The following is a 72089-nucleotide window of genomic DNA, read 5'->3' on the forward strand; positions in this document are numbered from 1 at the left end:
TTGCAAAAATTTAGAAAATGATTTGATATGTATTCTCCACCTTGATCGGTTCTTAATGTTTTGATAGAGTATCCACTTTATTTTTCAACTTATCCCTTGAATTCTTTAAAGACAACAAATATATCTGATTTATACTTCACAAAATAAACCCAAAATTTTATGCCGAAGTCATCAATGAATGTCAAGAAATAAAATTTTCTGCTTAAAGATGGTGTTTGCATTGGCCCACAAATATTTAATGGACTATCTCAAGTGGATGTTTTTCTATATAAGACTTTCCAAAGGGAAATTTTTCTCCATGTTTCTTTGCCAAAATGCAACTCTCACGTGTTGTCTTAAGTGGCTCTATTTATAGTGAGCAATGGACCATATGTTTTTTATATAAGAGTTTTATCCCTTTGAAGTTTAAATGAGCAAACCTTAAATTCCATAGCCAATATTCATTTTTGTATGAAGCTTTAAAGCTGACTCAACTACTTTTGGCAATTCATTTGGCTCTAAAAATAGTTCACTTTGGATTTTAAGTGATAACATTCTATTTTGGGTCATTTCAACTTTTGCAATCATCCCATTGCTTGATTTTTATCTAGATTTACATATTCACCATTTCCAAAATGTATTCTATATACTATTCATACTAGTTTCCCAATGCTTATGAGATTGTGTTGCAATCCAAGAACATAATATACATCAAGAATTTTCTTTTCTTCACCTTGCTTAGTTCTTATGCTAATTGACCCTTTTCCAATGACTGAAATTTGATGATCATTTCCAAACTTAACCTTTGATTTTACTAATTCATCTATTGTTGAGAATATCTCCTTAGTCCCACTCATATGGTTACCACAACCACTATCTAATAACCATACATCTTTAGAACTCTCTTCTGCAACGTTACATGTTATCAAGATGGTGTTTTTCTCACTAGTGTTGGGTTGATTTTCATTTATAAAATGTTCCTTTTTCCTATTCATGTCATATTGTTTTTTTCTATGCTCAGATGTAATATGCCCAAATTTATTACAATAATGACATTGGATGTTAGCTTTTTCATACCTTTCTCCTTGATAATGGTTGCTCCCCCTTCCTCTTGTTGATATGAAATGGGTTTGTGAGCTTGATGTTGGTCTTTTACTTTCAAACTGTGGATTTTCTCTTCCTCCTCTTGGTGTAAAATGTTCTCTACCTTTGTTGTAATCTGATCTTTCTCTTGTTCTTCCAAATGAAAGTTGAGTCTTGAAAGCATTCCACAATGATGAAGATCCCGACTGATTCAACCTTTGTTCATGTGATAAGAGAAAACCCATTAACTCATCTATTGAAAGAAAGGAGAGATCCTTAGATTTTTCAATGGATCCAACTTTTGAATCAAACTTATTTGGTAGACTTCTAAATATTTTCTCTACAATGTGTTGATCCCCAAGGGTTTCTCCATACAATCTAATCTAAGTTACTATCCTCATTGCTTGAGCAAAGAAAGAGTCAATTGAATCTGATTCTTTGATTTGTAATTTTTCAAAATCTCTTCTAAGATTTTGTAACTTTGAAGTTTTTACCTTGTCTCTACCTTGGTATATTGATTGCAAGTTGTTCCATGCTTGCTTTGATCTTGTGGCAGCAACTATATTTGGAAATATTGGTTCCTCCATTGCCTACTAAATAAAGAACAATGTCTTAGCATCCTTTTTCCTATTTTCCTTTAATAAGTCCTTTTCAACTTGTGAAAGAGCTTTATATGTTTGTTGGTTTGCTGTTTTAGGGAACCCACATTCAACTAAATCTTAAACATCCTAAGAAAAAAAACTAGTTTTCATTTTGATGCTCCAATAATCATAATTTATTCCATCAAAAGTTTGAATTTGTGGCTATGAAATACTTCCATTGGTTCCTACCATGACTTAACAGTAAAACTCTCTCTTGTAACAACTATAAAACCTTTCTCTTCCTTCCTCACACAACAACTATGATCTCTTCCTTAGATCTTCAACTTTTCTCTCATTTTTCTTTCACCCATAATGACATTTACCCATAAAAATTAATGCCCAGATATTCTACAGCTCTGATACAAATTTGTTGAAGTAGAGACAAAGTAGACAATTTTTTCTCACATAAAATAGAGATAAAGAAAAAAAAGCACACACAGATAAAATAGATATTTTATATTTATTCAAACATAAAATACTATTTTTCTACATATTCCTTTATTGAACAGCTAGCTACCAATCCTAAAATAGAGCTCTATACTTTTCATATGTCAGTGCCATAAAATAGAGCATTTCAATTTACAATGAGTCTTCTATCTCACACTAGTAGCTGCTAGATAAGTCATAAACAATCCAAAAAATATAGTTTACAAAATGAGAGGTCTGGAACTCTCCATGGAAAGACAAAAAAAAAGGTAGTTTGAGTAAGTAAAGGGCAAGGGAGATTTAAAAGAGGATAGGATGGAAACCTGCAACACCAATAGATTGGCCAACAAACAGATTTAACTAGTTTGGTCAAAATTCCATGTGAATGCTATTCTTTATATACTTTTATAAGCATGCAAGGTTGTGGTTCAACATTTTTCCTACCTAAGAGAATGTTTCAAGTAATTGATTAAAATGAAAACCCATGCCATCAATTATTGTTCTATTAATGAAAATAATTTGCATCAAAATATAGCTCAACAAAATTGACTTAAGACACAACTTACATAATTCAACATAGTGAGATTATATATAGCTTTCTAAGAATTGGGTACATTCTAGAAATAGAATACCAATTTCCTAATAGTTAACATGAGACTAGAAAATACTCATGAAATATTAAAATGCATAGAAGGCACATGTTTAAACAATTGGAGAATGGGGTGAACACTTGTGAAGAAACATAAGAGAAGAAACAATAACATGATACTAAGTTGATAGTAGGAAAAATCTAATGACATGATAAGGGAGTCTTGCTCCTATATCTGATATACTTTTCATTCATGCTTCAACCTGACTATTTTTTTTGGGGAATCTGCATTAGCTTTTTTATTGAATTAGAATCTTCATTAAAAGACATATACAACTCATTGTAGATTTGTTTCAAAGTTTCAAAGTTTTAGGATTATTGGTTACACTTTCTAGGAATTTCAAATTACTAAATTTAGTAGTTTTCTAATGTTTCAACTTTTTTTAGAGGTGTGCATGGTACAACTACATCCATATAGGTTCATCTTGCAACTGTGCCTTTGAACAAGGAAGGAAACAATATTAATCAAATGGTAGAGAGGGGTATAGAGGGATACAAATGTTCTAATGTGTGGTATTGTTGGATTTTTAAATTAATTGGTTGTCCATTGACCCTATTCACCTTTAGCTATGAGAAGATTGAGATCACTAGATTTACTTCCTAGCTATAGCATCAATAGTCCATGCGCTTATTGTAGGTAGGTAAGTTTGAGATATGAAAATGAGTTCAAAATTTTTGTGTGTGGAAAACAAGTAGACAAAAGGGGGGAATGTTTACTTATTTTTAAAAAGAGATTTGGTTAAGTTCGAAATGCAACAACAATAGGATGTGTTTGTGTTTTTGAAAGTGAATGTTTTTCCTGGCTAAGTAGTGATTTCTCTAGGGTTATTTGTAGCCACATATTGCTGCAAGTTTATTTTATGAACAAAAGTGGTGGCTATTTTAGTTTTCTAAGTTTGTAGCTTATTCCCTTTTAGATTTGTAATAGTTCATTTCAATTTACTAGAAAACAAGAAACGAAGCAAACTTGCATATCTCTAGCTCAACAAAAATCTTTGTTCCTATATTTTTCAGAATTTTATTGTTAATTATTTGTCATGGGTTAAAAAGTAAGATTACTAAGGGTTAACATTTTCCCAACCTCTTCTCCACATTCATTTTGGGTTATTGATTCCTATTTTGATTGAGTGACTTGTTCATTGTTTGGTCGAGTATCTCAGCTGTGCTTAGTCAGTTAACCCCTAGTTCTCTGGTTTTTTGACATGGTGTTAGAGTTATTTGCAGCAAAATCCTTGTGTGTTTGGGCATTTTTTTTTTCTAGGTGTTGAAGTTTTTTGTCTAGGAAACATGGCAAGATATGAAGGAAAGACTTGAAATTAAATAATATCATAGGGACTTATTTAATTAATTGATATAATTAATAAAGGGGCTTGATCTTCTTCTTTTTTTTTCATAACTTGTCGGCATGTCAGCATTTTTGTAATCCTTTGGGAACCTTCCCTAAAGCCCTTTATAAGGCCATCTTGTAGGGTGTTTTGGGCATGTCATTTGAATTATTTTATTGTATGCAAATTCATGTTGGATTTCTATGTTATTTACCATTTTGGAAGTGACAGATCTTCCCTATTTAGCTTTTATGGTTTTGATTGAATTCAACATCCTATTCTATCCTCTTTACTACTTGTTTGGATCTGGCAAGTCTAAGTCTCATCTTTGTATGCAATATAAGATTGAAAATTGTCTATAATTTATTACATATCTTTATGTGGCTTACTTTTGGTATCTGATGAATATTAGGCATTTAGTGATTCATTGTTGACTTCAATTAGTTGAATCTCACAATAATATTTTTCTACCTCAGGGTGTTTATCTCACTTGTCAGAGCCTTTAGTTTCCTCTCGCTGGACATTAAGCTACCTCTGATGTGGCCTCCACTCCCTTAGACATGACCTCAGTTACCTCCAACATGGCTCCCTTGGGTGGTTTTTGCTCGAATGGTTTCCCTCATGCACTTTCCATCAAGTGGTGTACCTTAAGTACTTTCCCTCGAGTGGTTTCCATCAAGTACTTCCTTTTAGGTGTGTTGTTAGGAATATTACTATAGTATTAGAGCTAGTGATCTTACCATAATGTTGGGTATTGAATTCAAATCATGGTGTCAAGTGATGCATTGATTAAGATGTTGAAGGAAATCAAGAAAGATTAGGTGATTGGTTGATAAGAGAGTGACATATATGTTAAGGATTATATTGACTTGTGAATAAAGTATCCATAATCTTAGTGAAATAAACTCTTTAACAATGGTCTAAAGAAAGAGACTAATAAGTGCCTATAGAATAGAGTCATACACACATAAGAGAGTCATATGAGAATTCACAAGATTCTATTGCTATGCCTAAGGGTGGTAAGCACTTGAAACTTCAAGATGATGAAAATGGTGAAGAAGATATTTGCACTAATTTCATCAAACTACCACTTGTGGATCACATCAATGAAAATTTGGGCCCTATAGGCGATTGTTAGAACAAGAAAGGTCTACCAATAATTGTTCAAATTCATTGAGATGCTACAAATGATTCATTGCAAGAGAAACTAGAATTGGTTGAATATGGAGTTTATCCTTCAATTTTACCTACCTTCAAGGTACTATAAAACATGGAGGTTGTGTTTTTCGTCAAGGTGACATGTCTATCACCAAATCTAAGTCCATATTCTTGGTCATGTCCATCACCCAGAATGTGTGTCTATGACCATCATCATATCAGTCACCATCACCAAGGCTACGTCTATCATCAAATATGTGTCCATCATTATAGTTATGTCTATCAAAATGTTTATTTTTGTGTTTGTGTCTATCACTATCATTGTGTATATTTTCATGACTATGTCCTTTGCTAAGTTTGTGTCCATTACTATTTTGGTGTTTGTCATTGTCGTTGAGTCTGTGTCTATCATCATTCTCAAGTTTGTGTCTCTCATCATTGAGTTTGTGCCCATAATCATCATAACTATAGTCATATACATAACCATCATTGATTTTGTGCCTATCATCTTTGTGTCCATCATCGTCATCAAGTCTATGTTTTTCGCCATTGATTCTTTGCTCATCATCATCATTGAGTATGTGTCTAGCACCATTGAGTCTATGTCAGCGATTATTTTTGTGTCCATTATAATCATTGTGGCCATGTCTATCATTTTCATCATAGTCATAAGTGTTCCATCATCATCATGGTTGTCTCTATCACTATTGTGTGCCTATCACTATGGCCATTTCCATCATAGTTTCTACTTCTGTTACCATGTATGTTACTAAGGAGATGTTCATTGTCAAGGCTCTATTCATCACCAAAGTTTTGTGTTCTTTTGAATGTAGCTGAATTTTGTTTTTCATCAAGGTTTCCTCTACCACTAAGGTACTCTATGTTGAGACTCTCTTTGTTGAGGTACTCATGGTCAAGGTCCCTTTTATGAGTTAACCTTTTTCATGGTTCCCTTCACTGATCTACTATTCATTGAGGCTCCCTTTGTTGATGCATCGTTCATCACTCATGTTGTTGAGGTACTTATAACTGAGGACCCCTTTACTAACATACTCTCCATCGAGGCTCCATTTATTGAGTCACATTAGCTAATTGACTGTAAAAATTGCCTTTTGTACTATCTATATAATATCATCAAGTATCTCTCCATTTAGGCTCTCTTCAAAAAGGTACTTATGATTTTAACTTCCTTCTATGAGCTACTCACAAACAAGGCTCCCTTTATTGAGGTACTTTTTTTCAAGGCTTTATCAATTGGTAATATTCTACAGGGTTTATTTATAGGCCATTTTCCAGTGAAGAGTATAATAGTGGTCACTATGGTCGTGTTAGAGACTAATTTTGTTCCAACATCAACGTCTATACCTATTACCATACCAAAAGTGATTCTTGAACATCACAACATAAATGATTTCATTGTTTAGCTTCATTGGCATCATAGTGAAGTTTGTGATAATGTTTATATCAAATTGATGTAGTGGAAGTTGGATAACTATGTGTTGCAAAAGAGATTTGATGTCAAATCACATGCTCTACTTGTGCTTTTGATTTGGGATCTAGGAATTGATGGTGTGGATTGGATAGTGAATTAGTGGCAAGGATCTGTAATGTCCCTAATTTTAAATAAAATATTTAATTAGGTTAATTAAATAAATGGTCCTAAAAATCAAATAATATCAAAAGGATTTATTTAATGAATTGACTCAATTAATAAAGGGTCTTGTCTTTATTTTATTTTATCATAACTTGTTGACCTATCACCATTTTTGTAACCTTTCCAAGTAGCTTCCTTGAAGCCCTTTATAAGGTCATCTGGTAGGTTTATTTAGGCATGAAATTTATATTACTTTATTGTGTGGGAATTCTTGTTGGAGTTATGTGTTGTTTTCCATTTTGGAAGTGAGAGATCTTCACTATTTGGCTTTTACAATTTTAGTGAAATTCAACCCCATCCTATTCTGTCCTCTATACTACTTGTTTGGATTTGGCAAGTTTGAGTGGCATCTTTGTTTGTAATATATTTTTGACAATTTTCTAAAATTTATTACATCTATGTCTATGGCTTAGTTTTGGTATCTAGTGAACATTAGGCATTAAGTGATTCATAGTTGTCCTCAATTAGTTGAATCACACATTAATAACTTCCTTTCCCATATCCTTTGCCTCCCTTTCTATAGCCTTTGGATTCCTATTGAATGGCATTAGGCTCCCTCTAACATCACATTATCTCCCTCCCACATGGCCTTTGATCCCTCTGATGTGGCCTAAGGCTACCAACCATCCAATTCCCTTGCATAGTTTTTCCCTTGGGTGGTTTCTCTTAGGAACTTTCCCTTAGGTGGTTTCCCATGGGTACTTTCCCTCAAGTGGTTTCCATAAGGTTCTTTTCCTTTGGTGGTTTTCCCTTTGTTGGTTTCCACCAAGTACTTACTCTTAGGTGTATTATCCAAAAAATTACAAAAATTATAATACTTGGGCAAAGAACATGATAACCATTATGGTTGCAAATGATTTGTGGGAGTTTGTGGTCAATGGATTAAATGATGTGATAGAACCATCTTAGTATTATTCCCTCATAAATAATCAAAAGACTCAATGGAAGGAGTCAAGGAGGAAAGATGTAAAAGCATTAAGATTGATTGAGGAAGCCATGGAAGAGAGGATTTTCACAAAATTGCAGAAACTAACTATTCAAAAGAAGCATGGGATATCCTTGAGATTAATTTTAAAGGGACTGATAAAGTCTATGTGGTGAAGTTAAAAATGATTAGAAGAGAGTTTGAAAATCTTCAAATGAAAGAAAATGAGTGTATTTTAGAATTTAGCTCAAGAATCTTTGGTTTGATAAACAAATTGAAGTTAAACGTAGAAGAATATGACGAGAAAAGAATAGTGAAGAATTTTTTAAGAAGTCTGCCCCAAAAATATGATAATCTTGTGATGACCATTGATAAGGAAAAATACCATACCACTTTAACTATGGATGAGTTGATGGGTATTCTCCAAATAGATGATCACCAAATTAATAGATCAACAACATCTTCCTGACATCAATATTTTAAAACTCAAGCCAATGCAAGAGGTAGGAGAAGAGGAAATGACTCCAATAGAGGCTCTAGAGGCAATGGTCATGGTAACTATAAACAAAGAAATACTGGAGGAAAAACCTCAGAACAAGAACGTAGCTAGGAGGGAGTGAGAAAATCTAAAAATAGCTCTAGAGGAGGAAAGAAAAATTATAAATCTAACAAGAGCAATGTGGAGTGTTACTATTGCCACAAATTTGGGCATTGTGAAAGTGAATGCCGAAAAAAGAAAATTGAATAGTCAACGAGAAGTACAAATGTGGCTAATGTGAATGTGGGTAAAGCAAATAATTCCATTGCCTTCATGATGTGAAACATTGATCAAGAAGGTAGCCCTAACATGTGGTATTTGGACAATGGTTGCAACAACCAGATGAGTGTTAATTAAAATTTATTTTCTTTTATTGATAAAAAATTCAAATATGTAATTAGAATGAGGATAAATTGAACCGTTCCTATTGTGGGAAAGGGATCTATCATGATCCACACCAAGCAAGGTGAGAAGGAGATTAAAAATGTTTATTTTTCCTTTAGTTTGAAGCACAATTTGATGAGTCTTGGACAGCTCATTCATAATGGTTATAAAGTACTGATGGAAAATGACAAATGTGTCATTCAAGATAAAGATGGGAGTAAAAAAATAGTTGCAATAGTAAAAATGATAAAGAATTGGATGTTTCCTTTGAGAATAGAGACATATTTCTCTTTTCAAATTAGTGTTGCACCTCCCAAGAATGTATGTACTATAGTACATATGAAATCAACTCTAAATAGTGTGATTGAATACCCATCCAAGCTATGGCATGTCAAGTATGGACATCTTGGTTATGTCAGTTTGAATTTATTGTCCAAGAAAAGAATGGTAGATGGTTCTCTAAAATTTGTGGAGTGTTTATAGGCTAAAAAGAGCTCTTTATGGTTGAAATAGGCTCCATTGGCATGGTACAACATGATTGATTTATATTTGATGAGAAATAGCTTTAGAAAAATAAATGATGAGCTCACTCTTTACATCAAGGTAGTTGATGGTAAAGTTTTAATTGTTGTCTTCTATGTAGATGATTTAATTTTGTACTAGGAATGATGATTTCCTCATTGTTGATTTTAAAGAGACCATGTAATGTGAGTTTTAATGACACATTTCTATCTCTTGAAGTACTTTCTAGGCATAGAAGTAAAATAAATGCATGATGGCATTTTTATTTCTCAAGAAAAACATGCAAATCAGATCTTGGAGAGATTTAAAGTACAAAATAGGAAGCTAGTGCCAACACCAACATCGATAGGTGTGAAGTTGAGAAAGGATAATTGCAAAAACATTGAAAATACAACATTTTATAAAAGTTTGGTTAAAAACTTGATGTATTTGACAACAACATCATCTAATACAATGTACACAGTAAGTGTAGTGCCTGCCCCTAAGTCACATTTCAGTTATCATTGCCAAACTCTTTTAGGCCAATTTTATGTTTGATGATTAGTATTATTATTTTGGAGATTATCAGATGTTGTTTTACACTCAGTTTATTATATAGTGAGATTACTTGGTACTCCATATTTCATGTATGTATGATAATTATTCAGTGTTTTTAGTTATCGATGATGATTAGTTAGATGGTTTATTATCACATGTGTTTTCTTATGGATACTTACCCCATACTACATGTGTATGGTGCATGTGTTTGTTTTCATTATGTATGGTGTTTCTAATATGGTTAAGGAAGGGAGTAGTAGTCACTTGCTAGTCGGGATCTAAACGATGCACCACTTCCTGCCATTACTTGTTTAGCTTAGAATATTGTGTCTATACATGTGTGGATTTTATGCAGGCTGCAGTTACTGGGTATTGACTTCCTTGAATTGCTAGGATGAGCGTACCCTATCGCATTATCTCAATGGTAAGAAAGGGGAGATAAATTCTTAAGTCCAAATCCTAAACCCTTAAGCCATTTGTCCTAATTGATAATTAGGACAAGTATCTGAGTCAAGTACCCTTCGAATGTGTCAAATGATGCTAATTCATGGTTATAACCCTTTTTTAAAATTTAGTATGTGTTTTTCTATGATGGGTTTTCATATGTTGCTTTATGAGTCTTTACTATATTTTCTATTAATTAAGTCTAATTAAAAGATTAATTAATGATTTAATTGATGGAAAATTATTATGATATTTTAATATTTAATTTAATTAATTGATAAATTAATTAAATAAAAAGAATTAAATTTTGGAGATAAAAGTTATAAAAGTAAATTTAGAACGTGACAATATTTAGTTAATTTAATAATAATACATTTAGAGTTAATTTTTAAATAAATGCTAAATATTATTTTTATTTAAGTTAATAAGTATTTATTAAATTTAACATTAGAAAATAAAGTTTAAAAATGGAAAGCATATTAAATTATTAAAAGATTTTAGATTGCATGATGCGTGCATGAGTTGAAAATAAAAGAAATTAATTAAAAAGATAAAATAAGTGAAAATAATAATGTTATTTTAATTTCATAAAGTGCACATGGAATTAAAAGTAATAAATTAATTAAAAATAGAAGTCAAGTGGAAAATTAAATAAAGTTATTTAATAATCTAGTTAATGTGCATGAAAAGATTAATGCAAGATAAAGAAAGGTTAAGGAAAGTTAATTTGGAATTTGAGACTTATGAGAATGAGTCCTCTTGGGTAAATGCATAATTAGTGCCTTGATTTGAGGAGAAAACTCCTTATCACAACTTTGGGGTTCATTCTAAAAAGAGCCGTGAATTTTGGAGACATGAATTTTGGGAGACGAATTTTGGAAGTGAATGTCTGAAGGAGAATTCTAGAAAAGATTTACAAAGAAAAGTTATTGAAGGGGAGAAAATTCTCTCGTAGTTTTTTGAGGATTTCATATTAGCATACAAACTAGGTAGGGTCTTGTGTTTTGATCACTGATTATTTATGCAATTTCCCTATTTCCTGTCTTCTTCGTGTCTGTGAGTTGTAGACCTAAATTCTATATGATGAATGTTTAAAACATTTCAATATTAGAATTTATCATATGCTTGTTAATTAACTTTTGTATACATAGGAATTTAAATGGAAAGGGTTGAATCTAAGACTGAAACTCTAAATTTGGATTGTTGAATTTAAATGGAGAAATCTTGTTTGGAAAAAAAAAAGATCCATACTATATTTATTGATAGTGTTGGAAATTCATTATATATATATATATATATATATATATATATATATATATATATATATATATATATATATATATATATATATATATATATATATATATATATATATATATATATATATATATATATATGTTTTAAATATATATATATATATAGTAAATGTTAAAAATATATATATATTATAATTTATAAACGTTATTGAAGAAATTTGATAATTGTTATTGAAAAAAAAAGAAACATTTTTTTAAAAACTACATATATAATTATGGGGTGGGAGGGAATTACCCAATGTCCCACCCCTTGTTACTGCTCTGCGACCAATACTCTGCATCGTAGGTATGATGACGGTAGGGTACTTTGTACCTGGTCACCATAGGCACTACGGCATAAAGGCCGACAACCTTTAAAATGGGATGTCTTTTTTAAATCATTTTCTTTAATACATTTTAAAAAAATTTGAATCGCATTCATTTTATTAAATTTTAAATAATATTAAATTTATAATACTAATTATTAATAAATTTATATTATTATTTAATCAAATTTTGTTATTAAGTTATATTAATAATTAATAATTAAATAAATTATTAATTAATGAAATATAGTTAAATAAATTATTAGTTAATTTAATTTAATTTTATTTAATTAAGAATTACTAATAATGAAAGTATTTAACGAAGTTGTAAATTTAGTTATTATTGTTAATCATCAATAATACTAATTTTACTAAAACTATAATTATTCAATTAAAATCAACAATTATTAATTTTATAACTTAAATAATTAAACTATTATTCCTAGACTATTTTTAAGATGTTAAATTTAATAATTAGGGTAACTTTATATATTTTTGAGTCAAAAAATTAATGGGTTGACTTGTAGATTAAACGGAGAATCTCATACACTTGGAACGTACATTGAAACACAAACTAAAATTTTACTTTTAACCCTATTGTGTATTTGAAATCAAACCCAATCTATGAACTATATTGTTTTACTGTATTGTCTATGCTTTTGGGCTTTTGGGGATTGTTCTAGTGTTGACTAGTTTAGGTTGTTACTAGAAGCTTAGGGGTTATGCAATTGTGATGATATGATGATTTTATGTCGATCATTTTACCGACCATGGTAATGTGATGCTATGCTCTATGATATAGTTGTATTTACTATTGTTTTTTTTTCTTTCCAACCTTCTTGTGTGAAGCTGAGATATATGTTTAAGAGATACCTAATTTAACCATTTTTTGGTCTTGATTAGTTATACCTGGGTTACTTTTCAGTCGCCATGAAGGGACTGAAGTGTTTGTTTTGATCTTGGTTATGTCATGTTGTGACATGTTTTGACTTGACCATTTTGGAGTCTTCAATCAGTATTGTGTTTTATTATTGGGATACTTTTTGGTTGCTCGTTAGAGAACCATTGGATATTGTGATTTATCATGGATGCATTCAATTGCTGATAGAGAACTATTGTGATCATTCTTATTATTATTTGATGCTTATCAGTTGTTCATGGAGAACTGATGTGATTATTGTCGATTATATTTATGAATCTTTTAGTTGCTTGTATAGGACTGAGGTGATTGTATTATGATTCTTTGATTTTTTATTTCATGAGCCTAGGGTAGGTTATCTATGTGTAGTGTCGAGAAGTGGCTTGCAATGGGGGTCAGGGCCCTAAGAGGCCGCCTAGAGAAACCCATTGTAAGTTGTTTTAATAAGTGAAAACATTTCACCTAAATACTAACTTAAATGAACCTAATATGATAACTGTATGTTCTCTCCCATGCCTTGAGTGCTAGTACATACTAGTATGGGGTAGAGAGAAAGCTTGGTTGTGACCTTGCATTCCATAGTATGCCTCGTCAGTATGAGAGGATACTAGTGGCCACAGGATCACATGGTACCCAAGATTCCTAAGGGATTGCTCGAGTAACTTCTAACATGACTTTTGTGATGACACTTTCTGACTTACATAATAGATTCCCTACGTTTCTTTGTGGTGCCTCTGGGTCTAGATGTCGATCTATACATTAGAACCTTTGAGTTAGTATACTTTTCAAATTTCCTAGACTTAGAGAGTACTTTTGTTTTGTTATTTGATATCCTATTTGGGACTTGAGACTATCTCCTCAGCATGGTGGGAGTGGGACATTTAGGTTCCACGGGGTCAGGTGGTAGTGCTTATTCACTCTTACCATTGAGATCCGTCCGTAGTCACCATGGCTGGAGCATTCTTTGTTGGCATTTACCTTCATTCTGTTCATGGATTATTATGATGGATGGGTAGATTTTATGATGGATTTTTACCATTATGGATGTATCATCTATAGTGGATCATTTCATTTATTTTAGGGATCTGAAGGGGATGATTTATTTCTAATTTTACATATGTATATTCTTTTAAGCCTTTCATACCTTGTGACATGTATAGTGGATGATTGAGCATTCTAAATTAATTTTTCAAGAGGCATTCGGAATAAATGTATATTATGGGCATTGGAATTTCTTATTATTCTTTCATGTGGATGTGGTAGTTGTTAGACTTAGAATTAATTAAATTTAAATTTGGCTCAATGTCTTGGCATCCTTAAGGAATGTAACCTATTATATATTTTTTTTAATGATTACATGTTATTGCTTCTTCTACTATGTGTTTGATGTGTATGTTATACTTTCTTACTTCAAAAAAAAATGTTTAGCAAACTTAGTAAAACTTTAGGTTAATTCTTTTGGATTCCTTGGTGGGGTGTTACACTAAGTTTCATTTCCAGATTTATGGAAACTCCAAAAGACTCCCATTAGCAAGTAGGAAAGAGGATCCAAAGGTATGTGAATGGCAAGAAAGGATTTAATATTTTGTATACTATTGAAAATGAACTTGGGTTGGTTGGTCATACATATAGTTATTGGGCTAGAAGTTTGGATGATAGTAAGAGCACTTCTGATTATCTATTTCATATGGGCTCAGGTGCAATTTTATGGGTATACAATAAGCAACCAATAGTTTCTCAATCTATAATAGAGAATGAATACATAGCAGAAAATACAATAGCATGTCAAGCTACTTGGTTGAGAAGAATCTTGGTGGATTTGAAAGAAGAACAAGAGGATGGAACCACAATTTATTGTGAGAACATTTCCTCAATAGCTATGACAAAGAATTTAGTATTTGATGGATGAAGAAAGAACATTGAAATAAATTATTATTTTATTAAAGAGCTAGTCGACAATGGTGAAATTAAACTAGACTATTTGAAGTCTAAGTAGTAGCTAGTGGATATGCTCACCAAGCCATTGGGCATAGAAAGATTTGTGTTCCTAAGAAGAAGACTAGGTGTAGTTGATTTGGATCAAAATTTATCTTATTTGTTGGCTTAAGATAGAGGGAGAGTGTTGGAATTTTAAATTAATTGGTTGTCATGCTTGAGCATATCATTCACCTCCTTAGCAAAACATTGAGATTCCTATATTTACTATAATGTTCTAGCCCCAATAGTCAATGCATTTATTGTGGGTAGGTAAGTTTGAGATTTGAAAATGAGTGGGAAATTTTTGTGTGTGGAAGAAAAGTAGAAAAAATGGTAGAATTTTTATTTATTCATAAAAAGATATTCAATTGAGTTAGGCAAGCAACAATAGCAGCAAAAAGAATATTAGAGTGTGTAGTAGTATGATGAAATCTTCTATATTTTTTTAAGTGAAAGTTTGTCCTGTCTAAATAGTGATTACTCAAAGTCTATTATATGTAGCTACATATTTATACAAATTTATTTTATCAATAACAATAGTAGCTATTATAGTTTTATGGGTTTGTAGTTTATTTCATTCTAGATTTGTAATAATTCATTTCAGCTTAATAGAGAGAAAGAAAGCAAGAAAATTTGCATATCTATAGCTCTTGTGTTTGTGTTGTCTTCATTTTCTTTATTATGTTGTGATCTTGGTTGTAAGAAAAAATAGAGCAACAACCTTTGCTCTATCCCTATGTATTTTTTGGAGTATTATTGTTAATTTTTGGTGGTGGGTTAACATACCAATTTACAAAGTTTTAAAATTTGATCGGCCTTGTCTTGGCGTTCATTTTGGATGAGTTATTCCTATTTTTTTGATAAGAAAAAAAAGTTTTATAGGGATCCTAAAACCCAATAGTTGTTACATATCAAAGGGCTAGAAATAAAAAACAATTGCCCAAAAACTTAGCAATGGCCAATAGAAAGGCTAGAATGAGAAATAGACAAAAAACTAAACCAGAAAAGACTAGAAACCAAAAAGGTCAAAAGATGGAAACTGAGATTCCTTTTCGTACTCCTCCACCTTCCTTTCAAGGTATTGCATTGTTTCCACCACTTTATAAGCTTTCTAACACTCCTTAGCCATTTGCTCTAGTGTGTCCAAGCAAGTCTAATCTAGCTGGATAGTATCCATTATGGTTTCCTCATCCATCCTATCTTCACCTTTGTCCTTTTCCTCTTTGTCTTCTAGATAACTGCTGGCTTTAAATTTTCCAACAAGAGTAACAATGTTTTAACTAAGGGAGTTCAAGATAGATATCATCTAGTTGGCCATGTTATGATTGTAATTCTCTAGATTTTTAATCAATTTTTAATGAGCCTAATACCATCCCCCTAATCTATCTGACTTCCTTTCTCAATCTTTTTCCCCTAGCTTTCCAATTAACCCATTCTTTCTTTAACCTCCTCCAATTAATGAAATAGCCATTTAATTGATCTAAAATTAGCTATCATGCTATTTCTAGCATTGTTAATTAGGTTCATTCCTACTTCCCTTGAATTATCAGTTATAGCCACCAGTGTTAGATCAATAAGTTCCTCCATTTGGATCTTTCCCTCTTTATCTTCAATGATTTAGGGATTGATGGCTTCTTTGGCAATTCCCATCTTTGAAGTTTTGACATTGAAAATTTTCCAATCCACAGACCTATCTTTAATAACCACCTCACCACTTCCATCCTCCGGCTTTTCCTTTTCAAGATCCTATTGGAGACTTGGAAAGGGAAGAAGCAGTGAATCTTCAGGCCTAGATCAATTTTCCCCTCTAACTGTAATTCCTCCCCTTTCATCGTCCTCTGCTTCCTTTCGAGATTATGAACCAGTGCCTCTCTATCTTCTCCTCCCTAACCCTTTTTCTCCTCATCAGTATCCATGTCCTCTCCTTCCTCATCGTACTCTTCCAAGACCTCATCAGTATCAGTATCCAAGACCTCTAGGGATTTTTCTACACTAAAATTTGGTTGAAGAAGGCATTCCCTTATCCTTCCCCTTTTCCTTCCTACTAGATGAGAGATAATCCTCATCCTGCTCTGAGCTTTTGCTCTGAACGTCATCTATGTCTGAGGAGAAGTTAGAGCTCCTTGTCTTAATAGAAGTAGTCACTACCTAAGGTAGGGATTTACTCATAGATTGAGCCTTTAAATGCTCATAGATCAAGAGAATTAAACCCTCATGTAGGGTTGGGTTAGCTATAGGTTTTTTTTAATGCACATAAATGCCCTTATTCATGGAAGAATACAAATAAAATGGAAAAGAAACCTTAACTCCATAACCAAAATGATTAAGCAACACTAAATGATGGGTTCTAACCCTATCAAATCTTGTATCCAGAGAAATGTACTCAATAATGACCCTCAGCTCATACATCCAAAGCTTCTTAATTGAGTCCATGTTATAGTAGATCTCACATTTCACTAGTTCCTTTTTCTCTATCATGTTCTTGGCAGAGTCCTTAACCGCATTTGCAGATACCTTATTGTCTCTATAGAACTTTAATCCCTCATCTAGGATTTTAGTGACTTGGGAAATGACCTCCATAGTAACCTAACATGATATCCTATCTACTTTGACCCTACCATCCTTCCATGAATAAAGCATAAGATTGGTGATCATTGGGTCATATCTATGAAGCTTGGAAATATAATTTGCAATTCCATCCTTTTCAAGTTTCTCTCAAACTTTGGTTCTTTTCTTCCACTTATCCACCTCACCTATAGGTTATTTTCTACTCCATTCACCCACCATCCCTATATCCTAAACACTTTCTATTCTCATAAACATATTCCTTTGGTTCCCTATCTCAATCCACTAAATTCTTTTATCAAAACCACTTCGTTTGTGGCCACAAAAGAAAATAGACAACCCACATAGCATGTTGATTTGACATAGAAAATATTGTCCACCTATTCCTTTCATAATTACCATAATTGCAATGGCTTACACCCATACTTACATTCATTTCCATAATTAACTTCAGATTTATCCTATACCTTCTTGGATCCTCTTTTGATCAATTAGGCTTTTTGCATCTACTAGCATATTCCTGCCAATGTACCAAATCATATCTATATCCTTCTTTACTTCTTCTTTGGCAAACCAATCAGCCACCTAATTTGCCTCCCTATACTCATGACTTACATGGGTGCAATCAAATTTACCAAGTGTTATATAGATTTCTTCAATAATATTTGCAATAGTCCATGTAGGATGGAGAACCCCTTTTATACATCTAATAATATTATTAGAGTCCCCCCTAACCATAATTTTTTGACTCCCACATCTAGGGCTAACTTAATAGTGTGGATAGTAGCAATTCCTCCACCATGATAGTTTCTAATTATGCCACCACCTCTTAAAGGACCAGGATTCCACTTTGCTACATGATCAAAGTTGGCTTTATGCCAACCCTCAAGTGGGAGTTTCCAATTCACCTCCTATCTTTTAGTTCTCTTGTCCTTTTCCTTTTCTTTATTTTTACCTCCATATTCAATTACGGCCCCTTTTTTACTTGGTAGTTTTCCTCCATATTACTATTGATCTTATCCACAAGCACAAAAGTAGGTTCCTCCCTATCTCTAAAAAATCAATTGTTTCTCTCCTTCCATACTCGCCAGTAAAAGTGAGACAAAGTCCAGGAGCTAATAGAATGAAAATTAGTACCTTTATACATACTATACCATTGACAGAAGAAATCCAATACATTACCTAGCTTGCACCAACCTACTGCATAATTTCTAGTGAGCATATCCCAAACCTCCATGGAAAAGGAACAATGGATAAAAATATGATTAACTGATTCCAATTGATTTTTGCAAAGAATACATCTATTTGGGATATATGGACCTTTCTTTTCCAAACTATCCAAAGTTGGGATTTTATCATATAACAACAACCAAAAGAAAATATTAATCTTAGGGGTAAGGCCTAAAAATTAGAACTTAGCCCAAGGAGGTTTCTCTTTCAAGCTCTAAAGGGCATTATATCGCGATGCCACTGAGTAGCAACCATTATAATTATACTCCCATATTAATTTATCCCTCTTATTGTTTAAGATCATTGAGTTTAGCATCACCATTATTAGCTTGAGATCATTCGAGATGAGAGATAGGTCTCTCCAGGGGGCATGTAACATATAGAATGCCCCTGCTTTCATTTCATCTGGCCATAATTGGCATTCTGGTGCACCATTAAGTGGTCAAACCCCTTCCTTTCCCATTGGTTTGCCCCCGCCATCCCTGGTCTATTCTATAGTCACTAACTTTCAAACCAAATTGCTTGATACAAATATTTGTCTATTTGTCAAACATAGGATTATTAATGAGAGGACCTTGAAACAACCAGTTATCATGCCAAAATAGGATATCTTCACCATTTCCAACTTTCCACTTGGTCTTAGCATTAGCCAGGTCTCTTGCCTTTAGAATACCATTCCAAAAAACTAACCCATTCAGGATTTTTGGATCAGTGAGGAAAAACCTTAGAGAAGGCCTTCTCATATACTTCTCCACTAAAATGTCTCTTCATTCCCCCAAACTATTAAAGATGCACTCGATCTGCTTGGCTAGAAGAGCCTTATTAAGATATCTAAGTTTCCTAATTCCAAGACCTCCATAACTCTTGGGAAGGAAAACATTATCCTAGGCCAAAAGATGATATCTTTTGTGTTCCTCTAGACCTAACCATAGAAAATCTCTCTAGATCTTTTCCATTTTATCAACAAATTTAGCTGGTATGCCAAAGAGACTTAGGGCATACATTGGAAGATTCTAAAGTGTGGATTTCACCAAAGGAAATTTTCCCACATGGCTTAGAGTGCTTCCCTTCCATCCCACTAGCTTCTTATTAAATCGATCCAATATCCCATTCTAGAAAGAGTCTGGTGGTTTAGTTCCCAACAAGAGAGCAAGATAGCTAGTTAGAAGGTTGACAATCCTGCACCCAAGAATCCCAACAATCTTCCTCTATCTTACCAAAGGATTATCAATAAAGAAAACTGAACTATTTGCCCAAATGATGAGCTAGACTTATCCCCTAACATACAAATCCAGTAGATTCTTCATCTCTTTAGCCTCCTAGGCCAAAGCTTCCCCTCCCATGATAGTATCATCCACAAACTATTGATGGTTAAAAGAAACCTGACTAGAAGAAGGCTTGAGTCCTCTTAAAATTCCATCCTATATTTTTCATTGAATCAACCTACCAATACACTCACCCATGATAATAAATGAGATAAGAGATAGGGGATCACCTTGCATTAAGCCTCTCAAAATTTTGAAGAAATCAAAAGGAGCCCCATTGATCATAATGGAAAGTAAAGAAGTAGAGATAAGTTGAGATATTAGTTTACCTACCTTCTGATCAAACCCAAAACCCTTGAGAATAGAAGCAAAGAAAGTCAAATCCACCCTATCATAGGCTTTGGAAAGATCAATCTTGAGTAGAAATCCCTCTCTTTTATCTACTTCTAGTGAATGAATGACTTCATGAACCATCATGATAGAATCCAAGATCTGTCTTCTAGGGAAAAAACTTGTCTACTACTAAGATATGATCAGAGGAAAAACATTAAGTATTTTGGAGTTCAACACCTTCACAATGATCTTATAGAAAGAATTACAAAGACTAATAGGTCTAAATTGATCCATTGAATCTACCCCTAGAACTTTAGGATTGAGAACCAAAAAAGTAGAGTTGAGCTCCTTGAGAAGAGTCTTGGCCCCAAAAAATTCCTGCACTACCTTGACAACATCCTCCTTAACCACCTCCCAATAAACCTAAAAGAACATAGGAAAACCATCTGGACCTAGGGCTTTATCCACTGGAAGAGAGAACAAAGCTTGTTTAACTTCCTCGGCCTTAGGAATCACTCGCAACATTTTATTGTGGTGTGGCTGAATTAACTGGGGAATAGATGAAACTATTTCATTCTAATCCACCATAGATAATAAGGGATTCTAGGATATTATCTTTATTTCTTTTACTAGAGCACTCCAAAATGGTTCTTTGGCTCCCATCCACCAAATTCCTTATAGCCTCTTCTTGCATGATTTGGCTCTCATTCTTTCTACCTATTGACTTTGGTTTAACTCCTGCATTTTCTCTTACATGGCTTCTAGTCATTGCTGGTGAAATAGGTGAAGGATCCCTACTATTCTTCTTTTTTTCCTTTGCCTCCCTCCCCTTGTTTTCATTAATCCATTCCACCATTCTTAAAATATTTATAGTGGAAGAAATTTTAACCATATCCAAAATCCTTTCTTCCAAATTACACAAAGTGGAATGATCCTTTGTAGGATATGAGGGGACCACCATGGTTCCCTAAAGCTCTTGAGTTTACCTAACAACCTCCTCTTCATGATTCAATCCTTCCTCATCCCCCCTCTCCCCTGGAGAGGGAATCCAGCTGATTTTTTGAAGGGGAATCACACACTATATCATATACTCTTGGGATGAAGAATTAATAGTCTCCTTATCTAGTCCATTATCTTCTCTTGCTAGCTCACGATCCTCCTCATTAACCTTGGATCCATTCTAGTCTGGTTCATTCACTTCTTTAATAGGAATTTAAATTAGTTCATCCTCCTTACCAACCTTGGATTCATTATGGTCTAGCTCATTCACTTCTTTAAAAGGAATATCCAAAATCACCTCCTGATTCACCAGACGATCCTTGATTTCCTTTTTTTTCCAACTCTTTTTTTCCTTTCTAGATTTTGAAGCTACTTTTTTCTAGCTCTTATCTACTTTAGACTTAGGGAATTGATTAGCCTTATGACCTAATTTCAAACAATGAAAACATGCAAAAGGAACACTTTCATAATCTAGCTTCTAGACATGCATTCCAAGTTTTGAATGGAAGCACACAACCTTCGGCATATCTTCCCCCTCCCTAACTCCAATACAAATGTGAGCATACATGAGTCTTCTTCTAGATGTAGTTATCGTGTGTATGGAAAGGAAATCACCAAAGGAATTTTCCACTCCCACAAACACATCCTCATTCCAAAACACCAAAGGTAGCTTTGGGAGTCTGACCCATACTGAAGCTTGCACAAGAAATGAATCATTCAAATCTAGCTTCGAAGACCACTTCTGGAGGACCAAAGTTGAGTGACCTATAACCCAAGGTCCTTCACACAAAATGTTTGATAGGTCCTCACTGCAAGAAAAATCAAAAGAGAGAAAACATTTGGCCATCATAGTTATAGTGACGATACCCTTAAGGTTTCATTTCTTCTACATAAAAGATCTAAAAATATCTATATTTAGCCTTTGCCCAATAAACTTACCCACCAGTGTAGAGGCCATTGAAGTAATACTATGGTCTACTAGCTCATCTAAAATAGCAATCAAATATGAACCCTTTTTTGACCTAGTGAGTATTTTAACCCTTGGAAAAGAGTCCCTTACCTGTTGGTTTGACTCCAAATAGAGAAGACCATTTTGTAGTAAGAGCCCTATGCTAACCCACCTTGGAAGATGAAAAAGGCTTTTCTGGATCCTTAACTAGATCCTTGCCTTGGGCACGTGGGTCCCCATCTCCATTCTCTATCACATCTCTAATCTCTACATTCTGCTGATAGTCTCTATTCCCTCCTTTTGTTTTGTGCCCTAGGCCAAGTTTTCAATCCCACCCAACCGTAGGAATCCCACCCAGGAAAAGTTTTGAATTTTGAAAAGTTGTGCTTTTGCATTTGCTTCCCCATTCAGTTCCTCTTCCACTCTCACTTGTCATCTTTAGTTCCTTACAAAAAGTTACTAACCCATGGTTGTAAGCACTAAAAGAAACAAGCCCCACTATTTCACCAAGGGTCAATGGAAAACATTCTCAATTAAGATCCATAATAGAGAATGGCCCTGTGGTGACTTGAACCTTGTTTGTAGGCCCTACAAGAAAGAAGCCCCACCATTTTAGCAAAGGGACAAGCCCACTGAGCATTTTTCCTGTTGACCAAGTGACTTTATCATTATTTTGCAAAGTAGCTAGACTATGTTGATTTAGTTAACCCCATGTTCTCTAGTTTCTTAAAAAATATCCCATTGGACTAGTGAAAAACCCCAGCAATATATTGTACAACACATATTGGATAAATTAATAATCAAAATTAAGTGCTCAATGGTTATCATAGGATGCCCTAGTAAGATACCATCTTTGCAGTTAAATTAAATAAGTTGATTGAGCTATATAAATCAAAAAAGACTTTCTTGCCTTCATAGTTGAATATAAAATGTAATTAATTATAATGTTGGTTATGAATTTTTATCATATAGTAGTTAAATCAAATAAGGAATAAAAACATACTGTACAATTTTCATTGATACTCACCCTGGGAAACAAATACTTCTGGACCTCATGAAAGTTAATGCAAGGCTCAAAATTTTATTGATGAGTAACAATTTTCCCTAGGGAAAACCTTTACAATTATCATCAATACCATATTCTACCAAAATAATCTTGACAAGGTTCACTAACAAATTTCTCTAGTGTAAAACATCATTTCAATAATTTTGGTCAAAGTTTTAAGAAAAAACAAACATGACTATAACTAATATCAGCTATAAATGAGCTCAAAGGTAACCATACCATAACTACCCATGTCGATATCTTCAAACTTGTAGTAATGGGTGACTACTTCAACTTCATCAATATTTTTAGAAGTATATTCCCTTGAAGAAGATATTAAGATAAATTGTAAGTAAAATGTTGATATCTTAAAATTAAAAAATTTCAAATGTTGTGCAGAAATATCAAATTTTGAGGGATATAGGGCATGGGAAATGCATTCCTCAAAATTGTATTGAATCCTAAAGTCTAATCAAATTTTCATGAAGATCTCCAAATTCATAGCAATTAATATGTTTAGTCAAATATTCATTTGGATCTTCAAATACACTATAGAATCTAGAGTTTAGTTGATTTTATTTAAAGTTATATCAACTATCAATAAATTTCAACTAATAAGAGAATTCAAGGTGAACGCATGATAAATGTGATAAACAACCTCCTATATCTATTTCCTTCATCCTATTGTTCATCATATTAGTTTCTATCTATTTGATGCCACATTAAACTCTATAATTTATTTAAAAAATTGAAATATAAGAAAATATTAAGATTGCTAATATTAAAAAAGAACAAATGAAAGTAATGTTCAACATATATGCAAAGATAATGATACTAACATTAATGATTTTGAAATCTTGCAAAATAATGCATTCACAATAGAAAATTTGAAGACTTGCAAGAAATATGTTATCTCAAACTATGCTATAAGTCCGATAATAATTAAAAATAATTATTGGCTCACAAAATAGATAGCTGTGAGATGGGATTTTTCTTCAAATTGTTATCACACATTAGTTTTCAAAACATGAAATGGTTGTTAAGGTTCCAAAACACCCAACACTAACTAATATCTCTTATCTAAGATTTAGAAATATAATATATACAAAATATAACCTCATTTATCATTAATTCAAAACCCCTAACCCATCTTGGGGTCCTTAATCACGATAAAAGGAGACTTATTCATTTCATTTGATCATCTTTTTTTATGTGCACCAGATCTACTCTATATGCAAGTTATCCATTATTATCTACTACACACATAAGAAAGCATACAAGTCATCATTTGCAAGAAAGCTTGTAAGTATTATTCAAGGATTTAACTATTCAATTATTAACAAGAATACTCACATCCATCGTTCCATGATTTTTCAATTTTAGATATATTACATTTGTGGATAAATCCTACATTCTACATCACACATCTATATTCAAGAAGTCATATATCTTTATAAATAGTATATCTAGATCCATCCATATTGATTTGGGAAGTATGGTGAATATTTACATTTATCTTAACGTTTATATGTGTTCTCATTCCAAGTTTTATTCCTAACATGTATTGACTAAGGACATTTCTCCTCCACCCTGATGAAAAACTCCAAAGTAGCAAATTGAAATTTTATAACTAGGGTTTCATATTTTTGTCAGACTTTTAGATTTATATTTTCATACAACACAAGTTAAGGTTGACCTATAGATCAATCCATGTTGACCTAGACTCTCCAAGTCAATCTTTACCGAAGAATCCTTGATTTTTAAGATCCATAATCTTAGTTTTGGGGTTTTATATTTGTTTTTATTTTAGATTTCAACATAGTTTGATAGCCTATTTTCAGATTTGATTTGGCTTCTCCTATTGGACCTCAAGTTTCATTTATTTTTCATTTCATAGAAAAAAAAATTAATTTTATGCATCTGATCCTTTTATGTTTTTAGCATTCATATATGCTTCTACATTTACTTATAATTTAGTTAGATAATTTACCTTCACTAATCAAATCCATTACATACATAAAATTAAAGAGAAATAGCATCTTGTAGAAAGAGACCTATTGAGTATATATTTGGGAATTTAAATACTAGAATTCAACATTGAAACCCTTTGTATCCTCTAGTTTGGGTAGTGCTAATCAAATTTAGGCCCTTTAAAGGTTACGTTTGAAGGTCTCTCTTTCTCTTTTTCTGATATACATCATTTTTTCTTAATATACACTATATATTACATTTTTAAAAATTCTTAATTTTAATTTTACATTAGTAAATTATTTATTAAGTCTCATAATGTTCTAATCTATTCCTCTAAAGATTTACCCCAATTATATCAGATTTATGACAATGTTTCATGGCAAGATCAGGTCTACTTTCAAAGGTATTAGTTATTTATTTATTTAATTTTTTGAAGAGGAGTACAAAACTTTGAACTCATTTATAAAGGATTTAGAGGGTTTGGAAATTGCTTAAACCTTGGCATGGCTCACACATGACAACTTGAGCTAACAGATAACTTTGTGCCATTTCTAAACTATGTTATAATAATAAATCAAGTTAAAATGTGAAGAATTATAGTCTCCAAAAGTTACTTTTCCTAAAACAAAATAAAAATAAAAAATCTCCCAAAAACTACTTTGAGTTCTAAAAGTTTTTAGGGGCTTGTTCCAATGGAAGAAAAAATAAATCATCTAACTTTAGGGATGGTTAGCCTCAAAATAGAGGGTTATCATTTCTAGAACCATCTAGGGTGGTTAAAACCCCCCTATATAATGAAAATCCATAGGGTTATCTAAGGTAGTTCTACCATTGTATATGGTAGCTATGGCTTGTAGAGTATTGAAAGAAAATGGCCCATGTAGCTTTAACATGTCATATTTCTCAATATTTTAATATCTTTTCACTGAAGATAATAGAAAGTAAGCTTCACTATCTTGCAATTTTTTATTTCTTGTATTTTTTTTTTAAAATTCCTCTATGATGGTGTGCAAATGTTTATGTCAATAAGGGGAGTACCCCTCATTAAACCTATATTCATATGTCTACCTCAATAACTAGTGTATCTACTTATGCTCCACCTCTCATAAACACATGCATTGAACACAATCATCCCTTGCCTACTATATTTAGATGCTTTTGTAATCCTATTATTTATTGTCCTTAAAGTTTTTTGGGTATTTCACAAATATTTTTATGCATAACTACAATAATGTCCCATTTTCATATTCCACCATCCCTTATGTTTCTCATAATGCTCCAAATATTTTACTCCTATTTCATATAAATATTTATACAAAATCCACTATAGAAAAACTTTCTAAAATCACTTCATTCTTGCAACAATAAATTGTGTTAGTGAATCAATCAAAGCAAAAAATTAATAGTTGTGACAATTCTAGTCCTTATTCCTTAGATATCTATTGTGGTTCCACAATACATGCTTGCTTTTCAACTTTGGAAATGGGGATTGCCATTTTTTAATTGGACTCTCTAGAGCTCATTCCTTAGAATAGGTTATCTTCCAAGGTGCCTCAAGTAGTGGAACTCTTTTAGTTTAGGTTTAGGATTTTGGTTAGTTAGCATCATTCAAAATCTACCAACCAAAAATATCAAGTACTACGTAAAAGATAAAGGTAAACACAAGCACACCCAACATACATGCTCACCCTTACAAGATGTGCCATGTACACTGCCTTGACTTGTTTTGTGGATGTGCACTTGTGCACCTTCCAAGGTGCACTAGGTATTCCCCTCTCTAGATGTGAAAACCATGGTGTTTGTCCTATATAGGTGAGCTAAGTGTGCTAGTGTAGAGTTGTTTCTTTTGTTAGTTATTGATCATTTCTTTTTAGTTTTTTTTTTTTCAGTCAATGCAAGCCAAGGCTTCACTTGAAGAAGATATATTCTTTTGAAGAAGATATTAAGATTAATTATAACTAAACTATTGATATTTTAAAATTACAAATTTTGAAATGTTATGTTGAAATATGAAATTTTGAGAGATATAGGGCATGTGCAATTCTTCCCTCAAAATTGTTTTGAATCTTTAAGTCTAATCAAATTTTCATGAATATCTACAAATTCATAGCACTTCGATACTTTTAGTCAAATATTTATTTGGATCTTCAAATAGACTACAAAATCTAGAGTTTAGTTAATTTTATTTAAAGTTATATCAATTATCAATGAATTTCAACTAATAAGAGAATTCAAGGTGAATAGATGATAAATGTGATTCCAAATAAATCCTACTATAAAGAAAAACCCTCAATATTGAATCAAAGGTTGACACATTACAAGTGAAGATAACATTTAAGAAAAAAAATTATTCAATTTCTTGGATCAAAAAGTTCTATGAGCTTAAGTATGGAGAAAAAGGTGATGACAAAATTGTAGTTTCTATTGGAGGGATCGTAAACTCATCGACATAAATATTTCAATTTGATGGATGGCAAAGGACTTACTTACCTCTTGCCAACTAACTTAGAAGCTCAAAAACTCACAACAAAAACTAAAGGCAATAGAATTTTTCTTAAATACAACACTTCAATTGATATATCTACATCATTAAATGGTAAAATTTAATTAGTATTGGTTATATAAGACTAGTATTCCTCTGGGTAAACACTTAAGGGAATATAATTCTCCATAATTGAACATATTTGAGTTCAAAATTATTAATATAATCTATAAGATTAATCTAACTTAATTAAAGCCCCAACATTCCCTCCTTTATTATATAAATTTAAACAAGAGCGAAACATTACAAGGGTTTTGAATCTAATCCTTCTAGAGGAATTTTTGAAGCATGGTCACCAATCCTTGTCACTCAATTAAAAAGTACCAAACTTACTACATTAGTTTATCTCTTAATTGTAGAACCTAAAAAAAATTCACAAAATGAACTTTCTCACCTCCCATGCACAATGAGACCTATTTTCTTTGAGATTACACATCTCCTCTAACTATTTCCTATGCCTCCAATTATGTACATTGGATTCCCCTCTAGTCCTATAAAAAATACACCCATCTGTTGTACAAATTATCAATCATCTTCTTGCACATCACACACATTTCCTCTAAAAATTGACATATGATGTATCATTCCTAAATAAGAATTTTTCACAATATGATACAAAACCTCCTATATCCATTTCCTTCATCATAATAGTTTCTATCTATTTGATGCCACAATATACTCTATAATTTATAATATATTTGAAAATATTAAGATCCTTAATATTTAAAAAAAAAATTCAAGTAATGTTTATCATATATACAAGGATAACAATAGTGACATTAATGATTTTTAAATCTTGCAAAACAATGCACTCACAATAGATAATTTGAAGACTTGTAAGAAATATATTGTCTCAAACTATGCTACAAGTCCCATAATAATTAAAAAATAATATTGGCTCATAAAATGGATAGCATTGAGATCAGATTTTTCTTTGAATTATCATCCAACATTAGTTTTCTAAAAATGAAATTGTTGTTAAGGCTCCAAAACAGTCAACACTGACTAATATCTCTTATCTAAGATTTAAAAATATAATATATACCTAATATGACCTTAGATATCATTTATTTAGAATCCCTAACCCATCTTGGGGTCTTTAATTTATTTTCCTACCTCTTATTATCAACCCTTTCAACTATAATTCTTAAATCACTATAAAAGAAAGCCTATTCATTCCATTTAATAATCTCTTTTTATGTGCACTAGATCTACTCTATATGAAATTTATCCATTATTATTTAGTACACACATAAGAATGCATACAATTCATCATTTGCGCGAAATATTATAAGTGTTATTCAAGGATTCAACTATTCAATTATTAACAAGAATACTCACATCCATGGTTCTATCGTTTTCTAGTTTTAGATCTATTACATTTATGGATAAATCCTACATTCTAAATCGCACACCTATATTTAAGAAATCATATATCTTTATGGATAGTATATCTAAATCAATCCATATATATTTGTAAAGTTAGGTGAATATTTACATTTATCTTTCCTTTTATATGTGTTCTCATTTCAAGTTTATATTATAACATGTATTGACTAAGGACATTTGTCCTCCTCCCCCATGAAAAATTCAAAAGCAACAAATTCAAATTTTATAACTAGGGTTTCATATTTTTGTCAAACTTTTAGACTTATTTTTTCATACAGCACAAGTTAAGGTTGACCTATACTTCAATCCATGTTGATGTAGTCCCTCTAGGTCGATCTTTACCAAATAATCTTTAATTTTCAAGATCTATAGATCTCAATTTTAGGGTTATAGATTTGTTTTTATTTTAGATTTTGACATAGTTTGATAGCCTATTTTAAGATTTGATTTGGCTTCTCCTATTCGACCTCAAGTTCAGTTTATTTTTCATTTCATAGAAATTTTTAATTTTATGGATCTGATCCTTTTATGTTTTTAGCATTCATATATGCTTCTACATATACTTATAGTTTAATTAGTCAGTTTACTCTCACTAATCAAATCAATTATATACATAAAATTAAAGAGAAATAAAATCTTTTAGAAAGAGATCTATGTTGTATATATGTGGGAATTAGAATACTAAAATTCAACATTGACACCTTTTGCATTCTCTAGTTTGGGTAGTGCTAATCAAATTTGGGCCCTTTAGAAGATTATGTTTGAAGGTCTCTCTTTCCCTTTCCCTAATATACATCTTTTTTTCTTAATATACACTATATGTTACCTTAAAAAGACTTTCTTAATTTATATTTTACATTAGTAAATTATTTATTAATGCTCATAATGTTCTAATATATTCCTCTAGAGGTTTGCCTTAGTTATATCATATTTATGGTAATGTTTCATGGTAAGATCAAGTCTAGTTTGAAAGATTTTTTTTTTTTTTTTTGTTTTTTGGGAAGAGGGGTACAAAAAATTGAACTCATCTATGAAGGATTTAGAGGGTTTGGAAATACTTTAAACATTTGCATGGTTCACATATGATAGCTTGAGCTAGTAGATGACTTTGTGCGTTTTCAAAAATGTGTTATAACAATAAATCCGGTTAAGAAGTTAACATTTATAGTCTCAAAAAGTTTCTTTTTTTATAATAAAAAATAAAAATATCCCAAAAAATCATATGATTTTTGAATGATTTTAGGGGCATGTTCCAATGGAAGAAAAGATAAATCATCTAACTTTAGGGATGGTTAGCCTCAAAATATAGGGTTATAATTCCTAGAATCATCTAGGTGGTTAAAACCCTTCTTTATAATGAAGGTCTATAAGGTTATCTAGGTTATTTCTAACAATGTATGTAATGCCCTGCCAAGGGATCCAAAGAATTAACCTAGAATTTCACTAAGTTTGGTAACATTTTTTATTTTTTTAAATAACATGAAAGTAAATACCACATATAACTTGTACATAATAATGGAAGCAATAGCAATGTCCATCTAAAAGTAAACATAACATACATAACCGATTTCATTCTTTAAGAATCCCTTAAGGTTGAGGTAAATCTAAATTAACTAACATACATGAGTCCATCTAGTACAATATCCACATGAAATAATAATGATAAGTCCAATGTTCATACATTACATTTCCAAATGCTTAATCATCCACTGTACATGTCACAGGGTATGAAGGCTTAAAAGAATATACATATGTGAAATAAGGTACATTATCCTATTCTAATCCATGATACATCAAAGACAATCACATCATACACATGATACATCATCATCCATCGTAAGATCAAACATAACTAACTAAGTGCACGGTTCCTTCCAACCGTTAATAGCATCATTAGACCATTGTGGGCCCTAACAATCCCTCTGTGCGTAACATCCCAAATCACCGAAGAGATCATCAGTATTAACATAGTAGAAATATCACTCCTAACATATAAAACATCATATCTAGAAATTAATCTAACATGAAAATATAAGCATATGATAACATCATCTAACATATTCTAATCATCAATGAAAGGATACATATCCACCATCCTAAAGGATGCATCAACCACGATGTCTCAATGAACCTCAAATGATAAGAGTGGAAAATACACTACCACCCGACCGCGTGGTACCTAAGTGGTCCACTCCCACCATGCCGAGGAGATAATCTAAAGTCCCAAACAGGCTATCCATAACATATAGCACAAACCTCTATAATCTAGGAATCCTAAAAGAATACTAACTCAAAGGTTCCAATCACAAAACTGACATCTACTTCTTAGAGGCACACAATGACATGTAGGAACCTACTGTGCAAATGGGAAAGTGACATCGTATTTATCACATACAAGTTACCCTATCAGTTAGCTAAAATCCACGGGTCCATACTGATCTAATGCATCCACTAGTATCCTCTCATAATTACAAGGCATACTATGGAATGCAAGGTCACAACCATGCATTCTCACTACTCCCATCCTAGCCTATACAAGCACATAAGGCATGGGTGAGAACAAAACAATTATCTTTTTAGGTTCATTCAGTTAGTATTAGGTGTGAATGTTATCACTTATTAATCCAACCTATAATGAGTTACCCTGGTAGCCTCTTAGGGCCCCGGTCCCCATTGCAAACCACTTCCCGTCACTACAGGCAGTTATCCTACCCTAATGCTCATAGAATCATAAATCTCAAAATCACAAAAATAATCCATGATAAAATGATCAAATAAAAGCATCAAATCTCCATGAGCAAATATCCATAGAAAATCATGACCACAACAACTCTCTATTGGCAACTGAAGCATCACTGATAATCAAAACTATCCAATGGTTCCCAATTACCAAAAATATCTCAAACACATTGATCAAAGACTCCAAAAATGGTTGAGTCAAACATGTCACAACATGACATCATCAAGAATAAATCCACATTTCAGTCCCATCATGGCGACTAGAAAATAACCAAGGATAACTAATCGATGACCAAAAATAATGGTTAAGTCAAGTGTCTCATAAATAAGAATCTCAACTATAACAATCAGTATTCACATCCAATACAGAGAGCATTCCATCACATAACCATGGTTGGGTTATAAAGATCAAGATTAAAACATCATCATGGCATCACAATCACATAACCCCCAAGCCTCTGGTAGACGTCCTATACTAGTCAACACTAGTCAACCCAAAACCCAAAACAATAGCATAAAGAATACACAATGTAAACACATGTTTTGGTTTTGCTAAGTTTACAACTTAAATGCAAAAGTCTCAGTTTACGTTCCAAGTTGGATAATGAATGGAGAAACATTTTGTATGTTTTTCCTAGCCCACGTAATTGTTGATAGATAAAATTTTTTCCCTCTAACTCTTAGAACTCAATTATCTAAATGTTTTTAAGAATATACGTTATACGTTATTCTATTATTGAGTTATCATAACTCAATTTATAATATTGAAAAGGGCTCAAATATTTGATAATTTAAATGTTATAACTTTTAAATTTACCTTAATTAGACTAAATTCTAAGTAAGTAATTTTGATTAATTAATACCCATATTATTTATTTAAAAACTCTAAATAACTTTGAATATTAAAATTTCATTATTATTACATATATCTACATATATCTACACACACACACACACACACACACACACACACACACACACACACACACACACACACACACACACACACACACACACACACACACACATATATATATATATATAATAAATAACATATAACAATATTTACTAATGCATATAACAATTAATATTTAATTTTAATACAAAATCAAATTTTGTTTAAGCGACTTATAACAAAGCTGAATGTATTTATAAACAAAGGCGAGTTTATACTCGCACCACCATTTATTAATTTTCTCAAATAAATAATTTATTAATTAAATCTATTTATTAAGACTTAATTAATGGAAAATTCACCATAGACCTCCAAGATAAAATATGAAAACCCATCATAGAACAAATCATACAAAATAAATCTAAAGGGTTAAAAATCACGAAATATGTCATCCGACACATTCGGTGGGTATTAAACTCCGATATTTGTCCTAACTCACTAGGCCAAATGGTTTTTAGGTTTGGGATTTGGATTTGAGAATTTATCTCCCTTCTCTTATCATTGAGATAGTATAATGGGGTATGCTCATCCTAGCAATTCAGGAAAGTCGATACTCGATACCTACAACCTGAAGAAAAACCATGCATGTACATACAATATATAATGCTAAGCTAAATAGGAGATGACACGAAGTCGTGCATCCTGTAGATCCTGACTAAGCAGGTGACTAGAACTCCCTTCCTTAACCACATCAGTAATGCCATAGAATAAGAAAACACGCACACCATACACATGCAAGTATGGGGTAAGTAACCATAATAAAACATATGAGATAATAAACCATCTAACTAATCATCATTAATAACTGAAAATAATGTAATGATCATCATACATACATGAAATTTAAAGTCTAAATGATCTCATCATATATCAATTGAATCCCTATCATAATATCTGATAGTGTCAAAACAAGACCACTAAACCTTCAACATAAAACTAGTCTACATAGTTTGGTAATAATAGCAACAATAAGTCTAGAAAAGATGTGAATGAGGGTAGGCACTACATCCACCCCCTCGTGAATTAGGCTTACTCCTGGAAGCCTAAAAAAAATAGGGATATAACTCTCTCAATCTAGCCGCATCCTCCCAAGTAGTTGAAGAATCATCAGTAGGGTCCCATTGGACCCTTACCTGCTCGATGGTTCGACCCCTGAGGGTCAACTCCCACTGCTCTAGAATACGAACCGGCTCTAAAGCCTGCTACCTGTCCTGTACCTGCAATGCATTCCAATCAAGAACATGCACAATATTAGGAATATACTACATAAGCACTAAAACATGGAAAACATCATGAATGTGAGCTAGACTGGGCAGTAGAGCAAGATGGTAAGCAACCAGGCCAATCCTCTCCAAAATCTTGAATGGTCCCACAAAGTGAGGTGCTAGCTTAGAACCCTTTTTGTACTGGATCGGAGTCTTTCACGGTCGCACTCTCAACAAAACCTTATCACCCATAGAAAATTACTTATCAATCATATGGGCATCAACATACTTCTTCTGCCTATCCTGTGCCATAGTCAAATACTCACGGATACACACTACCTGTTGGTCCATATTACAAAGCATCTCATGTCCCAATAGAATGTGATCCTCGAGGCTGTCCCAACTCAATGGTGTATGACAAGGACATCCATATAATGCCTGAAAAGGGGCCATGCCAATAGAACTATGATACCCATTGTTGTAAGCAAACTCCACTAGGTAGAGATAGTCCTCCCAATGTGCCTACCTATCCATCACATACATTTGTAACATATCCTCCAAAACTTGATTCACCCTCTCTGTCTGACCATCAGTCTCTGGATGATATGCCAAACTAAAGTTTAGCTGCGCTCCAAGCTCATGTTGCAATGATGTCCAAAATGCAGATGTGAATATAGGATCCCTGTCAAAAATTATCTTTCTAGGAATACCATGTAATCTCACAATGTCACGCATGAAGACATTCGCTATAGAAGCTGTTGTGTAGGAAGACCTGATCGGTGAAAAATGCACCACCTTAGTCAACCAATCAACGGTAACCATGATAGCATCATGATGTCGAACTATCATAGGTAATCCTACTATAAAATCCATGCAGATGATATCCCATTTCCAAGAAGGAATGAGATTAGGCTGCAATAGTCGTGCCATGTGCTGGTGTTCTGCTTTGACTCTTTGACACTCAAGACACCTAGCCACAAAATAAGCAATATCTCGCTTCATCCCGGACCAAAAGAACAAATGTCTCAAATCAGAATGCATCTTCTTGACACCTGGATGTGTTGAGTAAGGTGTACGATGGACTTCTTCCAGAATCAAGGTGTGAATCTCATCCGGTAATGGCACATAAATCCTCCCCAAATGTCTCAAAAGACCATCTGATTCTCAAATGTAACCTCCAAACTTACCTTCCAAGGGTCTTCCTGAATCTATCTCTCTGCACACTTCCTGATACCAGGAATCCGTAGGAAGTGCCTGAAGAATCCGACTCCTCAAATCCACACTAAGAGTCATCGATGTTACCACATGTCTCCTGCGACTCAAAGCATCTGCCACCACATTCTCCTTACCCTAAATGTACTTAACCTCAAAATCATACTCGCATAAAAATTCCATCCATTGTCTCTGGTGAGCATTCAAATTAGGCTGAGTAAAAATGTATTGAAGACTACAATGATCACTATGTAGCTCAAATCTGTGCCCCAACAAGAAATGTCTCCACCTTGTCAAGAATGAACTACTGCTACTAACTCAAGATCATGTGTAGGGTAATTTAACTCATGATCCTTGAGCTTGCATGATTCATACGCAATCACCCGTCCATTCTGCATCAACACTGCTCCAATTCCTTCAAGAGAAGCATCTGTACACACCATGAAATCACCTTTTGGTTTAGGTACAGCTAAAATCGGTGCACTAGTCAAAAGCTCCTTGAGCCTCTAAAATGCTTCCTCACATTTCTCTATCCACACAAACTTCTTACCTTTCCTCTGAAGAGAAGTGATAGGATGTGCTATCCTAGAGAAGTTTTGGACAAATCTGCGATAATAACTAGCTAAACCCATGAAACTACGAATCTCTGATACATTAGTCGGGGTAGGCCAATCTATTATCACTTGAATCATTGCAGGATCCACTAAAATACCATCACTTGAGATAACATGTGCTAAATACTAAATCTCCGATTTGAAGAATTCACACTTAGCAGCATTGGCATAAAGTTGATTGCCTCTCAAATACTGCAATACCAATCACAGGTGTTCCTCATGCTCCTTCTGAGTCTTAGAAAATATCAATATGTCATCAAGAAACATGAGAACAAACTTGTCAAGATATGATCAAAAAACACCATTCATCAAACTCATGAACACTGATGGAGCATTAGTCAACCCAAAAGGTACCACTGTGAGCTCATAATGCCCATAGCGCATTCGAAAAGTGGTCTTGTGAATATCTGCTTCCTTAATCTGAAGCTGGTGGTATCCTAACTTAAGGTCAATCTTGGAGAATACTGTAGCTCCCTTGATCTGATCAAATAAGTCATCAATCCTAGGCAAAGGATACCTGTTCTTAATAGTCACTTTGTTCAACTGTCTATAGTCAATACAAAGGCACAACGAATCATCTTTCTTCTTCACAAAGAGCACTAGAGTTCCCCATGGTGATACACTAGGTTGAATGCTCCCTTTGGCCAGAAGTTCCTCTAGCTGAAGACATAGCTCACCCAGTTCCTGAGTAGTCATACGATAAGGAGCTTTAGAGATAGGCTCCGCTCCAAGAATTAGATCAATGCTAAAATCAACATCCCTCTTTGGAGGCATGCCTGGAATCTCACTTGGAAAGACATCTGTGTACTCCTATAAAATCAGGTGATCTAAAGTCTTCCTCATAGGATCTTCCTCATCAAGATCATTTACCATAACAACAAATATCTGACATCCCTTACGGAATCTTTGCTTCAATTGCATAGCAGAAATCATCCGTAGAGATATAGGCCTCGATATCCCAACTATCTTCACATCATTCCCTTGGTCATCTTGGCACAAAATAATCTTCTTCCTACAATCTATACTGGCTCTATGAGATCCAAGCCAGTCCATGCCTAGAACCACATCATAGGAACCAAGGGGTATGACTCGAAGATCCTCTACTGTATCAAAGCTCCCTAAGCTAAGCCCACACTTATGAACTACAGAATTTGTGGAGTCCTTAATCCTTGAGGCTAGTTCCACTAGCCAACCATGATCTTGCTTCATCGCATCCAGCTTACACTTAGAAACTATAGATGGAAAAATAAATGAATTTGTAGCTCCTGAATCAAACAATACTGAAAGAGATATACCTCGAATAACACCTGTGGTCTCAACCACTATTCCCTGATGATCTGCCTGACACTGATCAACTGCTGCAAAAACTCTATGAGCTCTCCCTACATCACCAACTGTGGGTTCTCAAGCTGTAGGCCTAGGTCCTAAAAACTGAGGTGCTCGCTGTGGACACTGAGCTGCATAATTTCCAATCTAACCGCATGAAAAACATTCTGTATTCCTGCCAGATCCTCTTCCCATAGGTGGTACATTAGATTGCTAGTGACTATTCCTGCTTACAAAAGATTGGCTACTTTGAACTGGCTGATTGGATTGATTCTATTAATTGCATTGAGCATTGCATTTTTTCTTAAAGTTAGAACCTTTGCCACCACCTTGAGCCTGAGAATTTGATCCCTTCTGCTGCTGCATCTACTGAGACTGCTGCTGATACTATTTCCCCTTAGAAAAGAAAGGCTTCTTGTTACCACCTGAATTGAAGTTGCCTTTAGATCCTGATGCTTCTAGTGCTCCTACAAAACCACCTTGACCAAGGTTGACACTTTCCTCAACAAGGATTTCTCAATGTACCGCATCCTTGAGAGTTTTTGGCTCAAATACCTTGACACCCCCAATTATACGGTTATTCAAACCCCTAATAAAGTGTTGTGTCAACTGAGCTAAATTTTCACTAGACCCTGAAAAAGGCATAAGCTCATAAAACTTACGCTAATACTCAGTCACTGACAAAGTGTATTGCTTGAGATTATGAAACTCATCTGCCATTTGTAGTTTCCATTCCTCTGGTAGAAATCGTTCATGAAAACTCTCTAAGAATAGTTCCCGCATGACATTGCTCATATCGATTCCCAGCTTCTTCTCCTCAATCGTCCACCAAGTGGCCCCAAAATTCTCTAAATTAGTGATCACAAATCTTGCCTTAACATTGCTGTCAAAATCCTGCATGGCAAAAATCCTGTCGAGGGAAATTAGCCACTGCTCGGTGACATAACCAGAACCTTGCCCATTGAAAGGCTTGACCTTGGATCTTGAAAGATCCTTCATCTAAGTGGACACAATGGACCTCTGACAATTCTTTCAAGGACTTCTAGATCTGGATCTATGCTCTTGTTCTGTCTGATGCACTTTAGGCTATTCTTGAATAGGAGGTAGACATTCTACAATAGTCTGCATCATCTCTCTCAAACCAACCTCTTCAGACTCAGCTTGGTCCTCTCTATGGCTCTCTTCCTACTGCCTATTAGAGTGCTCTTCCCTGCTCTCTACACAATCTGATCCCTCATGGGTAGACTCATGGGCACTGACAGCTCTTCCATGACCATGGCCTCTTCCTCGGCCTCTACCATGGCCTCTAACAGAAGACCTAGTCCCAGACACCATCTTACAATAGAACAAGGTACTATTACAATCGAAAGACACATGTTTGCAATAGACTAAGTTCAATTCTATGTTTAGGTTTAAGTAAAATCTCTAGTTTTGAAAACTAAGTGTTGAAGTATGAAAAATATTCAAGTAACAGTTCAGGTTCTGTTTTAGTTCACCTAGTTTAAAGTTGAAGAGATACACTTAATACTTCACAGTTCTAGTTGTTCCAAAATACCCAGAGCTCCCAGTGTAGAAACTCGGGCTCTGATACCAAATGTAATGCCCCACTAAGGGATCCAAAGAATTAACCTAGAATTTCACTAAGTTTGGTAACATTTTTTTTTTTAAAAATAACATGAAAGTAAATAACACATATAACTTGTACATAATAACAGAAGCAATAGCAATGTCCATCTAAAACTAAACATAACATACATAACCGATTTCATTCTTTAAGAATCCCTTAACGTTGAGTTACATCTCAATTAACTAATATACATGAGTCCATCTAGTACAATATCCACATGAAATAATAATGATAAGTCCAATGTTCATACATTACATTTCCAAATGCTCAATCATCCACCGTATATGTCACAGGGTATGAAGGCTTAAAAGAATATACATATGTGAAATAAGGTACATCATACTATTCTAATCCATGATACATCAAAGAAAATCACATGATACACATGATACATCATCATCCATCGTAAGATCAAACATAACTAACTAAGTGCACGGTTCCTCCCAACCGTTAATAGCATCATTAGACCATCGTGGGCCCTAGCCATCCCTTCGTGCGTAACATCCCAGAAAGGTTAATCTTTCCTTGGATATATTGGGATATTCCAAGGGTCCCTACATGTAGTTTTTCCACTTGTACACATGTGGAGGACATGTCATTGTTTGTCCTTTATTCCACATGTAAGGACAACTCTTGTTTATTTCTTTATTTAGTTTATCCTCCTTAAGAGGATTGTGACACTTTGCACACACCTATTATGAATGTGGCATTCATAGAAATGGGAGTTACAAATGCAACTCCTCTCTCATCTCTATATAAGAGATGCTCCTCCTTCTTTCTTCACAACTACAACACCACTCTAAGCACTTGATGTTATTGTATTGAGCTACTTTTGATCCAACACTCTCTCTCTCTCTTCTCTAGGCATTTGCCTTCATTCATAATAACTCACAAGGGGTTTTATTTGCTTTCCCCTTATAAATCCTTGTCTCCATTGTTGAACCATCTTGGTGTATGCGCTTGGAGTTGCTTATCTTATGGTAACATTGTTTCACACTTAACTTACTTGGATTGTTTCTCGTTCCTTTCTCAACATTATCATTTCTTACATGGTATCAGAGCTTGGTTATCTAATCCTTGTTTTAAGTTTTGTGGTGAAGGTTGCCATTCATTGGAGCACACCTTATTTGGAGACGTTATTGAGAGAAGAAGTTTGTGTTGTGATTTTAGCTCTTTTTAACTAATCTTGTGCATGCAAGCTTCATTTTTTACTAACCCTCTTTGGAAGGCTTTCCGCCAAAGGGCTTTCTTGCAAAGCTTCATATTTTTTACTAACCCTCTTTGGAAGGCTTGCCGCCAAAGGGTTTTCTTGTAAAGCTTCATATTTTTCACTAACCCTCTTTGGAAGGCTTGCCGCCAAAGGGTTTTCTTAGTAAATTTTAATTTTTTTTTGGTTTTTTTTGGATGGCATGCCACCAAAACAAAACATATTACATTGGTAAAGCTTTTTATAAAAACACAATAGTAAAGCTTTCTAACTCTCTACTTTTCCTTACTTCATTTATAAAAAAAAAAAAATTTCTTTTGAAAAAAAAAAAATATATTTTACTATATTGTGTTTTTTTTAAAACACATAGTGCAAAGCTTTTTTTTATATATAAAATAAAAAAAATATATATTTTTTTAATTTGGTTGGGCGGCCGCGCCACCCGCGCGCCACCTCGTGCCACCGCGCACAACTGCCGCCGACGGCACAGTCCCCATATCTCCGCGCGCAAACGCCGCCGGTCCAGACTCGCGCCGCCACGTGCAAACACTGCTGCCGGTCCAGACTCGTGCCGCCACGCGCAAACACTGCCGCTGGTCCAGACTTGCGCCGCCGCGCATAAACGCCACCGTCGTTGCAGACCTCGCGTCGCCGCGCGCAAATTTTCTCTCACCGCCGTGCGCAACCACCGCCTCCCCAAATGCAGCCGTGCGTAACTGCCGCACGACACTCTTGTGCCGCTCCCAACTCTGCAACTCTGCTCGCATTTTAAACCCCAACCACTGCTTTCGCCGCTCCCATTACTCCGGCAACCACCAACCTCGGCCCCTCCTTTCGCCACGCGGTAACCACCGACCTCGGCTCTCCTTTCAGCACGCGGCAGCCACTGACAGCTCCGCTCCCCTTTCAAATTTTTAAAAAAATTTTCCCCCTCTTTGCTAATTTTAAACCTTTTATGTTTTTAAAATTTTGTTTTAACTCAAACTAATACAACTTGTATTATATTAATGTTTTTATTTGTTTAATAAATTAATTTTTAATTCTCTCTGACACCATTAGTTAAAATTAAAAGAAAATATTCTTAATCTTATTAAAAAAAAAAAAAAAAAAAAAAAAAAAAAACCAAATTTTTTTTTCAATTAATAAAATTAATTTTTTTTTCTCTCATTTAACAACATTTTTTTCACTTAATCTGATTTTCAAAATAAGGGAATTCTTTTTTTCAAAAAAAAAAAAAAAACAAAAAAAAAGCGAAGAATTTTTTTTCCTTAATCATGTCAACATTAATTCCAGAAATCAAACTTAATTATTCTAATTATCATTCTTGGAAAACTCATATCTCATTTATTTTTTGTTTTAAACATCTCTTCGAAATAGCCACTAAACCTTCTCTTGAGCCCGATTCACTTGCTACTCAAGACGAGAAAGATACTTGGAAAGCTAAAAACGAAGAAGCTTTAGGGTTAATTGGTATTTCTATTATTCTAGATTTATATGTCTTAATTGCTCACTGTTCTAAAGCTCATGATGCATGGTCCATCTTGAAAACCAAGTATGACAGTGGCGATGAATACCGCAAAATACAATTGCAAGATCAACTCGAAGATCTCAGGTATGCAGATTTTAAAGGTATGGATGAATTCCTCTTAAAATTTGATTCTCTTAAAAGTCAAATTATGGCTTTAGGTGTTCAATTAGAGGACATTCGTTTAATCCATCTTATTCTTAAAAAATGTCTTCCAAGACAGTTTCAACAGTTTATAACCAATATCCATGCACAGCTTGCTATTCCTACTTTAACTTCTCAGTTAACTTATGTTATTTTTCAAACTTTATTAAGACAGGAAGAAGCTAAGCTAATTTAGTTTGGTACTCTCAAATCAACTGAACATGCATTTGTCTCTAGAAATTCAACTAATAATTTTCGTTCCAATAATACTAATTACAAACAATCTAATTCTAATTCAAATAACACCAACAATAAATTTCATCCCAAATATAATAATACCCATCATCCTAATAATACTCGTAATACTAATAATCAAAGGAACCATTCCAATTCCAAACCTCATTGTTCTTATTGTGGCAAAGATGGTCACCTTGTCAATAACTGTTTTAAAAAACAAAATGATAAAAAACCTATGAATCATAGTACCAATCATCAAACCTCAAACCATAAAAAAGGTAATTCGACTAGTTCTAATCCTCGTCATGCTTTTACTTGTAGCTTTAATCTTTGTAAACCTTTAGAATGGATTGTGGATAGCGGTGCATCACAACATGTCACTTCTCATAAAGAAATTTTTGATTCCTTACAACCTGATATTGCTAACATTCCTATTCAGTTAGCTAATAATCAGACTTGTAAAGTTGAAGGACTAGGTGATGTTACTATTCCTAATGGTAAATTGCATGATGTTTTATATGTACCTGACTTGAAAACTAATCTACTTTCTGTTTCACAGCTATGTCAGAACTATAAAGTTGAGTTCTACAAAGATACATGTTATATTATAGATCCTCAAACCCTCAAAGTGATTGCTCATGCTAAAATGGATAATGACAATTTGTTTAAATTCCATGAATTTGCTACTTCACGATATTCTTTACATACTTCTATTGATTTCAATATATGGCATGAAAGACTTGGTCATTTAAATTCTGATTATATTACTTTCATGCAAAAGCATAATATGGTTGATGGCTTGCCTAACATTATTCCTTCCAAGATTTCCTGTATAGGTTGTATGAGTGGTAAAATGCATAGGGAGCCCTTTCCGAGTGGAAAATCATGGCGAGCAACTCATAAGTTGCATCTTGTCGATAGTGATCTTTTGGGTCCCATGGAGAATACCTCCATCCAAGGTTCTCGGTATGCACTTACCTTTGTTGATGATTTTTCTAGACAAACTTGGATCTATTTTTTGTATAGCAAGGATCAAGTTCTTGATATATTTATTGAATTTTAGTTATATGTTGAAAGGCAATCTGGGTATAAACTTAAAATTCTTAGAACTGATAATGGGAAGGAATATGTGAATAATGCTTTTCATTCTTATTTAAAATCGTGTGGAATTAAGCATGAGCTTACTATTCCTTATACACCACAACAAAATGGTGTAGCGGAAAGAAAGCATCGGACCATTGTTGAAATGGCTCGAAGCATGTTGCATGCTAAGAATTTGCATTATAAATTTTGGGCTAAAGCCATGTTTTGTGCAACTTATATTCTTAATCGGACTCCTACCAAAGCTCTCAAGGCTATCACTCCAGAAGAGGCTTGGTCTGGTAGGAAACCGAATTTACATCATTTACGAATATTTGGTTCTATTGCTTATGTTCATACGCCTAAACAGAAAAGGCATAAATTAGATGCTAAGTCATCTCCTTATATGTTTTTTGGCTATGATGAAAACACTAAGGGTTATCGTGTTTATGATTCCACTACTAACAAAATTCAAGTTGCTAGAGATGTTTGTATTGCAGAAAATGGAGTTCATGATTGCTCTACTACAACGGATGACGAATTCAGTGGCACTAAAATTGTGCTAGTGGAGGACCAACCTCCTTCTCTTAACCCTACTCTTTCTCTTAATCAAGTACCACCAGTTATTTCTACTCCTACATCTCATGATACTCAAATAGATACTAATGATACTTTTCTTACTCATGATTCTTCCTCTAGTGATAATTCCATTGCAACTAAATGTAAACCTAAATGGGCTCAAAACCTCATCAATGAAGCTGATGATTATATTTCCAAATCTAGTGGAATTAAACATAGAAGGATTAATTATTGTAATTATGCTTTGATGACTACTATTATGAATTCTAACAATCCTAAGTCTTTTGATCAAGCTAACTCTCAACCTCATTGGCAGAAAGCCATGCAAGAGGAATATGATTCGTTACTTGCTAATCACATTTGGGACTTAGTCACATTACCTCCTGGCAAAAATCTAGTTTCATGTAAATGGTTATATAAAACAAAATTGAATACTAATAATGAAATTAGTAAATTTAAAGCTAGACTAGTTGCTAGAGGTTTTTCCCAAATTGAAGGCTTAGACTATAATGAAACCTTTGCACCTATTGCTAAAATGCCTACTATCAAATTAGTTCTTGCTTTAGCATCTAAAATTAATTGGCCCATTCATCAAATGGATGTTAAAAGTGCCTTCTTAAATGGTGAGTTACATGAAGAAATCTATATGGCTCAACCTCCTGGATTTGTTAAGAAAGGTACTGAAAATCTAGTTTGCAAATTGAACAAATCTATTTATGGTCTTAAACAATCACCTAGAGAATGGTATTCTCAAATTAATTCTTTCTTCATTTCTCAAGGTTTTACTAGAAGAAAAAATGATCCTAATTTGTATATTAAACATACTAATGATGATATTATCATTGTTATTGTTTATGTAGATGATTTAATTCTCACTTCTAGTTTAGACATTTTGATTTCTGATATTAAATTCCAACTTAAACAAAAATTTCAAATGACAGACTTAGGTATCTTACATTACTTCTTAGGTATGCAAATTTTTCAAACTCCTAAAGGTATCTTTGTTTCTCAAAGCAAGTATGCTTATGATCTTTTAGAAAAATTTAAGATGAATGACTCTAACCATGTTTCAATTCCATGTGAATTAGGAACTAAATTAATGAATGATATGAATACTCCTTTTGTTGATGAAACTTTGTATAGACAGTTAGTAGGAAGTTTAAATTATTTAACTCTTACTAGACCTGATATTGTTTATAGTGTTGGTTTAGTATCTCGCTTTATGTCTAAACCTCAACAAACTCATTTTAAAGTTGCTAAACGCATCTTAAGGTATATTAAAGGAACTATTAATATAGGCTTATTTTATGATCCAAACTCTGAATTTATTTTACATGGCTATACTGATTCCGATCTAGGTGGAGATCCCAATGATGGGAAATCCACTTGTGGTTACTTTTTCTTTGTTGGTTCAGGTCCAATTTCTTGGAAAAGCAAAAAGGAACACTCTATTTCCCTATGCTCAACTGAAGCTGAATACAAAGGTTGTACCAATGCAGCTAAGGAAGCTTTGTGGATTCGAAGACTTCTTGATGATTTGGGTCTACCTCAACAATTACCTACACCTATTCATTGTGACAATCAAAGTGCTATTGCCTTGGCAAAGAATCCAGTGTATCATGCCCGCACCAAACATATTTCACTTCAACATCACTTCATTCGAGAACAAGTTGAAGACAATCAAATTATTCTTATTTATTGTAAAGGAGAAGATCAAGTGGCTGATATTTTAACCAAACCACTTTCTAAAGAGAGATTTCAGTTCCATTGTAAAAATTTGGGTTTACAACCCGTTGAAGTAAACTCCCCAAGTAAAGATTAAGGGGGGGTGTTAGAAAGGTTAATCTTTCCTTGGATATATTGGGATATTCCAAGGGTCCCTACATGTAGTTTGTCCACTTGTACACATGTGGAGGACATGTCATTGTTTGTCCTTTATTCCACATGTAAGGACAACTCTTGTTTATTTCTTTATTTAGTTTATCCTCCTTAAGAGGATTGTGACACTTTGCACACACCTATTATGAATGTGGCATTCATAGAAATGGGAGTTACAAATGCAACTCCTCTCTCATCTCTATATAAGAGATGCTCCTCCTTCTTTCTTCACAACTACAACACCACTCTAAGCACTTGATGTTATTGTATTGAGCTACTTTTGCTCCAACACACTCTCTCTCTCTTCTCTAGGCATTTGCCTTCATTCATAATAACTCACAAGGGGTTTTCTTTGCTTTCCCCTTATAAATCCTTGTCTCCATTGTTGAACCATCTTGGTGTATGCTCTTGGAGTTGCTTATCTTATGGTAACATTGTTTCACACTTAACTTACTTGGATTGTTTCTCGTTCCTTGCTCAACATTATCATTTCTTACAAGATCAACGGTATTAACATAGTAGGAATATCACTCCTAACATATACAACATCATATGTAGAAAGTAATCTAACATGCAAATATAATCATAAGATAACATCATCTAACATATGCTAATCATCAATGAAAGGATACATATCCACCATCACGAAGGACACATCAACCACGATGTCTCAATGAATCTCAAATGATAAGAGGGGAAAATACACTACCACCCGACCGCGTGGTCCACTCCCACCATGCTAAGGAGATAATCTCAAGTCCCAAACAGGCTATCCATAACACATAGCACAAACCTCTATAGTCTAGGAATCCTAAAAGTATACTAACTCAAAGGTTCCAATCACGAAACTGACATCTGCTTCCCAGAGGCACACAATGACATGTAGGAACCTACTATGCAAGCGGGAAAGTGTCATCGCATTTATCATGTACAAGTTAACCTGGCAGTTAGCTAAACTCCATGGGTCCATATTGACCTCATGCGGCCACTAGTATCCTCTCATACTGACAAGGCATACTATGGAATGCAAGGTCGCAACCATGCGTTCTCACTACTCCCATCCTAGCCTATACAAGAACTCAAGGCATGGGCGAGAAAAAAACACTTATCTTTTTAGGTTCATTCAATTAGTATTAGGTGTGAATGTTATCACTTATTAATCCAACTTACAATGAGGTACCCTAGCAGCCTCTTAGGGCCCCAGCCCCCATTGCAAGCCACTTCCCGTCACTACATGTAGATATCCTAACCTAATGCTCATGGAATCATTAATCTCAAAATCATCAAAAATAATCAAAAGTGTCCAATGGTTCTCAATTACAAAAATATATCTCAAACACACTGATCAAAGACTCCAAAAATGGTTGAGTCAAACATGTCACAACATGACATCGTCAAGAATAAATGCACATTTCAGTCCCATCATGGCGACTAGAAAATAACCAAGGATAACTAATCGATGACCAAAAATAATGGTTAAGTCAAGTGTCTCATAAATAAGAATCTCAACTATAACAATCAGTATTCACATCCAATACACAGAGAATTCCATCACATAACCATGGTTGGGTTATAAAGATCGAGATTAAAACATCATCATGGCATCACAATCACATAACCCCCAAGCCTCTGGTAGACGTCCTATACTGGTCAACACTAGTCAACCCAAAACCCAGAACAATAGCATAAAGAATACACAATGTAAACACATGTTTTGGTTTTGCTAAGTTTACAAATTAAATGCAAAAGTCTTAGTTTACGTTCCAAGTTGGAATGAATGGAGAAACATTTTGTATGTTTTTCCTAGCCCACGTAATTGTTGATAGATAAAAGTTTTTCCCTCTAACTCTTAGAACTCAATTATCTAAATGTTTTTAAGAATATATGTTATACGTTATTCAGGTATTGAGTTATCATAACTCAATTTATAATATTGAAAAGGGCTAACATATTTGATAATTTAAATGTTATAACTTTTAAATTTACCTTAATTAGACTAAATTCTAATTAAGTAATTTTGATTAATTAAAACCCATATTATTTATTTAAAAACTCTAAATAACTTTGAATATTAAAATTTCATTATTATTACATATATATACATATATATATATATTAATATTATATATATATATATACACACACACATATATTTACATATATATACATATATATACATATATATATATATATTAATATGATATATATATATATATATACATATATTTACATATATATATAATAAATAACATATAACAATATTTACTAATGCATATAAAAATTAATATTTAATTTTAATACAAAATTGAATTTTGTTTAAGCGACTTATAACAAAGCTGAATGTATTTATAAACAAAGGCGAGTTTATACTCGCACCACCATTTATATATGGCAGCGCCATGCAGCCTGGCTCTGTCGCAGGGCCTGTGATGGCAATCGTAGTACCGGCAATAGCAGGCCCACTGCTCGAGGCTGTAAAGAATGGGTCGGGTGGAATAGAAACCCCCGCCCTTCTTAAAATAGAGGTTTTGAAAACAAAAATTTCACATACGTATCGCGTACGAATATATTTTTCACAAATCGTTTACTATGAACAATTTCAGACTTATAAATATATTATATATTTTTGAAAAATGTTTCAAATAATGATTTTTCATATATAATTTTTAAAGAAACATTTGCAGATTCTTTTTAAAGGAACTCTTATATATATATATATATATATATATATATATATTCGCCGAATTTAATTATCACAACATATATATATATATATATAATTATAATTAAAATGTGTGTGTGTGTGTGTGTGTATATATATATATATATATATATATATATATATATATATATATATATATATATATATATGTATGTATGCAGATACAAAAATATAAACATGTATATTTTACAATGAGCATATAGACAATCTATTTAAAGATTCTAATTTTCAGAATTTTCCTATAAACCATTTGGCCTCAAAATTTATCCATTAAATCATTTAATGGTTTTGGCTGTGAATTTAAACCCTAGCCCCTTGCAACAATGACTTGTGTCCATGACTCAATTAGAGGAAAAAATTCATTCTTGTGACAATTCTAGTCCTTATTCGTGGGTAAAAGCACAAACCTGTGTCACCCTTTTGTAAAGGAAAAGGTTAACAAAAGTATAATTTTTCACCTTCAATGACATAAATATAGTATTATTAGTTTGAATTTAAAAATAAAGTAAACTAATGAAATGTGTATAAATGGATGAAGTTTACTATTATAATTCTTATTAATTATTTGGAATAAGAATTGATATATTTTTCTAATTTTTATAGACCATTTTTTAGGTGCTAAAAAAATGCCATAAATTAGGGTTCTAGTTCTCACCGCAAAACTATATGGAAATAAACATATTTCCCTTTGATGTCAAAGTATGTGATAGATAACATATATATCTAGAACAATCAAAAATAAAAATTGGCTTCAGACCTATATTTTCTCTTCTCCAAGTATTAAAATCTCAACACACTTGAAATTCATAGTTTTCATCTCCCACCACATTTTTCAAAACAAATCTATTATAACCTAGAGAAAAGTTATACATTCTAGAAGAGGATTCTCTATTCTAGAATGTTATATAATTTTTAGTTTTTTTTTTTATATAATCTTTTTTTTTCTTTCTCAAAACTGACATATTTTTTAGTGTTAAAATACACGGTTGTAGAAATTTTTAATTACAATATAATATATCTAATTAAAACACAATAAAATCTATATGAGAATATTCTTGTCTCTGATCTAATGCAAGATTTATTAAAATGCCACTTTTCTGAAATAATTTAATTTCTTTAGTAATTAGACAAAAACTAGTATAAAGAATGCATTTAATAGACATTTCCAATTGGAAAAGTGTGAGACCATATATAACTTAGCTAGAATGAGTCTATCTAGATAATATATTTTTAAAAAAAATAGATTTTTAGAAAGAAACACTCAAATTCAATCATTCTAACAAGTCAACCTAAAAGGTGACACAACTTTGTACTTTTACCCTCCTTAGATATCTATTGTGGTTCCACAACACACCCCATTTTTTACTTTGAAAATGGGGACCCCATTTTTCAATTTGACTCCCTAAAGCTCATTCCTTAGAATAGGTTATCCTCCAAGGTGCCTCAAGCAGTGCAACTTTTGCAGTTTAGGTGTAGGAGTCTACTCAGTTAGCATCATTTAGAATCTACTAGCCAAGACGATCAAGTACTAGATAAAAGCTAAAGGTGCACACAAGCACACCCATCGCACATGTGCACCCTAAAAAGGTGTGCCATGTACATTTCCTTGACTTATTTAGTAGGTGTGCTCTTATGCACCTTCCCAAGGTGTGCTAGGTGTGTAGACCATTGTGCTTGACCTAGTTAGCGCACCTGGATAGGTGTGCTAAGTGTGCTAGTGCACAATTGTTACTTTTGTTAGTTATTGACTAATTTTTATTAGTTTTTTTTTGTCAGTCAAGTCTAGTTGTTAAGCATCATTTTAACCCCCTAGCACTGGCATACTAATGTTTATCCTCTATGAAGCTCATTATAGCATCCTCATCCTCCATAGAAGTAAATATTACTATGGTGTATTGTGTGTGCATATTCAACACAAGTGCCTAAGGATTTTAGATAGAAGAAGTATAAGGAGTTGAAGTCCATTAAAATTTTGGAGTATAAAGAGAGAATAAATCATCCAAGAGATTATTAATAAGTATAGTAGACCTCATTTGAGACAAACCCATCAATTATTTTCATATCTTGAAATATTTATGTTTTATAAAATTGAGAACCTTGTGCAACTCCTTGAAGATGTGCTAACTGATAAGGTGTGTGAGTACAAAGGTACACTAACTTTGAAGGTGTGCTTAATCTATAATGTGTGCTAGTGCTAAGGTGTGCTAAGTCTTAAGGTATGTTAGTTTACATATCCAAAACATACATAGATCCCCAAGATTACCATGGATTCATCATCTTCTATAGCTGCTAAGATCACACTCAAACCCATGACTTTCAAGTTCTAAGAAGTTCCCAAGAAGTCACACTTCATGGATTTGCACTTGGAAGTGAGAGATACCTAATTTTAATATATTTTATACAAGAGAGGAAAAATATAAGATTGATGATTAGATTGAGAATATATAAGTTAGTTATAAGGTCATGTTATGTATGTATGAAGATATCCAAGATATTCGAATAATGCATGCTAAACTATTAGAAGAAAATAAATACTATAATTCAAATAGATATAGATTTTTGATGGTGACTCCAAAACCCAACTATTCTATGTGAAAATAGTTGTACAAAAATTCAAACATTGTTTCATGTAGTATACTCTAAGGATGATGTTGGATATATCTCTAAAATTAAGGAGACACTAAGGGAGTTGGACTCTAAGTTAGATGAATTTATAGAAGTAAGCCAAGAAGTTCATGATTTCCACAAGGAAGTGATAGAAAAGTATGAAGCTTTAGACTTTTTAGATCCTCAAGAAATCATATCCATCATCCAAAAGTTCAAAGGGTACATCCAAACATCATTTTGGTTGAAGGTCAACAAGACCTATATGTTGGAAACTAAAAATTGTAAACTTAGAAGAAATTCTGTCACTTTTCAAAAATTGTGGACCTGGAAAAACTTTTGTCACTTTTCTAGAAAGTTGTGGACTTAGAATTTTTTTTGTCACTTTTGGAAAATTGTTGACTTAGAAAAGTTATCTCACTTTTGGAAAATTGTGGACTTAAAAAAAATTCAGTCACTTTTGGAAAATGGTGTACATACAAATAATTCTATCACCTTTTAAAAGGTGTGAACTTAGAAATTTTTTTCCCATTTTTGGAAAATTGTGGACTACAAAATTTTTTTGTCACTTTTGGAAAATTATGGACTTACAAAAATTCTATCACTTTTGGAGAATTGTTGACTTACAAAATTTTGTCACTTTTGGAGAATTGTTGACTTACAAAAAATCTATCACTTTTAAAAAATTATGGACTTTGAAAACTTTCATCAAGGTGTGCTTTTCAGAAAGGTGAACTTTTCATAAGGTGCTCCAAACATGAATGTGTATTTTTCATAAGTTGTTCCAAACATAGAGGTGCATTTTTCATAATGTGCACCAGACCCAAAGGTGAGCTGATAGTTTTGGATCAGTTTTGGTTCATTGACAATTAACTACTTGTTCTAGTTTTTTAGTATTCGACACGCTAAAAGTGCATTTCAATGAAAGTTTAACTCCTAAAATTTCCTAGAGAAGGATGGTCTTGCATTTTTTGAAGCTGTAGTGACTCCTAGATCATCTCATGGATTCTCTCTTCTTATCTTCTTCTTCTTTTACTATTTTTAGTCATGTAAAGGATCATGCAAACATTAATTGATATAAACAAGGGTATAGACCTAATTTGTACCATTTAGAGAGTTAGTTTGGACACAATTAGTTTTTAGGATACTGTTTGTATTAAAAGAAATCTCACTCATAGTATCATATGAGAAGAGGGAACACTATAAATACATGAATGTAATATGTATTGAAGGCTGGTATTTTGATGCAATAAAGAATGTTACTGGTTCTCTTATTCTTTGTGTAGTATTTCTTTCTAGAGTGTGTGTTTCTTTTTATGAATTTATGTTCATGAAGAGTAATGGAGCCAATGGTTTTATTTTGCTATGGTAATTGTGTGATCTTTTAGTTCAGGTGTTTCACTTACATTAACAAAAAAAATTGTTGTCATGAATTAGAGAAAGGATAACTATTATTCATGCATAGTATTTTGTCTCATGTGTGTGCACTTTCTATGTCTACAAAATTTGATGAATCATAAAACATCTTTTGGTTTCCATCAAAGTTCCCATCAATTATAACATTAGTGGAATTGAGGAAGCACTACTCCTAATTCCATTTGTTCTATACCAAGTCCTTTTGATAATTTAATTCATGGACATGTTGCTTGGGCTTGTGTCTGTTAGGACTTCCCCTTTTAGTAATTTACTTTAATCTCTCCTTACGCTATCCTCTTTATTTTATCTTTTTCATGCCCAAAATATCAGAGCAAAAGCACACAATTCTTTTTCTTAAATTAATTAAATCTACTAAGTTTGATATATGGTTGCCTATGACTTACATGATTCAAAGGGTTTTGATTATATATATATATGTATATGTTTCATAAGTTACACTATAGGTATGTTGAAGGGTGAATATAAGTTCCTCTAACAATACCTTGACATTTCATTTTAGTTTATAACCATCGTATAGGCAAAATTCACTATATTTAAACATTCGTTATTTAATTGATTATTTAACATACGCAACCCAATACAATTAATTATAATGTCTAAGCATTATACTTTCAAATCATATATGATTTAAGCATACTAACTCACCTTTTCAAAATCAATCTTAATTTTCACTAAAATAACTTTAATAAGATTTATGTTATCAATTGCTTTTAAAAAGTCACTAATATTAATTAAATCTTTCATGGAAAAAATAATATATATTTTAACTTAAATTTCAATTAATCTAAAATAATATTAAATTTACTTACCTCTAAAATATTACAGACATTAAATAACCATACACTAAATTTACAAACTAGCCAACTACTAAAACATAAATTAAAACTAAAACTAATTCAAAATAATATTAACTTAACCAATGTAATATTAATTAAACAAAACACTAATTAACAAAATAATTAAATTACTTTATTAAAAAATTAACAAATCTAAATCTAACTAACCAAAATATTAAAATAAAAATAAAATAACTAACTAAACTAATATTAACATATAATCTTAAATAATATCCTAGCATTTAACAGATTAAATACCTTTATGATAAATCTATAAATTGACCAAACTTTATTTAAAATAAAACAAACAATTCAAGTATAATCTAAACTAATTTAAATAACTTAACACAAAATAAAACTAACCTTTACTAACTTTAAAACATATCTCAACACGTAACATAAACTTTAACTAAATATTTAAACAAATAATAATACTAACTAATTTTCTAACATCTAACATTACTAACTTTAACTACACTAACAAAATAAAAAAATAAAATAAACTAATCAACCCACCAATAATATGCTAACACCATATAAAATTTTAACAAAAAATAAAATATAAAAATAAAATAATAAAACTAACTACTTTTGGGTAAGGGAAAAAGTTGTAATGTCATCTCAAATGTAAAGTCAACAAAGGAGGGTAGGGCTCATAAAATATAAAGTTTAGTAGTTTCATCTTTTAGGATAGAATAGGATATTTAGGATATTTATGCTATGTATTAATAAATTTTACTTTATTTTCCTTTTTCTTCTTTTATTTAAATGTATAATATTATATATACCCAAATAAGAATATTAGTGAAATCTTTATTTTATGCTCTGTTCCAAAAAGGGGAATTATTTTCTCTCATACAAAATCCAGAGAGCATATTTGCTCTCAGGGATTTTTTTCAAGAACATTTTTTTTTTCTAAGTATAGATTTAGAATGAAGTTTATATTTTCAAAGACAAGAGGGATTATTATTTTTATTTTTCAAGTCCATTTTATTTCTAAGCATAGATTTTTAATGCAATTTCTATTTGCATGACAAGGGGAGTAATTTTTTCTTTCTACTATTGATTATAGCATCAAGTTTAATAATTTTTTTAAACAAAAGATTATTTTATTTCCCAATAATCACGAAAATAATTTGAAGTCCCAATCATAACATTAAATTTTCTTTAACATTTTTTGAGCTTATAATTGCATAATTATATTTCATCATTTTAACCAATTAATATTAATCAAGTGAATGCAATTTCAAAGTATATAATGCCATAGTAAGGTAAAACATCATCACATATAATTTCAAGTAAACATATGAAAAAAAATAGAAATACCAAAAATATCATGTGCAAGAATATTACTTAATTTTTTTATCAATGTAGGTGGTCCATTCATTTCTCATTTATTTTATTGAACCACCTAATTCAAAAGCTCTGCTACGAAAGAACCAGGAAGAAAGTCGAACATCATTGCCATTTCAACAATAAGTTTAAATATAACATTTTTACATAGGATTATTATCCCAAGGAGAAATCTCCCAACATAATTGAATTTCAATAAAATTTCTAAATTTCCTTCTTGACTTCACAATAGGGAAACCATTATGAAGTCTGCAACACATCGAGATAATCATGGAGAAAAAAAAAATGACTAGGAGACAACCAATCTTAACATGAAGACAATTTCAAACATTCACTCCCATCCAGGTTTGCACAACAGTTCATCATTGAACCAAACTAGGGAGAAGGTGGATTTTTCCAATAGGAGATGTCGGCCACAACATCATAACAAGTGCCCTTTTGGGGCTATAATCATGAGAACCTATGTTCTTCTAGTTCCTAAATTCCAAAACTCAAAACATGATTTGTGCTGATGAGTAGGAGTCCAACTAAAGACCTCCTCCCATACATGGCTACTTTTTCCCTATCTAAGGGTGAGTAATACCAATACAGCCTGTACAATCCCTTTGAAAATCAAAGCAAAATACTAAGAGAGAGATTTGTAGAATTTTTGCCATTAGCATCATGCTAAATGCCCACTCAACAATATGATTAGTGTTGTAATCTCTGAATATATGGACATCTCTAACTTGGAGACTTATAATTGTAGAGGTGTTCCCTTGAGTCATGTGAAAACTTCCCAAACAAATTTGTTGGGACCTTTCTCATGATAATAGGTCCATGGAAGAAATGGTTACTATAACATTTCAATATAAGGCCTTGTAATAGTGTTTTTATTTTCCTCCTTTTCAATTTATTTAAAATGTTTAGAAGGTGATATTGCTTAGACTAAGACTATGTTTTGTTATATTAAAAGCTTGAATAAATAACACAATAATTCATGATTAATTTTTATCTATTTTAATTTCATTGTACCTTGGGAATTCTAGAAAAGGAGGTAATGTTAAGGGGTGAAAAAAGGTTTAATACTAAACCCTTCAAAAGATTAGCATTTCATAATATTTCTTTGCGTGTAACTTTAACTATCTAGATTTTTAGGAACTTTGAAAAAAAAAAAATGACGACTTTCCATTGTAAATGCATTTGAGAATCCTTGTGGTCAAATATGGGAAAATTTACAAAATATAGAGGAAAAGTATACTTTCCTTCAAAGGTTTCTAGAGTTTTTTGAAAGGTGTAATCACAAAGGGCCAAATAAAGTGAACTAGAAAAATGCTAAAAATAGGTTACCGAATTCCTTACTAAGGAAGGTAGTAATGTGATCCGTGAAGACTTCAAATCCAATGTGGAACTCACTATGGATCATTTTTCTTAAGATAAGGGCTGAACATCCCATTGTGGTAAAATTAAAATTATCTAAGTTTTAGGTCTTGTTCTGGCTTTCTTTTAGCCCATAGACAAAATAATTAGTCTATCATATGTTATTATGCAACTATGGTTTATTCATTAATGAAGAAATATCTCTAAAGATAAGTTTATTAAGTGATGATATTGTAGGTGGCCTTGTAGGACTTATTTTTGTGTTATTAAATGATTATCCTATAAGTTGAACAATGATATACATCTATCTTAAATTTATATCCAATATTTAAAAAATTATAATTTTTTTGGATGTTATTTATATCAAACTTTAACATGATTGAACCATTCTAAATATATTTCACTCAAAATTTCATCTTTTCACATATCATATGATTCATATAAATTATTTTCCTCTAAAAACTAAGAGAATCTTTTAAAATGAATTGTAAAATATTTAAAAGTAATATAGTTGTATCAATAAAGATGAACATAATTGTAAACATAATAACAAAAATCAATCTATGAAACTATAGTCAATATAGTCCAATAAAAACCAATGTCAAACAAAGGGATTCATATCAACAATAAGGATTATAAATATTATTATCTATTTTTTCATATGATATAATTTAGATCTACCATCATTTAGTAACACTTAAACTAAAATGTTAGTGACACTCTCATATTTCCTTAGATATTTAAGACATGACATATCAATTAATATTGAACTACTATATTGAGGGAAATAAAAACTGTCTATTCTTATTGTTTCTAGTATTTATTCATTAATTCAACTTAATTACACTTTATGTAATTTTGAACATACATACTATCTAATTAAGTCTTGAAACTAGAACTATAAAAATAAACTTAAATAATTTACCATAATGTTTTCTTATCTGTTGCACTAAGCCATCACTCTCTTTCTACTCTTTAATTTATCATACATACACATTCTTGCAATTTTGGTCTCATCACACATACCCAATTTTTCCAAAGTAAAGTATGGATAGCACTATTTTTGATTTTCAATCATTTTATTGATATGACATAGTTTGTAATAGGAGTATGATTTATTGTCATGTCAAGCATTGAATTCATATTTCTCAACCCATACAAATCTTGCATAGTTCATGTTTACATACATGTATTTTTTAAAAATTGGTCATGAATCATGTCTACTGAGCAAATTTGAGCCCAAAACAGTAAAAGATGCACTGCAAGATGATAATTGGCATAAAGCTATAGAAGAAGAGATAGATTAGATTGTGAACAAAAAAAGCTAGAGCCTAGTTCCAAGACTAGCTAATAAGAATGTAATTGGGACCAAATGGGTCTTTAGGAACAAGCTTGATGAGAATGGTGAGATAACAAGAAATAAGGCTAGACTAGTCTACAAAGGCTATGCAAACGAAGAACGACCAGATTATGGGGAAACGTTTGCCGCTATTGCAAGAATGGAAGGAGTTAGAACATTACTTACATATTCACAAGAAGAAGGACCATATTATGGAGAAACATTTTCCCCTCTTGCAAAAAAAGAAGGAGTACGAACATTACTTGCATGTGCTACATAAAAAGGTTTGAAAGTCTATCAAATGGATGTAAAGTCTACTTTTCTAAATGGTATACTGGAAGAGGACGTTTACATAGAACAACCACAGAGATTTTTTGATGATAACAACAAGGATATGGTTTGTAAATTGTACAAAGCACTCTATGGTTTGAAGCAAGCACCTAGAGCATGGTATGATAGACTGGACAAATATCTTGTGAAGATAGGGTTTGAGAGAATGTGTGACAAAAACAAACCTATACATCAAAGCTTAAAAAGGTAAAGACATTTTGATATCTAAAATCTTTGTTGATGATATAATATTTGGAGGAAAAGATGTCCTATGCAAAGATTTTGCTAACCAAATGAAACATGAGTTTGAGATGTCAATGTTTGGAGAAATCAAATTCTTTGTTGGATTACAAGTACATCAAATGAAGCATGTCATATTTGTGACCCAATCAAAATATATCAAGGAGATACTTAAGACATTTGGCTTAGAAGATTCAAAACCAATCAACATTCCAATGATAATAGGGCATAAGCTATCCAAGAATGATGAATCAGTTGAACGAAATTAGACATTGTATAGATCAATGATTGGAAAGTTGTAGTATGTTGTGCATAGTAGAATAGACATTACATTGGCTATTGGAATAATGGAAAGATTTTCTACTAACCCAAGAGAGAATCATTTGATGGTAGTAAAAAGAATATTGAGGTACCTAAAAGCGACAAGTGATTTTGGCTTATACTACAAGAGGAGTGAAAAGTTTGAGCTGAAAGCCTACACTAATGTAGATTGGGGACGTAATATTGATGACAAAAAAAGCACCAGAGGAGGAGCACTTTTCTTAGGAAAAAGATTGGCTACTTGTACCAGCAAAAAGCAAAGTTATACTTCACAGTCCACAACAGAAGATGAGTATGTTGCTATTGCTATCAATTGCACCAACATTGTTTGGATCAAATATTTGTTTCAAGGTATGAAGGAAGAGGTAATTGAACCTATGATACTCTATTGTGATAACACAAGTACCATCAACATATCATAGAATCATGCATGGTGCATGCCAAAACAAAGCATATTGCAATTAAGTATCACTATGTAAGATAATTGGTGGAAGAAAAGTAGGTGAGAATAGAATATGTCAGCTCAAAGTAATAGACATTTGACATCTTTACAAAAGCACTATCTAAAGATGCTTTTGAGTATCTTAGAAGTAAGTTAGGGGTGATACCCCTAGTGAAGGCTACTTAAGTAATAGCAAAGATTGCCCTGCAATAAATGAATTGATTGTTGAAATATTACAAATTGATGCAGAGGATATTTACTTTAGGATGATGCTTGAACTGATTAAAGTGATGAAGTTCCAAATCAGTCACAAGCGAGGTGATCGAGGGAGAAATTAGAGCACCTACAAATGCTATAGTTGCATGCTAAGATGCTAAGATAATGTATCTTTGGCATTTTTTTCAAAGAGGGAAAAGTAGCAATTTGGTCAAGGGAAGAATAGAAAAACATGATCAATGCATACAAAGGGAGAAGTAATGTAAGAAAGAGTTAGGAGCAGTAAAAGATCAAAGTGAACAATGGTAAGACATAGAAAAGAGGGAGAAAAAGGATGTTCAGGAAGATATAGTAGAAAGAGGAAACAATGGCTAAGAAGGAGATGTGCAAGGATAATAGATAAGAGAGGGAGTTGTGAAAACTGATGGTAACACATTTTTCGTTTTGGCATTTGGTTTACTATTTTAACCTAGTTAGCATTTTGATAACTTTGTTGATTAGTTTCATTTTCCATCAATGCCAAAGAGGGAGATTCTTAGAAATTTGATTGAAAATTAATACTATCAAAGAGGGAGATCATTGCAAAGAAGGAAGATGTTTGATAAAGAATGTTTTCAATCATTGTTTTGTCATTGATGCCAAACTTTCTATTTGCTAGAATGACAATTTCTTATAAGATCCAAGTACAATCACTTAGTTGATTGATGAAGAGGATTTAAACAACAAGATGTAACAAAAGCACCTAAGGGAAAGGTTGAGTTATGGTTTTGTAATGAAGCGCAAGTATCAGTTAAGACAATGGTAAAATGATGTATTGATAATATACTTGAAGATACATAGGTTGGTCACACTTAGAAACATTGGAAGAATAAGTTGCAATAAGGTTGTCTAAAAAGCTTAACTAAGTTCATTAGTGAGTGCTGAGAAAACTAGTTTGAGCCGAGTAGATTTTCAATTAGTGTCGAGCATCATAAAACTTAAAGGATGCCAAGTGAATCCATAGTAGGTGCCAAGCATTATTAAAATGAAGTTGATACCAAGTAACATAGTATGTGTCGAGCACCAAAATTTCAATAGTGTTGAGCTAATGCATTATGTGAAATGTTAGAGATTCACCAAATCTGAGCTAACAAGGTTGTTATCTTGAATTTTGTAAACCAATTGGAGGATAAGGATGATGATCTGGTGATATAGAAATTTAGATAAACTATTTTTAGGAAAATTCAAGAGGATCCTTCATGATGTTTCTAGAAGGAACAAGATGTGGGTTAGATTCAATAAATCTTACCTAATCCATTCGAACTAAAATTAAAGGAGGGAAGAATCAAATGGGCAAAGCAATTCCATACTTCTATTTAAGGAGTCATATGCCAAGAAGCTAGAGTTGTTAGTGTGCCAAATTGAGAAGTGGTTGAAGGGTGTCAAGGGGAAGGCATCAAGTAGAAGAAAGAATAAAGCATAGAGACTCTACTTCAATAAGTGGTCATAGAGGAGATGGAATTGGTACATCAAGCATGGAGACTGAGGGAGACAAAGCTTGAAAGGAGGATAAGGTATCAAGATCTATAGAGATTGAAAGCCAGGCAAAGTTATGAGCTAAATAGAGATCTAAAATCTACAAGTTGTGAGTTGTATCAAGTTAAAAGCCCTTGTTGTTACTCTCCAATAATTTTACAAGCTAGGGTAAAATAGTATGGACCTAGGTAGGCTAAACAACCATTTGTAAATCCTTTAACAAGGTGGCATTCCAAGTGAATATTCTAAAGTCCTCTAACCAAGCCCACTTCTAACAAAGTGGTTAAATCCTTTAACCAAGTCACATTTAACAGTGTGTTGTAGCCTCTAACAAGGTAGGCCTTTCACAAGGCATCACTTCAAAAGAGTGAGAATTGAGTAGCATGTTACTGGTTGTTTATCCCAAATTGGGTTTCCACATAAAACACTATGTTATGTGTTGATTCTTTATGTGTTATTCTTGCATGTCAATTTATAGTAACTTGCTAAGTAGGAAAAGTTTAAGCTTGGGTGCATAAATAGTTTAATAGGCTCAATTGACTTAATGAAAACATTTTAATAGGACATTTGGACCTTGAATAATTGATTCACACCCCCCCCCCCCCCCCCCCCCATTCTTAGTTATTCTAAAGAATTTGTAACAGAAAGGTCATGTGATTGTACAAAATAAAATTTGGCCTGGATGGGATACTCTATTATTTTTGTTTTAATCTATGAGAAATTTACTTTAGACCAAGTTCTCATGAATTTTTCTTTCTTTGTCCACTTTGTAGGATTTTAAGATTTCGAGTGGACACTTGATTTTTTTTGTACCAAATCCAAATTTGCTTCTATTGTTGACAGATAATTGAGTCCAAATGTGAGCTTACCCACTTTATCCAAAAAAAATTAGTTTCCTAGCTTTAAAATTAACTCTCTACTTCTAACACATTGCTAAGATATCATGAATTTAAGGGGTTATTCCCATTAATGTAATGACTACCCCTAGTTGACTTTTCTAATTTTCTTTAACCTGGTTCTTTTAGGCCTATTCTATTATTATAATATATGATTAGTGGTGGTGGATTATCATAATTGATTAATTGCATTTCATAGTCAATTAATATATGTGTTGAGTTACTTTAGTACTACTTATTTAAGTTATTTCATGATTTTTTTGATGATGATATACATGTTCATTTATGACTTTCAGTTATTTAATGATGTTAATTAGACGAATAATTTTTATGGAATTTCCATGGATACTTACCCCATACTTGCATGTGTATGGTGTGCATGTATGTTTTCTTTATGTTTGACATTTTTGATGTGGTAGAGGAAGAGTGTTATAGTCACCTGCTAGTCAGGATCTACATGATGAACCACTTCCTACCATTGCTTATTTTTCCTTGAATTGCCAGGATGAGCATACTCTATCATAGTATTTCAATGGTATAAGCGGGGAGATAACTCTTGATGTCATGCCCATAATATATGGCATGAACATACTAACAATTTTTTTTTTTTGATTTATTTTTTGTGATAATCAAATTAAATGTAATACACAAGAATTTAATTAGAATTAATTATCTTCCTCACATTCATGTAATAATTACAAAATTTAAATACAAGTCAAAAGCAACTTTTTTTTAACATATTTTAATCTTAAATTGCATAGATTGATATATATCACTATGTTACCTAATTAACTTCAATCAAATGAGTATGATTACCAAACATACAATTACTATAGGAAGAGTGAAACATCATCATTTTAACCATATAACTGAAAACTATGATTAAATCTCATGAGAAGCAATAATACTCAACCACTATTTTATTTGTAACATAATTCAAAGGCACAGCTGGGAAAGAACCAGGAAGAAAACCCAGCTTCATTCTATTACAAAAAAGTTATTAAATACAATTTTCATAGGATTTCAATCCTGAATTTCAACAATCAAATAATTTCCTTCATGTCCCTTATCAAGGGATCCATATCATTTTCTGCAATACATTTCTAAAAATTTTAAGGGAACAGAATCTAATCAGGTGTCAAACAAACATGACCAAGAGACAAAATCAAACATGCATATTTCTACTAGGTTTACACAACAGGATTCACAATGAATCAAAACTAGGGAAAGGTGGATTTTTCCAATAGGAGATGTCAGACACAACACCCAAATAGATGCCCAATCGGGGCTATAATTCAAGAACTTTCGTTGTTCCATTTTAACATGCCAAAACTCATACAAGGTTTGTATTGAAAGGTAGGGGCCCATAACACCCTACCCTCTCTCCCTCTTCTTGTCCTAAGAAGAGACTCTACACTGTTGGAGTCCAACTTAAAAGACCTTTCTCAAAATTGGTCACTTCTACCCTATCCAAGGGTGAGGAATACCAAAACACCCATACAAGAAAACATCAAAGTACAAACATAAACATGAAAGGAAAACATTCAAAAAAACATGGTTGCAATCCTTCCCAACATACCCAACATACATACAAGCATCCAAATAACAACACCATAGCATAAGCATGAAACAAGCATGAAAAATTGAACAAGGGAGATGAAAACTCCTACCTTCACAAAGAGGTAATGGAAAATGAAAAATTTGAGTAGAGATTTTCCCTTCCTTGCCTTCAATTTTCTAAGACTCCTCTCTAAAAGTAGAGATTGGGTAACAACATAAACTACTCCAAGAAGGGCCTCTAAATAAGCCTCAAACTCAACCACCAAAAGGAGCAATAACTTCTCCCACCCACCTACGAATATAAAAGTTTCTAACTCAACCCACACTATGGTTAATCACTAAGTGGAGGTGAGGGGATGCAACTCATGGTAGCCATAGTCAATTTTTGCACAAAGGAAAAAAGAGATTTTTTGAGTGATCTCAAAAGTCAATAAAAGGGGCTTAGGGGTTGGAAAAGACCCCCAACCCATACCCATAACCTATGGGCATAAATATTTTATGTTTTAAAGTCTTAGGAATAGGTTTGGGACCAAACAAAAGCTAGGAAATAATTACGACCATCTAAGAAGTCCAAAAATGTAGATTAAGTACTAATCCGGATTAGGGGTGACTAAACTTGATTAAGAAACAAATTAGCAAAAAAAATGACACTAACTTAATCCGAATTAGGTCCAAAGGTTACACAGATAACCCTAGCTTGCTTGCTAGAATACATATGAAAAAATCATGAGTGTCAAGTGACACTATAAGAACACAATTACAAAACATTAACATTTACTGATCATGGAAAGATACATTCATACATCTCACAATACGAATAAAAATATGAACAAAAAAGTTTCCACAAATGGCACATAGGGATCAATTCCATTCCTCCATTAGATTCCCTTACAAATAAATATCATGCACACTCATTGCACACATCAGTAGCTCAAGAAAATCTCGTGCATGCATATATATATATATATATATATATATATATAAGGGAAATCACATAACTAAAAACATAATAGTTCAATTAATTAATTATTTAATTCATTTCTACTCACATTTAATCATCAGTAATTACATAATCAATATGACATATAACTTATTCATTAATTCAGATTAAGTATGAGAATAAACATTGTTAGGCATTCATATACCTAAACATCATAACATCACCAATAGTGAATATTGAATTATCTAAATGCATAGAATCCTAATCATTAAGGTAACACAATCAATAACATTATCATTAAGTGAAATGCCTTGTATTATTGTTAGTGCAAATTAATGTTTAACTAGTCAAGACAACATAGTAGTTCTCTAATCTTTAAGTATTAAAGCATGGATATATCTATTAATCTCAATTACCATTAGGACATCTAAAACCTACTACATTACTCTATATCCATTCAAATCTCGTACAACAGATTTGACAGAGAAATTCATATGTAATAAGTACATGCGAGGAGGGACCTTACACTTGAGTCCAAATCCTCATCCCTAAGCCAATTTTTCTAGAAAGTAGGACAAGTATATGAGTTAGTTTTGCGTTTCTGAATTCATCAAGTGATGTATGAATTCATGATTTTGACCCTGGAGTTTGATTTTGTCCTTTTTCTTCAATTGAGTTGTCATTTTTTATTTTGTGGGTATGTGATGATTCTAAGTTATAATTAAATTAAATTAAAAAACATTTAATGGAAATTTTATAAATAAATTTGATATTTAATTATATTTAATTAATTGACAAATTAATTAAATAAAACATTTAAATTTAACGATTATATTAAAGTTCTATTTTTGGTATATTTATATTTACTGAATTTAATAATAATTTAGTTAAGAGTTTTTTTAAAATAATAAACTTTAAATAATATTATAACTTGAATTAATAAATATATTATTAAAGCATCTCATGATTTAATAAGAGAGAGAAAACATAACTTAATAATATTTATTTTAGTTAAACTACATAAAGATTATGCATGAAATCAAAATATAATAAATTAATTAAAAAGAGAAAACAAATAAATTTAATAAGGATATTTTATATTGTAAAATGTGTGCATGAAAATGTAAAAGATAATTAAATATAAATATATAATGATCATTGAGTTCTCTCTAGTGATTGCACAATCAAAGCCCCAAATTTAGGGTAGAACTCTTTATTAGCAATTTAGAGTTTATTTTTTGTTAACCTAGTTTTGGAGGAGCAATTTCAAAGGCGAAGGTTTTCAAAAAAAGAGAATGGTTGTGTGTTTTGTGCAGTTGTCATCTTAGCATCAAATCCAAGTAGGATCTCAAGGTTTATTTGTACTATGGTTTTCACTCTTTGAATTCTCATCTTCTTCCTGTCTATTGCATTTTTGTTTCATAATTTTATTTGAATTGAAAATCTTGTATGCAAACTTATTGTTCTTTCATTGAGAAATATATGTTTATGCTTTGAGAGTTTGAAACCCTCATATTGAAATTATCATTCTTCATTTCTTGAAAATATCAATAAATGAATTTAGTTTTGAAACCCTTGCTCAATGGATTTGAAGGGTTATTTTGGATTGTTAAATCGAGTTGTGGGTTTTGAAATAATAACCAAGGTTGTTTTATTGATTTTAACTATTTAGTCCATATTTCTCTACTAGGTTTAAGTTGGAAATTTTATCCTATATATATACATACATACATACAGAAAGTAATTTATAATTACTGTGTAATTTTATTATTACATATATTAAAAATTCTTTGGGGGGGTTGTTGTTTTGTTTATATATATATATATATATATATATATATACACACACTAATAAAAATATTAATTTTGAGTGGATGGGGGCCACCATCCCCCCACCATACTTTCTTTCCCTCACATCCTTTATCGTGGGTGGTGATTACTACTATGGTAATAGTATTGCTATAGTAGTAGCAGGTACTTCTGCGATAGTAGTACTCTGTTGGACAATCTTGCCTTTTAAGATGGCGGTCTATAAACGTATGTTATGATGTTAAATGTTTTATTTTATTTGATTTTATTAAATCTAATTTATGTTAATTTTAGTATATATTATTTAATATATAATTAAATATTATTAAATTTAACAATTAAATTTTAATGATATTATTATCATTATTAATAATTAATAATAATTATTTATGATTAAATAAAGAATTATGTTATTAATAATTTAATAAAAGTTATCATATTAATAAATAAACAATTATAATCTTTGATTATTTAATGATTATCATAATGCTCTTTTAAATGAAATATTTAATTGTTAAAATGTATTTGGGAAGTAAAAATTATTATTGAATTTTAATAATATTTAATTAAATTATTATTAAAATAAATTAGAGCTGTAAATTTTGAATGGGTGGTAGTAATCTTCTATTATGCTATTAAGAATTTGTTAATCATTATTTAATAATTATTTAATTTTTCTTTATAATCCTAGGAGAGACGTGAAATTGTGAATTGTGATTTGGAAAAGGTGTATAATTTTGTTGAACTCAGAAAGCCTTAGTGAATTTGGAAATTAGAGAAATGAAAATTGAAACTTAAATTGAGATTGGAAAGCATAACGAAACTAAAAACTTGAATCCTATAAGTGAAAATGGAGTTGGCGTGTTTTCAAAACCTAATATATTGTGAAAGTAACTTTTGTATGTATTATGACATGTGATTTTATTTTTGGGTGTTAGGTTGACTTAGTACTTTGACCATATTAGGATGTTTACTATATGCTCAAGAGTTCTATTTTGTGATGTCATGATGATGCATTGTATATTATCTTTTATAAATAACCATGGTAATGTGTCTTGTATGCTCTGAGGTGTTTTAATCTATTGATTGTTATTTCCTTCTGATATAACCTTTGAGTCTTTGATTAGTTCTATTCAAATTTCTTTCTAGTCACTTATATAGGACTTAGGTGTTTGTATGATTTGTTTTAGGTGATGTCATGTTGTGACATGGAATTGGTTTATGTGTACTAGATTTTGGGATCAATCCTATTAGGATGATCATTTTGGTGGAATCTGTGATTATGATCAATGATTTTTAGTACTTATTAGTTGCTTGTTTAAGAACTAGTGTATGGTATGTGTTCTTTTGTGATCTATTGATTTTACTCAGCTTAGGGTATGTTATCTATATGTCATGTTGGGAAGTGACTTGTAATGGAGGCTGAGGCCCTAAAGAGGCTATTAGGTAACCTATTGTAGGTTATTTAATAAGTCATAACATTTCATTAAATGGGTTTAAAATTAATTAACATGGTAGTGGTACTACAAAAAGTCACTAGGGGGCTATAGGATTAAAAGACTGGCTGAGTAGCCTTAGTGATGACTCATTAGTAGTCCTTGTTAGTACAAATGGATACTAGTGCCACATAGAGTCACTAGGGGGTCGAAGGATTAAAAGAGTAGCTAAGTAACCTTAGAGTTGGCTCACATGATGACAGTTGACCAAATGCATAATAGATTCCCTATGTGTTTATGTTACCTCCAGCATTAGTTGATACTAGTGTCTTTGTACCCTTTGAGATAGTTTTCTTTCAGGTGATTCGTTGAACACAGGTGTTGGTTTTGACTTGTGAATTTATTATCCTAGTTGTGACTTGATTTTATCCCCTCAACATGGTGGGAGTGGGCCCTTTTGGGTTCCACAAGGTCGGGTAGTAGTTCTTTTTCTTATATTATTGAGATTCCACCATTGGATGTCATTACTGGATGTGTTTGTCCAAATGTTCCTTTCTATCCGATCTTGTATTTCTATGATGGATGGTTATACCTTTTGTATTGTATTTGATTTCATGAATCTTATGAGATGTTGTTGTAATCTATTTTTATGTTGTATATTCTTTCAACTCTTCATACCTTGTGACCTATACGATGGGTGAAGGTGCATTATGATTATTGCCAAGTCGCATTTAAGATGACTATATATTATTTAAATGAAATCATACTGATACATTATTCTATTATGTGGATTTATTATATTTTGGATTTAGTATTAATTAAAATTAAATGTGATTCATCTTCATGAGACCCTTAAGAGTTGTAACATTTTTTGTGTTGTTGATGTATGAGTCTATGTTAATTTCTTCTGCTACATTATATCTATTGTTTTATCTTTATCTTAAAAAAAAATGTTTGTCAAACTTAGTAAAAATTTAGGTTAACTTCTTTTGGGTCACATGGTGGGACATTACACTTAACTAATAATATCTAATTTATAGAAATAAGGAGACAATGATTGTGGTAATTTTACATACAAGAATTCAAAAAAATATTGTATGAAGATTTCTTAGGCTGTCAAACTTAGTATTTCTAAATGTAGTTCCATTGATTTTTATATGTGGTTTCTTAAATTTATCTTGGTCCAATTACACTGGTTTTCTTAAAGTAGGAAAACTCTAGAGTACAAAAGTTAGACAATTCCTCACTATTATTATTGAAAACACACAACTGAACTAAACACATCTAAAAAACTAAACCATTGTCACTTAGAAATTCAAATTCAAGTGGGAAATTGAAGCAAGAGCATCCCAAGGTAGTCAAAAAAATAGTATGTAGGAGCATTGAGCTTGTATTTGTGGACTTCTATTCATGCAATTGGGGACGTACTGGAGACATATTGCACAAGCTTGTCCAAGTATGCATAATGATTGAAATAATCATCTTAGAGTTAGAGCCTTCTATAGCACTTACTATAGTTTCTATTGTTTTTTATTCACAAAAAAAGGGATATGAATCAAATAAAGACACTAGAATTGAATAGAGATATCTAAAATTCTAAGTTGCTATGCCACAAAGATTATCACTAAGCATAAAAATTATAGATTCAAAGGGAAAGAAGTCAAAGAAGAATAAGAAGGAAGCATAAGAAATCATGTCTAACCCTATAACACTACATATAGTGGTTTTTATACTAGACTAAGATCCAAATTCTTTATATGAAGAGAAAATGGAAATATATACCAAGTTATGTGCTAAAAAATCTAAGAAAAAACAACTAAGAAGGAAGCATAAACAAAAAAAAGTGCTACATGATGTCAAGGACATATTGCTAGATGTTTTTCTAGATATTCTATTGAATGAGAAGACAACCATTTTTTATCAACTCATAAAAATTGGACAAGCTTAATGCACCAAAAATTGATAGACAATCAAAGCTTATGGAGAGAGCAGAGAAGAGATTCGAGCAACAAGTGTTGGATAAAATTGCTAGTGAAATTTCTATACACCAAGTCCCTCTGTCCACCTATGTTACTAGATTGGAAAAAATGTGAAGAATTTTTTAATATTGTTTCAAAAAATTTGTTGCATTCCCCAGTTAATAAGTGAAGTCAAAAGAAAATTTCAAAAGGTTAGTGATGATATGAAGGAAAGTGCTAGTGAATTGGAAATAGATCCAAGTACATCATCCATGCACTATAACCAAGTGATATTTCCTATAGGTCATCAACTTATCTATAGCTTCAACTCACTAAGTGATAAGGTCTTCAACTTACCGAGTGATATTTCTTACAAGAAGAGAGTATGCAAGATCATATTAAAGTTTCAAAGAATCTCGTAGCTTCCTTGAACTTATCTATTTTTTATCGCATGATAGATCTCACTACCAAACTAAGGATAGAAAAGAAGATTATTGACCTAATCAAGTCCAATTGGGATAGTACATTGGAAGTAATACTAAAGAATCACAATGATTTTCTTGATCACTTTGGATTGCATCCAATGTAATTATTACTTTGTTTCAACCTATTTTTACATTGGCATCCAAAAAATGGGTAAAGTATATACTTTTTTCTATATGCTTATTTTTATTATGTTTATTTACGAAGTTACTAGGAGTTGATATAGTAGAGAAAATAAAATTACTTTTGAAAAATATTTTGAAATATAGGTCATGCCAAAAAGTATATGCATATAGAGAGTTGTATTTGTTTTTGTGTATATTTTTTTGTCACTAATGTTAAAGGGGGACAATGTTACTCCCATATATAATCATAATACCAATTAGTATAAAAATATCCAACTAAAAATGAGCATAGTAATTAAGTCACAAAATTTCCTAAGAAAAGAAGGAAGAGATGAATGAGATTTAAAATTATACTTGAGCTTAGTAATTATTGAGTATTTTAATATATATATTAAGAAGAAGCATTACCAAGCTAGATACAATGTCCGAAGAAAAGATATTAAATTGAGCTACATAGTTATAGATGAGAAGAGATAACATTGAATGATAGCACAAAGAATAGAGTATTTACTAGGTGAAATAGAGACTATGTGAATGTCTAAACCGGTAAAAAATCCAATGATACATGATCATACGAAGTGAAAATAGTTTATACAGTTCAAGGTAAATATTTGCGAACATTTCTTTAATAATGTGAATTTAATATTCTATGATTATAAGGTAGAAAAGGTCAATGAAAACTAGGAAAAGGGAGGAATGAAATAATAGCTTATTGTAGAGCACTGATTTCAATCAATCATGGATTTTGGAAAGTTCCTAAACCCAAATTCTTCATGGATCTCAGTATCTACTATGTTTTCTATCTCATAGTGAATATACCTTCTTATGTCCTTGACATGAAGAACATATTTTGGTACTTGTGAAAATGCTCCAATGGGGTCATCAAGTAGAGAAATAAATAGGTGTTTCTTGAAGTTATATTTAGGTCTATGACTGATATCAAACACTTCTTGTGTTTTCATTACTGAATATATGCTCAAAAAAATCAAATAATATCTCAATTTGATGTTTTAGGGCTTTTAGTGATCATGCGTATCTACAAGCTTCTTCAGCACTTCAAATAGCTATCAAATAACTTTTCAATATTGCACTTAAGATTTCACACAAGAGAATGATGCTCATTAAACAATTTTTGTGCTTTAAATTATTTACAATCTATGCTTCACGTTAAATGTGTATTTGCCACAAATTTAAAATATTGTCTCTATGTAATAGAGAGATTATTTTTCTACATAACCTTATACTGATCATATCATGAAATGCACACTTTACTATAGACTTCTCTCAGTGTCTAGTATATACTACTAGCTACATAACTTTTATTCTCTCTAACATCAATTTTTATTAACTAACACAATATTTTACTAAGAATTCTTAATCTAGGAAGGATGAGTCATAGACAATAAGTGACCTTACTATCTTAGTAGGTAAATTAGAATGTACTTCTTACATAACTGTATGAGAATTTACAATTTCTTTTCCCTTTACAAAATTTTCCTTGAATTATTTTGTCTGCTCCTTCATTTCTTTTTATTGTTCCTTCTATATTTCTAATTCCTATTTAGGTTTCTTCTACCCATTCTACAAAACTTTGTTGTGTCTCCAAAGTTATTACATAATTGACATACAGGTACATTTCTTCTTTGTTGATTATACTAGTTGTCAGGTGCTCTACAATTCTTTGTGATGTGTCCAAGCTTATTACATTTGTAACGAGCAAATTTTCTTCTTTCTCCACTTTCACTACTATGAGATCTTCTTTTGTTGCCTACATAGTTAGTGTTCCTAAGCATTCAACTATTTGCATTATCATTATAAAATTTAGGTTTCTTACAATCTACTACATTATGTCCATATGCATGAAAATTATGACAGTAAAAATTTGAAATAGGTTTAAAAGACTTACCTTTGCAATTGCCTCTAGTATGTTTAGGTTCATCACATCTGGCATGAGATTCCTTTCTTCTATCATCTTGATCAGAATCTTTCGATTTCTTAGAGTGAGTAACATTCTCTTTATCTTTAGATGTATCATCATATTTTCTCATTTTTAAATCTTCCTTGACATCAAGAGGATCAGTTTCTTTTTTCTTGATAGATTTCTTGGTGGATTTTCCAAGAAAGAATCCAAGTCTAGTTTTATCATAATTAGGTCTTTGTATAGACATTTGTTCTTCCATCTTTTCATTGTTGGTATATAATTTCTCAAGTTTCTATTTGGTTTACACCAGTTCACCTTTCATAATAATATTGTATTTCTCTAACTCTACAGGTTCCAACTTGATAGATTCTAATTTAGATCTTACTTTTCTTAATTGGGATCTTAGATCTAGATTTTCAGCTTTTATTTAAGAATCACTCTTTCATCTAGTTTTCTTAAGACCTAGCTTAAGTTCTACTAATTTTAACTCATGTTTCATGATCTCATTTTCTTTCTTTAGATCTTCAATATCATCATCGCTAGTTTTCTCATGAGGTCCATTTTGTTTTAGGTTATCTATCTTATCATTTAGTTTACCAATATAAGCTTTTGCATCTTCATATCTATCCTTTAGGCCATCTCGTTCACTAGTAAGGAGATCAATTTGTTCAAGAGCTTCTTCAAGACACTTCTTCAACTATTCCATATCCATAGGGATTTTGTTCAAGTTGTTAAGCCTCTTTTGAATAACTAGGCTCTAATATAGATTGTTAGAAATAGATAATATTCAGAAGGGAGGTGAATTAGTACTTTCAATCTTTTTGCCCACAACCGGATATTATTAATTAC

Source organism: Cupressus sempervirens, chromosome 10 (genome assembly GCF_028749045.1).
Source record: "Cupressus sempervirens isolate cs-2001-9-10 chromosome 10, ASM2874904v1, whole genome shotgun sequence".
Classification (NCBI taxonomy): domain Eukaryota; kingdom Viridiplantae; phylum Streptophyta; class Pinopsida; order Cupressales; family Cupressaceae; genus Cupressus; species Cupressus sempervirens.